General features: G+C 43.9%; 2 long non-coding RNA genes across 8 annotated transcripts; both read left to right on the top strand.

The window, feature by feature from the left end:
- The first annotated feature begins 11,883 nt into the window (after positions 1-11,883).
- Positions 11,884-20,883, top strand: LOC143110078 (uncharacterized). Of its 7 annotated transcripts, none has more exons than XR_012984050.1 (5): positions 11,884-12,053; positions 12,129-12,195; positions 12,278-14,417; positions 19,439-19,505; positions 19,588-20,883. It is a non-coding gene; the product is annotated as an uncharacterized LOC143110078 (long non-coding RNA). The 7 variants fall into 7 exon arrangements; XR_012984048.1 differs by having other exon boundaries at positions 11,884-12,195; positions 12,278-12,310; positions 12,391-14,417; XR_012984053.1 differs by having other exon boundaries at positions 11,884-12,195; positions 12,278-12,495; positions 12,942-14,417.
- A 10,503-nt stretch (positions 20,884-31,386) lies between these two features.
- On the top strand, positions 31,387-36,300 carry LOC143110386 (uncharacterized). Its single transcript, XR_012984138.1, has 5 exons — positions 31,387-31,518; positions 32,938-33,021; positions 33,693-33,849; positions 35,163-35,255; positions 35,978-36,300. It is a non-coding gene; the product is annotated as an uncharacterized LOC143110386 (long non-coding RNA).
- Positions 36,301-72,089: the final 35,789 nt, after the last annotated feature.

Below are 72,089 nucleotides of genomic sequence, written 5' to 3'. Positions count from 1 at the left end.
GTGCATCAGCGAATAATGAACCATGACACCCAGACGTTCAGATGGGTTCATGCACTGGCTCTCCACAAAATAACTACTTGTGTGTGTGTATGTGTGTGTGTGTGTAAGAGAGTGGGTGTGTGTGTGTGTGTGTTGTTTCATAGGCAGGTGGAGATTTGTCTTCTTCACTGGTTGTCATCATGTGAAGAACAGTTTGTTCCTCCACTCCCATCATGGGATGCGGATGTTTCGTGGGAGACATCAGGTGGTGAGATTTTCGCCTCATTTAGTTCCAGCTGCTATCTCTCTACCCCTCCTTCTCTCTCTCACTTTCCCCTCTTTCTGCGCCTACAGTACATCCATGGCACCTTAATGGGAGCAAACAAACAGATCAAGGCCTAGTGTATTTGAACAAGGCAGGAGGGCATGTTATCTTTCCTTTCATCATCCATCCATCCATCCATCCCCCCCGGCAGGCCACCAGCCCCCCGTCCGCCTTCTGTGTGTGTAACAATGTTTCCTAAACGACAGAACCGTAAAAATCAGTGGCCATTTTATCACTGAAATGTCCTTGGCGCCCGACGTCCGTTTCCAAACCCGTTGCAGGAGCCGAAGTGCCACGAATGAGCAGCTTTTTCAAATATGTCAATAAAATCTGGAAACCCGGTTGCATAACCAACCACCTTCCTTGAAAGATTTTGGCCGTTTTGCTCTGCACTTCAGCATTTCTTCGACCTCTCAGACACAAGTCTTCATCTTGAGCAGATGAATCACTTTGTGCTCAAACTCTCTGGATACTGGTGTCTGTTTACTGCTTTACGCACATTGGACAACACTGGTCTGCTGTGAGCTTGTCTGACATGCCAAAGATATTGACATGTAACTTACCTCTTTTATGATTGCATAAAAGCATCGTTTACAAGCAAAGGAGGGGGATACAAAGGCAGCCAGTGCAGATGTTGCTCTTGGCTTTCACACCAGAAATCTCACCTACTGCATATCATGCAATGTGGATTTGCAGTGCACAACATGTGTGCCTTCATTATTCAGGGATGACTAAGAAAGTAATTGCTTTGGGAGTGCACAAATCACAGCTTACCCGGCCGACACCTTTAGTCAAGGTTATACGAGCTGAAGACTGGAGAAGATTGATTTATATCGACTGGACATTGGTATGGTCCAAAGTATGAAAGGCATTTAACAGACGTCAATGTACTGTCTAGAGAGTCTGAACACGAAGGGATTCATCTGGTCCGGGTGATGGTATGTTCCAGAAAGGCAGAAAAACGTGCTTCCAACTGCTCTTATGAATGCAAGTTCATCGTCAGGCAGCCTTTGGCTCACAGGTTGATATGTGTTGAAATCCACAATCAGCATTTACTTTAGGACAGCAATTATCTAACTAAACAGTTTGTTACAATGTCTTCACTGGCAAGCACCATAGGTGTTCAAAGTAATTACAGTATGTCAGATGGTTTGTTTGTTTATTATGTTTTGTTTATATTGTTTTGTTTTACTTTGTGTGAGGCCCTCTCTCACGCACACTTTCTTGTTCTCACATCTTGCAAACATGTTTGCAGTGATTACATTCATCTTATAAGTTTCTGTCTCTCGCTCTGTCTATCTGAGAATCATATTCATGGGAGTAGCACTATATGGACTGGCGAAGGGGCATTGCCCCACTCTGGTGCTGTAGTTCAGACAGCCTGGCGCTGTTTCTGTGGCCCTGTGGCTCACTGTCAGAGCTCCTGACACTACCTGGGCTGGAGTCTGGGACCCCGGCCAATGCGTGCCTCCTGCCTGCCTGCCTGGGGAAGCTCTCTCACTGTGGCGCCACATCACACATGCCCCTACCACCACGACCACCTCAGCCGCCACCCCCCCCCCCCCAAGGACTGAGAGACGCAGTACCACCTTCACTTCTCCTCACCCGTGTGTGTGTGTGTGAGGGGAGGAGGGTTGTGGATAATGGCCAGGTGTATAATGGATTGTGGATGTGGAGGGATCCGTGAGAATTGACGCTCAGTTGCTGGAAAAGTGGAAACTTTCCCCATAGACAGACACACTGTCAGTCATCTCCCACTTGTCCTCCGCCGACTGCGCTTTCTCACCGGAGGGTGAGTGGGTTGGTTTCTGTTCACAAGGTGGACGCGGACGAAGTGGAAAACAGTCAAGTCGCCCTTTCTGGTTACAATTTTAACATGATGTGTGATTTGGCAAGTCCTGCACTTCATCTCTTGATTTTCTCTATATGGCCGGCCACTCCACTCACCCAGCTTGCCGTTTCCTCCATCACATGGCCTTCAGTGGCTGTGGCCAGGGATGGATTACTGCACGGGCCTACCGGGCCCAGGGGCCCTGAAGCCCAAGCCATTGCATGGAATCATTGCCTCAATATCAACACATCAGGATGTAGGCTATGAATCTGATGGGGAGGACCACCCCCCCCCCGCCCCACACACATATGCGAGAATTAGTGAAGGGCCCTTAATACATCTGGGCCCAGGGGCCCGAAAGTTCATAATCCGTCCATGGCTGTGGCTTGGTAAATTCTCACAACTCTGTCCCCCATGTATAACCCAGGCAATAAAGGGTTAAGCTCTGGCTAGCTCTTAGCCAATCAGAATACACTACAAGGTAGCTAAGGCAACCAAAACAAACTTAGAACAGATTTATAACGACACCATGTGTTCACAATTCTATGCATCTCCCCACCACCAGCACTACAGCCATCACCTCCTTCATACCTGACAGGTCTGTGTGTCACCCATGTGTTTACAACTCTGCATCTCCCTACCACCACCACTACCGCCATCACCTCCTTCATACCTGACAGGTCTGTGTGTGGGACAGACTCAAAGTCAACCCAGGTCAATCCCTTTATTTCAGCACCAGCTAATAAACAGTGCCCGGCCATTCCAGGTGTCTGTGATGCAATATGTTAATCCTTCTTGTACACCTCATGCAGGTTTAGAGCTTTTGCTCTCTGAAGCAAGACAGCTTGCCTCTCCTGGACAGGGATAGATTTAAAAAGCAAACAATGACATCAGGTCAAGGGAACGGAATTCGGCAGTGTTATTCCTTTTAAATAAGTGTGAAAATAGCTACGCCATTCATGCCTCCGAACAGATCATGGTTTTATTTATCTTCAGCGTCAAAACCTTTGGCCAGACAAGCGACTGCAGGCACGTTCCCATCCCAGCCATTCATTTTCCATCACATCCATTTGGGACAATGAGCGAATCTGGCTCCTTCGGCCTCTGTGCCTTTGAACTCCCACACACACGCACTGCCCCATGGGACTTGTAGACTAAAGGGCAAGATTAGTGTTTCGAGTTTGGAGGGGCCAGCAGCACACTCTCTCTCTCTCTCGCTCTCGTTTTGGAAGCGACTCAGGCTTTTCCAGCCCCACTGTGCACAACAGGGAGCCTCCAACCTGGACAGGGAGTCTGGCATCTGGGGACGCCGGCCAAAGTGTTCATTCATCTTGTTTGGTGTGACAGTTCTTCGACTTAACACATTGCAAGGATGATTTTTACGAGCAGTAGCAGACAAGGATATGTGATTATTGCCCTGTTGGAAGGTACAATGAGTAAAAGTCTACTGCTCAGAAACGGTTGCCATAGTCGATAAAAATGCAGTGTGCAGTAATATGTGTGTTCACCAATGCAGTCTTGAACAATAAACTCTACATTTAACTCTTGAACTCTAACCCTAACTCACTATGAACAATTACTCTACATTTGTTCAATCAGTAGACACAGGTCTGCATCCATAGCAAATTTAGAAGTTCAGGTAAAATTATCTTGAAGAGCTGAATTTTATTATATGCTCATTTTTGCATTAGCACCTTGTGTTGAACCAGCAGAGGCTAACATACATAAACACATAAAATAACTTCACAGCACAAAACCCGCTCATTAAAAAAAGAGTGATAAAATGATTATTGACGATGTACATTTTAATCTTGCATGCCTCTCTCTCTTTTCCTCCAACTGAGCATATGAGAAATATCTGTTTGAGGGGTTCATATTAAGTTTGTCAGAGCAAGACAGTGCCTGGCCTGTCACGTTTGCGCAAGTGGTGTAATGCTTAATGATGTGGCAGATATACGATCAAGCAGGAATGTTCACCCAACTTAGGTAATCCCCAAACTGACATGCTTCCTAGTTGTGTCAGCTCTCTGGCTTCAAAGCTCGCACTCCCATAAGCTGCGCTTAAATGCTCCAATCTGTCTGTCTCAGCAGCAAGATTAAATGACAATTTTCAAGATTTCAAACAAGATTGATAAGCAATTTTTTTTTGAGGTGATGAAAAGAGCAGGAATAAACATGATTATGAAAACCCTATGTCAGTCAATGTCAACACCAGTTTACATTTTCTTCAAACAGGAAACTCCTGGTCTACCTGTACAGTAAGTATACAGGATACTGTTACCATTTCCAGGGGTCTGTATGACTACAGGTATTATTTGACACTATTATTTGACACTGGGCGACCCAAAATTCACAAATGTTCAAATTACTAATTAAAGGGTAACCATTAAAGGAACACTTAATTCAAACACTGGTCATCCCTTTGTAAGTGACTTTTAAGTCAGTGGATGTCAAATTAGCAGATTGATAGTGTCTGGTTATTAAATTAACCATGGTTAGAATTAAGACTTTGCACTCTGCCCATAATTAAAATGAGGTTCCTTAGTATGTTTGTAGGTACAGTTGATGTGGTATGACTGTGTTACTCCAGAAGTGGTGATTATATCAGTTTTGTAGTACGGGGTCAGGGGAGGCCAGAGGAGCCGCCTAAGGCAACGTCCGCCTGGGAGTTTATCAGGTCCGGCTCTGGAATCTGGATTGCAATGAATTGTTGCCGGTGATCATTTGTCTTGAACTGCTGTCGGCATCTTGTCTAAATGTTTTCAGAGAATTTGTTTTTCATCATAACCGGTGGACTCAAGAAGGAAGGGGGGAGAGAGAGAGAGAAAGGGAGGGAGGGAGGGAGGAAAGGAGAGAGGTAGAGAAAGAAAAGCAAAAGAAAAACAGCAGCTCGTATCAGATGCAGCCAAATTGCTTTTGCTAAAGCAAGCTTCATCACAGAGGCTGTGTTTTGTTCATTAACTCATCAATCCAGCCTTTGGTTCTAAGCTCCTGTGAGCTTCTAGACTTGAAAAACAGTTGATAAAAAAAAGTGTGATATCTATGCACATTATCACTGACTCATGAAAGATTATCCTCAGCGTGGCGATGCACAGCGTGGCTGTTGATTTGAACATGGAAGTCAAAACGTCAGGAAAATATGCAGTGAACATACAAGCTCCTTCTGTGCATATCTGACCCATTAATCTGAAACACTTTACACCGCCAATTGATTTTGCAGTGATACATTCCTGTTACATAAAGAGGGTCAGCTGATTTGGACAAAGGCAGAGAGTTAAGTTCAAACTGAGTGATTTTCACTCTTCCAGGTGTGTACGATTTATCGTCCGTCAGGGTTAATATAAATGTTGTGACTCGTGAGTCGGCTGAGGTACTCCGGCGTAGTCTAAACTCTCGTTACATAACACAGCCAATATTTCACAAGGGGCCGGTGTGAATCAGAGCTACTGTCCACTTTTAGCAAGAATGCCTTTGATCCGGTGAGCCAGCATCTTAAACCAAGAATGTTGAGCCATGCATTTTCAGTCAGCAAGTTCTCCAACATTAGCACTTATGGTTTCCTGGAGGGAACTCTCGGCTTTCTTTTAACTACTTTCCAAGCTCGCCCTCAGCATCCTCCAGGAGGGTCCCATGTTTTGAGGTCTCGAGTATGCCAACAACGTATTTTACTACAAATATTGAGAAAATGTTTTTGGCTCAGGAACAGTTGGTTTTGCTGTAATCTTGAGTGATTGTATGTGACAAGGATCCATGGTTGCTTCCACACAACCATTAGGAGACTAAAGGCGAGTTAGCGCCAATCCTTTGTAATCACCTCCAATGGTTCGGTGGGATGCCATGTGATGCAGGCAGAGCATTGTGGGGTGGGGTGCAGTGAGGGGTTATGGAGACCCTTGAAGTGACCAGTCACCTGAAAGGACTCAAGCTTTGATGACAACAGCGATAGATTTTCCTGGTGGCTTGACCTCTTTGGCAGCACATTAAGCAATGCTATCAGACAGAGAGGTGGGTATTAAGATGGTTTAAGAGAGCTCAGCAGAGCAGAGGTGAGGGTTGGGGAGGAGTCACGTTTCACTGCTCTCCAGGGCTGTGGTGAGGTGCTGGGCCTGTGACAGTGGCCACTTTGCCACAAATCGACTTTAATTGGGATCACTGATATTCATCATCTATTTTGCAATTCTGTTTTTTGCATGCAACACCCTCAGTTGACAATGCATCATTGGTTGAGTCCAACTAGTGGATATGTGGGCTGGTTCACAAAATTTCAAAGAATGCTCAACATGACCCGGTTCAAGAACACATTCTCTTTTGGGGGGAAGGGGACAACAATGAAATCATAGTGACGCTCACTGCCTGAGGAGAAGACTACTCAATCCTTCTCTCTCAGGCTCCAAGCCCTGAGTGTGTTTTTTGTCATGCAGCGGCTGAATAATGTAACGTAACTCTTTCCATCCTGGCATTTGACTCCGGAGTCTTCAGGGGTCGCTGAGTGCTACTCCTGGATTGCAATCTCTGTGTGTGTGTGTGTGTGTGTGTGTGTGTGTGTGTTAGAGAGAGTGTGTGTGTGCACGCACAGGGTAGGGGTGGGCTGAACAGGAGGGTGTGGACTCCCCTGAGTGTCCGTCTTGCTGTCATGGCTGGCATTGTCGCCAGGGGCTGTCTCTGTGGAAAGCCCCTCGTCACACTTTCCCAATTAAGGATGTCAGTGGACATGTCGCACCAACATCTGTGCATGTGTGTGTGTCGTGTGTGTGTGTGTGTATGGTGCAAGTCTGTGAGTGTGTGTGAGTGTGTAAGGGAGAAGATGAGAGATGGGAAAGACAAAGGGAGATAGAGAGAAAGAAAAACAGACTATGATGGATCTGTCTCTGCACTGTCTAAGACATGGCAGTCTGTCGCCTTAGGCCAGACACACTGTAGACTAACGGTGTGTTTCCACACACCGAAATTTCGCGTCGCTCTCATTGAGGTTGAATGGAGACGAAATTCGCCCTGGTTGGCCGAAATGAGAGCGAATCGCCGAGGCAGGCGAAACAAAGTTGGCGAAAGTTTAACTTTATTTAAATGAGGACCATTCGAGAACCAATCAGGTCCGCGTCTTTGTGTTTGGAGGTGTGAGTTACAAAAAAGTCTGACCAAGATGGCGGAAACTACCTGAGCTGTAACACAAAAATTTGTATGTGATTAAAATGTTTCTACACGAACATTGGCACTTGTATCAACACGAATTGTGGTTTATATGCCACACGAACTTAGTCAGAGCACATACACCACTAAATAGACCACTATATATGTTAGTTTAAGCACTCGATCTTTGTAGCTAGCTGACAGGCGAAATGCTAGTATTTTAGGACATTGGATTGCATTGTAAACCTAGCTAGACAGCTAGGCTACATGCTGCAGCACAGGTATGAAATATATTATGTCTTATTGACCTTGTTGTTTCTATGAACATGAATTGTTGTTTATATGCAACATCAACTTAGTCGAGGCATAAAGACCCCTGGATATCTTCATTAAGTACTTAACCCTTTCGTGCCCGTGCCGAACATTCCATTTTTGGTGCTGGATGACCTCCTTACACAAAAAACCTTATTTCTTGAGTATAATACATACCATCAATGGGATATACATACCATTGTAATCAGAAGGGTCAGTTCTATCAAATGATGTAAAATACATTATGGTAATGTTGATATAGTAATGAACAGTCTTTGAAAATCCTCTCCAAATGTATACCGGAATTCGTTAAAATTCCATTTCATTCACATAAAAATTAATTTTCATCATATTTCTCTACAAGATAGAGAAAAATATAGAGTGTATGCCATGTTCAGCAAGTTGTGGGCTATTTAACAAAAAAGACTGAATTGGAATATTATTAACCTTTCAAAAGTTATGATAAATTTAGTGATCAGAGTAAAAAAATGCAGGAAACGGGATTTAGAATGTTGACAGAATTCACATTCTCTTTATCACCAAAAACATAAAAGTATGCATAAAAACTAACAATGAAGTCAGACACAATGATTTAGATTTATTTGGTCCATAAGAATAAACCATTTATTTGTATATAAGCAAATGTTACAGTCAACAATAATGATATATAAAAGAAAAACATGTACCTTACCAGTAATACAGGAAGTAAGTATACTGTATATTTATTGAAGATCAATTCTGAATAGAGACATAGAATACATTTGATTCAACAGATACAACTTCCTTATATAAATTAGTGTAATATGAAAATTATATACATCTATAAAATGTATTATTTATGAAAAGCTAGGAATACAATCAACTTCAACATCACTCAAAAATCAATGTGTCTAAACATTTGAAAGTGGATTACATAGAACAAGCCTGTTGAGAATAAACACATACACACATATACACACAAACTCACTCACACACACATACACACACACACACACACACAGAGGAGGATAGGGAACGGTGGGGTGGGGAACCTGAAGGTTAAACACAGAAGACCTATGACTCATAACGAAACGCATCCCCTTCTGTAGAAAGCCAAATCTGACAGCAATTTTGTTTACCAAAAAAGCAGTCACCTACCGCTAAACTCCAGGCCATACAAGCTACTTTAGTGTTATTATGTTATTATGATTTTCGCCAAAGTCTTTCTGGCTGTAGCTACCAAACCTAGGTTCAACACCAGATTCTGCATTGCCAAACTTGAAATAATAAGAAACTACTGAAACAGCAATGTCAATGGAGAAAAAGTGTACACAATATGTATTTCTCATTTGGTCAACGCTCCCTGATCCCTTCAGAGACTTGGTTCCCCAGTAGCAATGGATATTAGGGAGGGAAGTGAAGTCCCATGTCAATGATCAATCCCAGAAAACTGTGAAACTCTTCTGGGGTCTCTTCGTCCCATGCCCCTGTACTGTGTGTTTGCATACGACGGCCTACTAAGCACAACCTCCCACCCGTTCCGGTTGGTAAAACCACATATGCCTGGGACAACAACATAAAAATCAACATAACAAGTCTATTTCACAGTATTTTAGTGGCAGTCTACACCACCCTATGCACGCCACCTAAATCTATACCTTCTTCCTCCATCCTCACATGGTCTTCAACATTGTGAGCGCAAGCTCATCAGCAGTCAGCTACCTCTTCAGGCCTGCAAGGAGGTCTGTGTAGGTCTTGTCATCCTCCACCTGAAACAACAGTAAAATCATACAAATGTAATAAATTTATTAATTTAAAAAATAAAATCACAAAACTACAGATGTGTGCGTGTGTGCACATACATACACAAGAAGAGGTAGCCTAAACTATTGAAGCATTTTGAGTAACTCAAAAATATTTAGAAGTATGAAAAGTAATTTTATTACACATGGGTTTAGCTACCCTAAATCTGATTGCCTGGCTGGCATTAAGATAAAGACAGATTACATTTCACCTAGTAACTAACTGCTTAAATGCAATAATGACATTTCTGACATAACATGTGATTTCACATCATGTTTTCTATAAAACTACATATTGAGAAGAGTAGATCATGTCATGCCATCTTAGAAAATGTTGAGACAAGCACGTCTGATGTTTGTCATTTAGAAGTTAGCAAGGTAAAACAGTTCACTACAAACTGCCTATCGATAGCGAGGTAACAACCCGAGGAGAGGCAATACGTTAATTAGCACTACATTTCTGACAGAATCCGTGATTTCACATCTTGTTTTCTACAACTACATATTGAGAGGAGTAAAAATATCGCTCAACTTATTTCATGTAAGAGAACGCAACTTAGAAACGCGGCGCCCATTGATTTATTCAGCTTTGGTATGCTATACTGACTTGCCAATATATAATGCTTACCTAACAAGCAAATTGGTACTAGAAAACAAACTTACTTACAGGTTATATACTAACAGGTTTTTAAATGAAATTGTCAAATGAAAATAACTGATATCAAAAGCAAACGAGAATACTGCAAGCAGTTCAGAGTAATGCAGCTAGCTAAAGTTACATGATGATGCACTTAGCCCCATGCAATAATGTTGACGCTGATGAGAAAGCATATTACTGTCAAATAACATGATTTTATGACTACAAATTAAGATTAACCATAACTAGAAACGGTCGGGCTTGTATTAGAACGGTCGGGCTTGTAAGGGTTAAACGTTTGAATTAGCTGATTAGCATAATTAGCTCGCTTGCCACCACTGGCTAGACACTGCAGTCATAAGGTTAGCGGTTTCGCCGTCACGCCCCCGAGGCGAAATTTCGCTGGCCGAAAATCGCGAGGTGTTTCGCTGTGTAAAGGCTGACAGATCCCTAAGCCTTAATTATCGAGTAGCCTGAATCCTCCATCTTTTGTGGGCAACACGACATGACTGAGAATATAACTGACTAATATAATCAGTCCATTAGATTTGATTATTTCCACAAGGTCTTGTGTTTTTGCCAAATCCTTCGAACACCGTTTGAAAGTCTTGTAGGTAGTAGCTACACATAAACATCTCCCAACGACGGCAGGAGAGCGCTAACATCTCATGACATGAGATTATAAACATGACTGTAGCCACAGGCAAATGTGATGACCCATCCACCTGTCCAGAGAGAGAGATCACAGTGTCTGGTTTGTGTCTGTACTTCAGATTAGGTTTTCTACATTATAATTTATGCTACAGCGCTTGTGACAGCCTTGTGATGTGTGGGTCCAATCTCCAGCGTGCATGAAGTCTATTCATTTACCTGTCAGAGGAGCGGGTCTGTCCTTTCTATAGCATCAAAGGCCAGCTGTCATACATGATGTTGATCATGTCTTTGGTTTTGAAACATCTTTTTTTTCTCCATCGGTGTAAAGAGGATGACTCAGTTGGTCAGAATGTAAAAGAAAGGCGAAATGTATTGATTTTGTGATGAAGACATACAGTATTGTACGTTACAACACAGAACGGTGATCAGGCACGTTACATCCCTTTAGAGTTTGCTATGTATGGCAGCCCCTCCTGGGCTCCTCCTCCTATCGAGAGAAAAGGCCAATTGCATAACATTTTCCAAAGGAGTATCGCATGGGGCTAATACGGTGTATCGGAATTTGTGTTAGGCCTTCCCAAGAGAGCGGGTGCAACTTCGTGGCTTTTTAATGCAGTTTTTTTCTATTGTTTGGACTTGACTGCCAAACTCCTGTATTTCCCCAATGTTTCCCCGAGAGTAATGACATACTGCTCCATTTTTCCTATTGAACATAGGTCCATTTTTTAAACAGCAGAGGATTTGTGTGTTTCAGAAATATGGAGAATGAATTCAACGCCACTGTATCACAGCTAGACTCACTCCAAATGGGTTGCAAGCTTTCCATCTCACATACATTACATAATGATTCCTGATTAACGTCTGACCAAGTAAATTAGCATAAATTAGCACTGTTTTTCGCTTTTATTTTATAAGGTGCAGATGTTTCTTCGTTTCATATTACTTTGCACATTTTCCCTCGTTTTTGTATTTGGAAAGGTGCTGACATTTCTCTTCCAATATGAATGCATGGGAGTTTCTGGCTCTGTCTGTAGATTCCTTGTGGCTTTCTGTACCCGAAGGTAAGACAAAACATCACATACTTTGAATACAAGAACGGAGGGGATCTTTGAAGTTTCTTTTAATTAAAACGTCTTGCGTTTTCATTAACATCACCCTTGACAAGTGAGGAGCCTGTTGTTCGCTTTATCTCTTAGCTACACCTAATAACCCAAGTCTCACATGCGTATGTAGTGGGGTTGGATTGCTCACATTGATGCTGTCACGTCACTATCAGCCTAATTATTTGCCAATCCCCCTGATTAGCAGCTGCTTCCCAAACACCTTTAAAAGACCTGGAAGTACCGGTGAATGACTGCGCTGTAATTCTTGCTCCCCCTCCGTTGAGAATGCTCCCTGTCTAGCGTGGTAGGTCTCCTTTCTTAGCGGGTTGTGTTGGCTTTCCACACTTTGTGTTTTATGGGTTTACCTTTTGTCTTGTAGCCTCGTAACTGCTGTTTGCCTCCTCCACCACTCCTGTTGAGGGTATTCCTATTTCCTGCTAGCTCAGGTAGGCTTCTTAATGTTAGTCTACGCGACACTGTCGCTACAAGTTTAGCCTACCCGTAATGATTTTAACTATGTGTTTATAGTGCGGATCTGTGACCTCACCGTATCTGGAGCGGGTATGTAGCGCAGCATTTTTTATTACGAAGCTATCTGTAAAAATGTATCGTATATTTTAACTCTGATATGCATCTTGCAGGTGCGTGTAGCCTGGTTGACTGGAAGGCCGGACTCACAGGCGCTGCTGTTTTGTCTGATTGATTGCTGTTTGTCTCTTGTCTTGTTTGCAACTTGTGACTATTTCGTGAGTTTATTTTGTTTGTTTGTTCTGTCTTTTGTCCAGTCGCGTATTGTTAGTGTCTGCGTCTGCTTTCGTAGACTCTGTTTATTTTGGGTTTTCTTTTGGTTTCGTTGGTGGAGCTGCCTAATTATAACCTCTACTGCATGAAGCTGCCTAATTATAACATCTATTGCATGAAGCTGCCTAATAATAACATCTATTGCATGAAGCTGCTTAATTATAACATCTACTGCACGTTGCCAGTGTTTCCCGTGCGCTGTGGCACGATTCGTATTTTCCTCCGTTTAATTGTTTGCATGTGATTGTGTATACTGTCGCTTTGCCTGATTTAAGCTTTGTCAGTGTTAAGTGTTGCTGTCATCAGTGTATTGTGGTTGTGTCCTCTTTGGTTTATTTACTGCTATCCTCTGGTGCCTTAATTGTTTTGTCTTTGTTTGTTTGTTTGGCAGGTCGGGGCGCTCCTAAGGGGAGGCTAGGCACCTGGTGGTGGGACCCTATCACTGCATGTTTGCTGTGCTTTATTGTGCTGTGCTGTGCCGTGCTGTGTGGTGCTGTGCTGTGCGGTGAGCTGTGCGGTTCAGTGTACTGCTTACTGCAGCCTGTGTTATAGAGAACTCACTTCACTCCGAGTGTGTGTGCACGTGTGGTTGGTGTGAATCTTGGAACACATCATCAGTAGCGTGCCTCCCTTGGGTAAGCTCCCGCCTAGCTGCACTTATTGAGTTTTGTGGACGTTTGGTCCCTCAATTGCCTAGACTCTAATGTATGATCTATAAGATCTGATTTTAAGAATTTGTCATACACAATGTTTAATAAATATATATTTTTGTATTGTCTCTAACCATTGCGAGTCTTTTAGGTTTCTCCAGCATAAGAGATCTGCAGTTCCACTTCCCCTTTTCCTTTATCATAAATAAACTTCTATTTTATTGGAATTCACGTCTGTTGCGTAGTGCATTTGAACCTGTGTGGGTATTCTATGTGAGGTTACCTTGGTATTTTCCCTGGGGGGGTAATTACAGTAGTTCCCCTGGGGTGGCGTAGTCGGGACTATTAATTGGGGTACACCTTTTCCTCCTCCCCCTTATACTGCTCTGTCACAATTTGGCGTAAGTCGGCAGGATTGCATTTGAAAAGCAAAAGACGTGGATTCCTAATTGGTTTTGTTTTTCTGTGTTTTTTTCATTGGCACCAGATGATTCAGTTTTTTTGTGCTTATATTGTCTCCTTTAATTCCTAATTGGTATTATAGGTTGGACTAATTGTGTGTAGTGTCAAGACAAAACAGCAGCAGCCTTGTGGTGGGACAAACAACAATTCTCTAAACTAATTGTGATCTAATCCCCTCTGTATTTGACTCCTCCTCTTGCTATATTGTGTGGTGGGTTGTCATAGTAGCTATGGAGGGAGAAATGCAACAACTTCGAGAGAGGGTTGCACAGCTTCAAGCTGACAATGACCGCCTGCTGCTTAACCGGGAACCACCTGTTCCTGTAGCACCTCCTGCACCTCCTGTTAATGTGTCAGCTGAAAGATTTGTTTTTATCCCTAGAGATAGAAAATGCCCAATATTTTCTGGCAGGTCTGGTATAAGTTTTGATGAGTGGGAGGAAGAGGTGCAGGCCTGCATGCGGGCCCGGCACCTTTCCCCAGCTGACCAAGCTTTCTTTCTCTTTGACCATTTAGAAGGAGAAGCCAGGGAGGAAATCAAATATCGTTCTGCTGAGGAGAGGAGGGATCCAGATAAAATTGCAGCAGTTTTACGTGAATTGTATGGTTGTTGTGAGTCCCATGTGTCATTGCAGGAGGCATTCTTTTCAAGAAGGCAACAGGACGGGGAGAGTCTACTAGAATTCTCCCTGGCATTGATGAGTTTGATTGGGAAGATCAGACAGGTTGCGCCCCATGCCATACCAAATTCAGAGGTAATGTTACGGGATCAATTTATTGAGTATGTAACTGACGGTGCACTCCGTAGGGAATTGAAACAGCTGGTGCGGCGTGAACCCACTATCACTCTATTGGAAGTTCGTAGGGAGGCCATTAGGTGGGAGCGTGAAGGCATGCCAACAACAATGAGGGGCAGGAGTCAGTCTGTCCCCTCTGCCTATGGTATAGTGTATGGAGTTCAGGGCGAGCCACGACATCCACCTCAGAGTCCCACACCAAACCCTGAACTAGTTGAACTAAAGGAGATCTTGAAACGCCAGCAGGAACAGCTTGACCTCCTCACTCGTAGTGTTGGTCTTCTCCAGGCCTCTAAACAACCCAGCAGAGCTTTCTCTGGGCCTGTCATCTGTAGAAGGTGCCAGCAGCCAGGCCACTTTGCTCGAGATTGCGAAGGCCAGAGGGTCCCTCACCGTCCTAGAGCCACTTCCTTTTCTAGTTCACCTGCTATCCAGAGGTCTAACCAGTCCAGTCAGCCACAGGAAAACTAGTACCCACCGACCTATTGAGCCGCAGTTCGGATGGGGATTTAAATGGCTCCAGTGTAGTGAAGGGAGATATAGGGACAGTACCTCAACTTATGTCATCTTGCCCACATATAAATGTTGGTATGGGGGGTGTGGAGGTGCCTTGTCTGTTAGATACAGGATCCATGGTGTCGACCATTACAGAGACTTTCTTCAGACACCATTTTGAACCGTGGGGTCAGGATCGTCTTAGACAGTGTCAATGGCTGCAGCTTCGTGCTGCTAACGGTTTAGGAATCCCATACCTTGGCTACCTAGAATTAGACGTTAAGCTTTGTAATAAGGATGTACCAGGGTGTGGAGTATTGGTTGTCAAGGATCCCTTAGGGGGTTCCATGTCTCAGGTTCCTGGAGTATTAGGGATGAACATTATAGGAAAATGCTATCATGAACTGTTCGGCCAACATGGCCCCTCCCTTTTTGAGTCACCCATTGTAGCAGAGGCCCCAGAGCCAGTGTTTGAAGCTTTGCAGCAATGTCATCAGGCTAGTAGATCTTTGGGGGCAACTGACAGGACCGTCAGAGTACGAGGGGGGAGGGCCCATCGTGTACCAGGGGGGACACTCAAGTTTATAGCCACTACCTGTTCCGGTTTAACGACTGGGGGCTCGGCTCTTTTTGAGCCTCTATCTTCTGGTTTGCCTGCTGGTCTTTTGGCATCCCCATCATTAGTTCAAGTGTCCCACGGCACAGCTTATATCCCTGTAGTCAACGTGGGAACTAATGACACCCTACTGTACCCGCGTTCTATACTGGGCAGTCTGACGGAGGTATATGTGGTTAGTCTGCCTCCAGGGGTAGCTGAAGTACGGGTAGCACATGCCTCAGTCCTGAATCCAGTAACTCCTGACCCAATTAAGTCCAAAATAGAGACCCTAGATTTGTCCGCCCTATCGGGTCAAGATCAGAGCCAGGTTCGGTCACTGCTGCTGAGTTACAGTTCAGTTTTTGCTGCTCATGAAGGGGATTTGGGTTGCACTGGCCTCATTACGCATGAGATCCCCCTAGTGGATGATGTCCCTGTCCGGCAGCGTTACCGCCGGCTGCCCCCGTCAGAATACGAAGTGGTAAAGTCTCACATCCAACAACTGTTGGAGACACAGATCATTCGAAAGAGTTGCAGCCCCTATGCGTCCCCCATCGTTCTTGTTAAGAAGAAAGATGGGAGTCCCCGCTTGTGTGTGGATTACCGCCAGTTAAATGGGAAGACTCGTAAGGATGCATTCCCGCTTCCTCGTATCGAGGAAACCTTGGATGCTCTTTCTGGGGCCTGCTGGTTCTCCACTCTTGATCTGGCGAGTGGGTACAACCAAGTCCCTGTTGCAGAGTCTGACAAGGCTAAAACGGCTTTCTGTACTCCGTTCGGTCTCTTTGAGTGGAACAGAATGCCGTTTGGGCTTTGTAATGCCCCTAGTACCTTTCAGAGACTCATGCAGCGCATGTTTGGAGACCAGCAGTGCCAGTCATTACTGCTATATTTGGATGATGTGGTAGTTTTCTCTTCTTCTGTGTCACAGCATTTGCAGCGGTTGGACGTGGTACTTGGACGCCTGCAACAGGAGGGCCTAAAAGCCAAGTTGGAGAAATGTGCGTTTTTCCAGAAAGAAGTGGGTTATCTGGGTCACGTCATCTCCAGTCAGGGCGTTTCGACTGACCCAAAGAAGGTAGAGGTGGTAGCTAATTGGCAAAGGCCTTCCCACGTCTCCGAGCTCCGCTCATTTTTGGGTTTCGCCAGCTACTATCGCCGCTTTGTGGAGGGGTTTGCCAAGCTGGCAGCCCCTTTACATAAGTTGGTGGCAGAGCTGGTAGGGACCAAATCAAGAAAGGCATCTGGCCGAAGCTTATCCTCAGCCTGGACAGAAGAGTGTGAGAACAGCTTTGAAGAACTGAAAAGCAAATTGGTTAGTGCACCTGTACTGGCGTATGCCGACTTCTCCCTGCCATTTATCCTTGAAGTCGATGCCAGCCATAGTGGGTTGGGTGCCATTCTTTCTCAGGAGCAGGGCGGGAGGGTTCGACCCATCGCATATGCTAGCCGAGGTCTGAGGCCCACTGAGCGCAACATGTCAAACTATAGCTCCATGAAGCTGGAGTTTGTTGCGCTCAAGTGGGCCATGACTGAGAAATTCCGTGAGTACCTGCTAGGCCAAAAGTGTGTAGTTTTCACGGATAATAATCCTCTCAGTCATTTGTCTACCGCCAAGCTAGGTGCCACGGAACAGCGGTGGGCGGCTCAGCTGGCTGCTTTTGACTACCAGCTGAAATACAGGTCTGGCAAAGCGAATACTAATGCTGATGCCCTCTCACGGCAGTACTTGGCCCCAGATTCTTCCTTGGTAGGTGCCCCCGGATCTGTTCTCCCTGCCTCTTTGCAACAGGCTGTGGTGGACCAACGCCCTACTCGGGTAACTCAATCTTCTATTGCTGTTCTCCCTCACCACTCTCTTTCTGAGTTACAATCTCTGCAGGAAGCTGACCCTGACATTCGGGACATTTTGGCATATTGGCGGAGGAAGGAACGTCCCACAGCAGCTGGACGGCGTCAACTGTCTCCTGGCGCGTTGGTGTTGTTGCGCCAGTGGGACCGCCTGGTTAACAAGGATGGCCTACTGTACCGTCGGATCTTCCGTCCCGATGGTAATGAGGAGGTCCTCCAGCTGGTCCTGCCTGCGGCATTGAAGTCTGTTGTTCTGGGCCAGCTCCATCAGAGTCACGGTCACCAGGGCATTGAGCGGACGAGCCAGTTGGTGCAGCAGCGTTGCTACTGGCCTGGCATGTTTTTGGAAATTAAACGTTGGTGCCAGGAGTGTGAACGTTGCCAGGTCAGTAAAAACACGCAGCCTGTGGCACATAGCTTTATGGGACACCTGCTGGCTTCTCGACCTAATGAGATTTTAGCCTTAGATTTTACCATACTGGAACCTGCCCGTAACGGGGTTGAAAATGTGCTTGTCATGACTGACGTGTTTACCAAATATACCCTGGCCATTCCGACTAGGGACCAGCGGGCTGCGACCGTTGCTCAGGCACTCGTCACCGAGTGGTTCTACAAGTTCGGCGTCCCTAGTCGCGTTCACTCGGATCAAGGCCGTAACTTTGAGAGTGTGTTAATACAACAACTTTGCCTCTTGTATGATGTTTCAAAGTCTAGGACCACCCCCTATCATCCGGCTGGTAACGGCCAATGTGAGCGCTTCAACCGGACGCTGCACAATCTTCTCCGTGTTCTCCCCACCTCACGTAAAAGGGACTGGACTTCTTGTCTGCCACAGGTGGTGTTTTCCTATAATACCACACCACATCAGTCGACGGGTGAGACACCATATTTCCTTATGTTTGGTCAAGATCCTAAGTTACCAGTGGATTTTTTGTTGGGTAGGGTGGCTGACCCTGTGCCGGGCACAGTGCACGACTGGATAGTGGAACATCAGACTCGACTCAATCTGGCGTTTGATGGGGCCAAAAACCGTCTGGCCACTACTGCTGAACAGCGCCAGAGACGTCATGCCCCTCGGGTGAAGGACAGGCCGTTGCAAGAAGGTCAGCTTGTGTATGTCCGTAATCATGGGGTCAGGGGCCGCAATAAGATTCAAGATCTGTGGGATTCACGGTTACATCAAGTGTTGAAGGTTCCCAGGCCAGGAGGTGTGGTCTACACCATCGCACCGGTTGATGCTCTGGAGAAGGTGAAGCATATCCATCGCACTATGCTGAAGCCACATCTTGGCACAGAGCCTCCAAACAGTCCCCCTCCTCTTGTCCCTAGATGTGTGGCCTCCCAGGAAGAGGAGTCTCATGACCTCTTCATTCTGAGACCCGACGAGCCCCAGTCCCACGATCAACCTGCACCAGCCGCCTCTACTGTCCCTGATTCTGAACCACCACCCACTGCTGCTCCTCTGTCCTTGCAGCCTATCAGTCTACCAACCCTGGTTCAAGGATGGGAAGTAACAACCACTGCCGAGTCACATGCTGATCCACCCTGGGCAGCATCCATAGGTGAGGCCCCTCTGTCGCCAACCCAATCCCGTACCAGTATGCCTGAAGTACGGAGGACGACCAGACTCAAGGCAGGTCAGCATTCCAACCTACACCACCTCCCGACACCAGCAGGGGGGGCTGCATTAGGGGCTGTTGACTCTCCCAGATCGGTGCCTTAAATTCTATGCCCTTTGTTAGTCCATCGTCGGGGCGCCGATGAAAAACCTAGGGGTAGATTGTAGTGGGGTTGGATTGCTCACATTGATGCTGTCACGTCACTATCAGCCTAATTATTTGCCAATCCCCCTGATTAGCAGCTGCTTCCCAAACACCTTTAAAAGACCTGGAAGTACCGGTGAATGACTGCGCTGTAATTCTTGCTCCCCCTCCGTTGAGAATGCTCCCTGTCTAGCGTGGTAGGTCTCCTTTCTTAGCGGGTTGTGTTGGCTTTCCACACTTTGTGTTTTATGGGTTTACCTTTTGTCTTGTAGCCTCGTAACTGCTGTTTGCCTCCTCCACCACTCCTGTTGAGGGTATTCCTATTTCCTGCTAGCTCAGGTAGGCTTCTTAATGTTAGTCTACGCGACACTGTCGCTACAAGTTTAGCCTACCCGTAATGATTTTAACTATGTGTTTATAGTGCGGATCTGTGACCTCACCGTATCTGGAGCGGGTATGTAGCGCAGCATTTTTTATTACGAAGCTATCTGTAAAAATGTATCGTATATTTTAACTCTGATATGCATCTTGCAGGTGCGTGTAGCCTGGTTGACTGGAAGGCCGGACTCACAGGCGCTGCTGTTTTGTCTGATTGATTGCTGTTTGTCTCTTGTCTTGTTTGCAACTTGTGACTATTTCGTGAGTTTATTTTGTTTGTTTGTTCTGTCTTTTGTCCAGTCGCGTATTGTTAGTGTCTGCGTCTGCTTTCGTAGACTCTGTTTATTTTGGGTTTTCTTTTGGTTTCGTTGGTGGAGCTGCCTAATTATAACCTCTACTGCATGAAGCTGCCTAATTATAACATCTATTGCATGAAGCTGCCTAATAATAACATCTATTGCATGAAGCTGCTTAATTATAACATCTACTGCACGTTGCCAGTGTTTCCCGTGCGCTGTGGCACGATTCGTATTTTCCTCCGTTTAATTGTTTGCATGTGATTGTGTATACTGTCGCTTTGCCTGATTTAAGCTTTGTCAGTGTTAAGTGTTGCTGTCATCAGTGTATTGTGGTTGTGTCCTCTTTGGTTTATTTACTGCTATCCTCTGGTGCCTTAATTGTTTTGTCTTTGTTTGTTTGTTTGGCAGGTCGGGGCGCTCCTAAGGGGAGGCTAGGCACCTGGTGGTGGGACCCTATCACTGCATGTTTGCTGTGCTTTATTGTGCTGTGCTGTGCCGTGCTGTGTGGTGCTGTGCTGTGCGGTGAGCTGTGCGGTTCAGTGTACTGCTTACTGCAGCCTGTGTTATAGAGAACTCACTTCACTCCGAGTGTGTGTGCACGTGTGGTTGGTGTGAATCTTGGAACACATCATCAGTAGCGTGCCTCCCTTGGGTAAGCTCCCGCCTAGCTGCACTTATTGAGTTTTGTGGACGTTTGGTCCCTCAATTGCCTAGACTCTAATGTATGATCTATAAGATCTGATTTTAAGAATTTGTCATACACAATGTTTAATAAATATATATTTTTGTATTGTCTCTAACCATTGCGAGTCTTTTAGGTTTCTCCAGCATAAGAGATCTGCAGTTCCACTTCCCCTTTTCCTTTATCATAAATAAACTTCTATTTTATTGGAATTCACGTCTGTTGCGTAGTGCATTTGAACCTGTGTGGGTATTCTATGTGAGGTTACCTTGGTATTTTCCCTGGGGGGGTAATTACAGTAGTTCCCCTGGGGTGGCGTAGTCGGGACTATTAATTGGGGTACACCTTTTCCTCCTCCCCCTTATACTGCTCTGTCACACGTAGCCAAAGGGTCACTCAAGTTTTGACAGCGGGTTTTGTTCGGGACGAGCCCCCGTCTAATTCTGATCAGCTCACACGTGACGGCTGTCTGTGACTAGCGACTTCTAATGCGCCGCCATCCGCTCCGATGGCGGGAGTAGCTCACGCACTATTTTACGCAGACTCGTCAAACTCATTTTCTGCATCACTCCTCATCTCTTCGCTTCCCTCTGAAGGGAACAGCTCATTTTAAAGATGCCTGCAAGGCCTTCCCCAACCCCTGCCAAAATTCAGAGTGTACTGTTAACCAAGCGGCCACCTTGGACTGGTAATGAATGCAGTAAATGAATGAATACCCACAATACTAGCTTTGATCAGGTGATCAACAGTGTGAACAAGTGCTGAAATAGAGCTAATTCCTTCTCTCCTAGTTTCAGAGAAATGCCTGATACTGTGTGGTGTATACCATTTATTACAGTATGTTGTGTCTATAGCATTAAGCAGACTTTAACAAACTAATAAAATGAATGTAAAAATACTGTAATACATAACCACAAACCCAATCCAAAACAAAAAATATAAATGTTTTGATTTAGTGATTTAACATTTTACACTCTAAAGATATAGCGATGCTATTTTAGGGATTATGCAATGACAAAGTGGGACAGGACTCATCTCCTCATAACACCTCCACATCATCCGATGCTCACCTCAGATCTCACCTGATCCATCCAAAAACCTCCGGTTCACCCTTAATCTGCTGAATGAGCCAATTCACAGAGAACAAACTGATGGCTCGTTGTCATTTATCTTTGCTTGGTTGGTTACTTTCCACCCTCATCAAAAGCAAATACGAGGAGCTGCTTCAGTTGTCTATGTCTGGCCTCTGTGTGCGGCAAAAGAGCCAAAAAAGAACCCAACCACCATGTTTATTTGATGCCACTTTTAAACACATCACATACCCCACATAAATAGTTGGCTTTATTACTAGATTCACACGCTCTCACCCTGCAAACTGACCATGTTACCTGAGTAACCCGTTGTGCACAGACTCCTTTTAGTCCACCCCCCACCCCCCCCCCCCACACACACACACACACACACACTCCATGCATGTGGGTGGTCTCCCACTGAGGTCAATGCAGAAGTTCAAGTGCCTGTTTGAGCTCAGTGAACTGGTGCCAACGGACAGCCACACTGTGTCACAGGAGACTGACCTGCAGGGAGAGGCTGCTGACTAGAGCTGCCAAACCTCAGGATTCCGCCTATGAGAGACTTAGACTCAGGCCTTATCACTTATTTTGCACATATTCACAGAGAGTGATTTATGATGTCTAGATACACAGTGGGAAAAAAACACTCTCCTCTGATGATATCTGAATGCTCACACCAGTTTTGTGCCCTTTATATCACCTTGCTAGATGCCTATCAATTACAGCAACTGACAAGCTTCGAACCCTAAGCCATGCTGTGGTTTGTTACGTAAGTTGAGGCTATTAGAATCATTATCTAAAGGGATCCCAGAGACACATCTGCATGATCTCTCTCTTTCTCTCTGCCTGCTCTGAGCACTCACGTTTTTTCTCCTCAGGTTTCTGTCCACAGCGTTTTCCTCGGCCGCTGCCGGTGTGTGTGTGCACGGTTGGGCCGGGAAAGTGGTGGGTGCATTCCCTCTCCACACGTGTGCTCGAGTTGGCTTTGTATGTGTGAGTGTAATTCCATGTGCTCATGAGTTCAAACGTGTGTGTGTGTGTGTGTGTGAGAGAATGTTCTGGAGAAGAGCTAGTGAGTGTGCATGTTTCTATGTGTTAGAGATTGTGTGCATGTGTGTGTGCGCAGAGTTCAAATGTGTATGTGTGTGAGTGTGTGTGTGCGCATAGAGTTCAAGTGTGTGTGTGTGCGGTGTTAGACAGGAGTTGAAGAGTGTGCATCTGTCTATGAGTTGGAGAGTGTATGCATGTATGTGTTGCCATAGAGTGTGTGTGCGTGCAGAGTTGGAGTGTGTGTGTGTGTGTGTGTGTGTGTGTGTGTGTATGAGTTTAGTGTTGGTGCATGCATAGCCTACGTGTGTGCTTCTGTCAGCTGTGCACAAACGTGCACCGGGCTGTTTACTTTCACAAACCTAACGCAGGAGGCAGCGCAGTAGTTGTAGTAGTTGGACCGAGTCTGCACGCTCCCTCACAGTGATTGGCTGCCCCACCGTGACACATGACTGGAACATCCCCAGCGGAGAGACACTTGATAATATCAACCGCGGCAAAGAACACAAAAACAAGGGAGAGAAAGAAAGAAAAAAGAAAAAGGAAGAAACGGCTGCATATTTAGCTGCAAATGTGGCTCCACTTACTGTCGGGAGAATTTCCTCACGGTTGGCTAACAAACACAGGAGTGGATGTCTTACTCTGGCAGATGCTTTTGAACATCCCCCTGCTAAACCAGGCCCATCACCACCTCATCTATACCATTGGCGTGGCTACTGCGCAGCTCTTCTCCGCCCCGGGAGGAGAGAGCAGATCAAAGGGAAGTGCCTTCTCTCTCTCATTCTCTGGGTAAACAACACGGACAGCTACTCTTTTATCTGCCGACAGGACGATTCTGATAGCAGCAGTTCTCACAGTTTGGAATAACACTCGCCATGTTATCAACACGTGTTGGTGTGAGACTCACAGGCCTCCCTTTTTGGCAGCGTGTCCTGAGATTCTGCTCTTTTTCGAGACGAACGAGGAAGTTGATGTCATTTAGGTGGTCTATTGTGGGGTTTGTTTGGTCTGAGGCCTAAATAAGACCAGGTTTTGGAATAGATATTCACATCGGCCAAGAACGTGAACGTTTCTTTTAGAGATATTCCTCTGGAATGCTGTGGGGTTTAAACCTGAATGTTATCAGATCCTGCTTTATGGAAGTTTTCTGATTGGTTGATATCATTGGACCAAGCTGAAATAGTTATTTGCCGAGCACATGAGTTGCACAAATAGGTGTCCTAGTACATATGCATCAGGACGGAACAACAGTTACGCCTGCTAACAAAAGTTCCACAGGTATCCCTCAGACCAGTTTTAAGCCTAGTCATTTCTGCTAATTGATTCAATATGTTCTTCATCCACATTCCAGTCTAATCAAACATCTAATCACTTAAGACATTTCCTCTGTATCTGAATCCAGCAGATGTCTTCATCCATCCTTGTGTGCTGGCACACAGCAAACCGCAAATGAAGGAGAAAATGGATCATCAGCTAATCATTTCCAGTGGAGTCCTGCTGTGTCCATGACAGGCACACGTTTTTTCGGCACAGCCTCAACTATATGTGTCCAAAGCCTTCAGTTGAGTCCTTCGAAGACGACTCGGATCACAGGGCGTTGGAGGATGCTCGAACCTCTTTTCACGAGACAATTGCTATTCTTGTATTTTCCTGAACATTATCAAAACCAATTCTATCCTGAAACAGCTTCTGTCAAGACAGCTGATTCCTCTGCCATAACACTGGAATAATTTAATGACTTCCGGTCTAGTATCCAAGTCATCTTTATTTTGTCTGATGTTGTTGAATATTGCAGAACTGAAATGCTCAGGACGAATTTGAACAAAATGTCCAAATAATATTAGTGTCTAGTAGGGGTGTTATGTACACATATTTGTACCTAACCGTTTGGGTACAGTACATTAGAATATTGCACAAGGACAGATAACGCTGCTATTCTTGCTTTGGGTTTTGGACATTCAACACAGCACTCACACTCTTTTGTTAATTTGTGATTTGGTTAATAAAAAACATATTTTTGTTATTATCTAATTGTGGCCTTAAAGGAATGTTCTGGAGCAAAAACAACCTAAGGTCAATTTTCAGAAGCTAACAGGTTCAAAATGTTGTTTGAGAGCATAATTATGTTAATTGGTGGAGTTTTGAGCAAGAACATTGTTTGCATTAACACCAATTTGTCTTACAGTGAAATCGAACCGGGTCTAAAATTACGTCAAAAACTAACTATAATACACCACTGACAATATTCAAAATAGAATGACACTTCTGTGGTAGTAACAGAACCCCTGAAGCACTTGGGCCAGGGGATCAGTGAGTTCCTGATCTGGGGACTTCAGCAAGCGTTTAAGAACTCAGGCAGAGTGGAAAAACAGTATCTTGTATCTATGGTGCAGCAGTGAGACACTGAATATGTGACTGTGGTGTCTGGTAAGGTGGGGAAGTTGTAATATGTGGTGAAGAAGGGAGGTGCCGATAACAGGAGGGAAAATACTGGTTGGGTAGCCATAGGTACAGAGATTGTATTCCTTTTCTGTGTTCTGCAGCATTAGCTGGGTCCTAAGAGAAGCCACTCAAGAGAACAGGGCAGCACTGCCTTGAAGTTAATGGCAGGGGCCCAAAAGACCATATAACAATCTTGAAACAGACTTAGCATTTTGTAGGCACATGCTTGTATTTGTGTCTTGTGTCTCTAAACTGATTTTTTTTGTCTCTGTAACACTAGACATCAGATGTGATGGCCCAGTGCACCCTTGTCCTTAAAGAAATTCCCATTTTACTTGGGGACAACTTGAGTGAGTTCTACAAGACAACCTTTGTAAGTACTTGCACAGAAAGAAATACTAGGCCTGCATTTAAAAAAAAGAAAAGAAAATCTGCTTTATTGAAAAAACATCATGTGTACTTATGGATGTTTTTACAATTATGTTTTGTGGTTCAACCCCTTCACAATTAATTCAACTGGTATGTAAACTACCTGCAATGCACATCGAAAGGTGCCACTTACAATTTATGATCATTAATTTGTTTCAAGTCAAGTCCAGTGTGAAAAGACTTGTTTAAAGATTGTTTATTCATGTGCTAGTGTTAGTGTTACAGTACAGCGTGACTACAGTTCTATTGTCTCCTTAAAATTTGAAATGATAAGAACAGATGATGTAATGGTAGACGTGAAAGCCAAAAATATTTTCAGATGTGCCAGACAGTTTTACAGTATGTGTGGTGGTAAACCCTTGAAAGGATGCGCCTTTCCAGTCTTTATGTGTGGTGCTAAACCCTTGAAAGGATGCCTTCCCAGTGTAACCCACCTAGGCATTGGTTACTGGGCCCAAGATTGGTTGCCAATGTTGAATGAGTGGAATGAATGGGTACATTATGAATAAAGAGTAAATCATTAAATAGACACAACTCGGTGAACAGGGTAGTGGTGAAGATAACGTCATACACCCATGGCCGTATTTGCAAGAAATGTTTCTATACATTGCCAGCTTTCTGTGAAGCTGAACACTCCGCTACCTGCCTCAGCGGCCTGTGAAAGGCTATTTAGCATCGCAGGACTTGTCTTCAGTCCAAGAAGAGTAAGACTGAATCAGGCCCGGGGTGGGTAATCGGGAATCGGGAGAATTCCTCGTGGTCCGTTTCACTTTTGGGCCGGTCGAGGAAACAAATATTGACATTTGTCACGTTAGTCTATCTTTTCTTAAAGTAGGCTACACGTTCCGCATTCTGTGCATGACACCAATGCAATGCCTCTGCATGGGTTGTAGCCTACGTGAGGGAGTTCTCCCCTCCCAAAAAGAGTTGGTTAGGTCCATATAGCCCGTCTTTTCCAAAAAGTTTTCTCAGATACGGATAGCCGAGCCGGTCCTACAGTAGACACAAGCGTCAGGAGGATAGATGGTAGAAAGAGGCCAGGAGAGACTGAGCAGCAGATCAACCAATCGACCACTGAAAATGATGAGGCCGAAATTAGTGATGAGGAGGCCATGACTACAGGGACAAGTAAAGAGGATAAATTAAAGTTATTTAATGTAAGAAAGAGCAGTTACCCTACATGATAAACCTATATGCCTTGTTTGCTCAGAAGAGGGTGTAGTAAAGGAGTAGGCTAAATCACCAAACAACAATATAGCCTACCCGTGCAAAAAACATGTAGCCTAAACATTAGTTCAATATGCCTCTTTGTGGAAGTGGGATAGGCTACATTTCAAAGGCTTTCTTTCTTTCTTTCTTTCTTTCTTTCTTGTTTTTGTTAACTTGTGGAATAGTGGAATGTTTTTTGTTAACTTCTCAGTTGAAGTGAATTATTATATAACCTTTACACATTTGTTGAACCATGGTACTAATACAAACTACAGGATAGTAAGAGCTGAAATGTTGCTTCATTTATCCAATTTCCACCACTATGGAAAACGTGGGCCGGTCTTGGGCCTGAAACTCCCGGGCACTGAATTCTGGCAACTTTGAAAACCAGCTTCTTTTGAAGATGAACAGACACCTTTTCAGTTTCAACTAATGACTGGCATATTAGTAGCTGCTGGACATAAGTGGCCTGTGTGTGTGTGCCTGAAAAGTCCTAGAAAAGAATGTGATTTTGATTTGATGAGTGAGATTAAGAAGATATGGGAACCCTGAATATGCTTTATGCTTTACTATAAGAAAGCCAAAATAAAGTTCACAATAAAAGTTTAAAATAAAACCGCTTGCTTTTTACTTTTTACTTTTACTTCAAATACTTAAGTACATTAAATATCAGAAAATTACTTTTGATACTTAAGTACAGTATATATCAGATACTTTAAGACTTTTACTTAAGTAATATTCTAAAGGGTAACTTTCACTTCTATCTAAGTCTTTTTCTAGTACGATACTTGTACTTTTACTCAAGTATTGCTTTCTAGTACTTTATACAACACTGATTATAAGTCTGTTTCTAGTCAATAGGAGGTAGTGCTTTTATTTTGACGGGCTTGTTGCTTGGATTGTATTGTCAATTTTCTCCCCCCTATATTGTAACATATTGTAAGGTTTATTCTTATTTAGTAGAGCAGAGGGGTGCTACACCAGTCCTTATGTGTGGTGCTAAACCCTTGAAAGAATGTGCCTTCCCAGTCATTATGTGTGGTGCTAAACCAAAATTGATTTGTTGGAAAGGATGCCCAACATGCAAACAAGGGAAAGAAAAGAAAAATAAACGAATGAGCTGATGTTGCGATTCGCAATAGGCCTAGGCCTAGAGAAAAGACAGTAACCTAACAATAAAGATTAGCTTATACTGTTGTTTGGTTGTCCCAAACTTTGAGATGATCCATACTCATTAGCTGAATTTTTATCAATCTTGTAATCCGAAGTGCGATGTTCCAAACAGAGTGACTAGGATGCAATGCCAAATCTCACTGCTTTCAGCATAACTGCTAAGAACAGTGCGCCTTTTACTGTTTTACACCAGAAAAATATTAAGCTGCTGTTTTCTTTTTATGACAACTACGCTTGAATGATTTATGACTGAATGGAACATTGCATTTTTTTAAGCTAGAACTGCTTATCATGTCGTGACAAAGTTTACACCAATCATCATCTATTCCTTATGTTAAGATGTCCATTCTCTTTGCCCTAAACATAGGCTATCATTTGTGCGCTAAGCATGTTTCAATTAAGACAGCACACAAGTTATTTTTATTGTTGTAATATTGAATGATTTCATGAATAAAGTGCATACAGGATTACGGCTGGCGGCGCCACTCAGTGTAATCGCCCAATACTTTTGTCCATAGTGTATATAATAGCAATGGTAAAATCCCAGATAGCTCTCTCTAAGATTCAGGTCCATTCAAATCTCTCTCTCTCAGAATCTGGGGGAGTATCACACTTCAGTTTACTCCCCTATCATCTTGCTAATGTGCACGTCCAGCAGAGTTTCCCCATCATTATTCCAAAATATTATTCTGCTTCACTGCAAAATGCCTTCAGCATCCAGCCATAAACCAACTTTTTATCATCTTATGCGTTATCCCCCCCACACACACACACACCAGGGAGTCCAGATCCAAGCTACCATTATATTTACCAATCATTCCTGTAAAAATGATGCTTGAGGTGATTTGATGTTCCAGAGGACCATTTTACCAAGGAAATGTGGTTCAGGTTTAAAGTCAAAGCAATTACACATCATTTTGATAGACTGCTAACAGCCTGAAGACCGAGAGGCAGCTTCTCGTATGCCATGACATCAGCAGAGTTCATAAAATGGTGAATTACTATAAGCGTTCTTGTGGCGCCTACCACAGCCCACATGGTTAATCTAATAGGACTACTGGAATTCATGCTAATTAGTTAATGCCTGATTTTAAATGAGGGTTACTCACAATTATATGAACTTAGCAAGATGTCATATTTATCAAACATATGAACATTTAGGTTATGTATAGGCTAAATATTTAATATGGAATATCTCCAGTATGAACAGTAGGTCATATGAAAGGCACTGGAGCTATCTCTCTGTCAGAGCAACAAATCTACAAATGAACTCAAGGAAAAGCATAATTACTCTAAGTTATTACATTCCAATCTAGTTTGGTAAATGGATTACAACGATTGTTTTTTTTTATTACAACAATTGTGTTTGAGTTGCTTACTAGCAAAATATCCACAGAACAGAGATGGCCCTGCATTCATTGTTTGCTTCTCATAATGGGACACTATTGTGGGATGTTTAATACCTTACCATATTCATCTATCACTCCACATTCTTAGCTGTCAAAGATCATTAAGCACTGGTCAATTTGTACCGATCTGCAGCATGCTCTAAGGATTATTCCATAAAAGCTGTGTCGTTCAAGGACTTTGTCCATAGGCATGACCTACATAATATCCCATGTGATATGGTCCTTTTGTCATATTAACTCTAACACACAAACCATATTCTTTCTTTTTTAGATTCGTCAACATGACGACCACCGATGAATGGCTCTTTATTTCGAAGCATTAGGGTGAGCATTATGTCTGCCAGTGTTCTGGGAATGATTTCCTCAATTTCTTTTGTCTTTCACACAGATGTCTTCTATGATGCTTTTGTTGCATTCCTGAGCTATAAGCCAAATTTCCAAAAGCTGTATAAAAATGTTATAATTTTTAAGCAAGAAGCTGAATCATCCATTGTTTGGGCTACAAAAGTAATGAACCCTGGACGGAATGTGCCTTGGGGAAAAGAAATGAGTGACTCAACTAAATAAAGACTTTTGACCACTAAGGGCAGACACAGTCCTTTATCAACTAAATAAAGACTTTTGACCACTAAGGGCAGAAACAGTCCTTTATCTCCTTTATCTTTCTCTTGCAGCTCTACTTCGAACATGTCTTTTGCTATTGTTCCTTTATTATGACGGCCGCTAGTGAAGCTAGCGAAGCGGTCATATACAGTAGGGATTGTCAAAGTCATCTACTTCCTAAAATTTTGGTCAACGATACCCGGGACACCGAATCACCGAGGCACATGAAATTTAGTGGGTATGTAGCCCCACTAGACTTTTACGGAAAAATTCTGTTTGTTCCCCGGGGACCACCCCCCCCCCCCGCGCTGGGCCCCCTAAATAATTACCTGAACCGTGGCAGCGAGGATGACATTTTTTTATGGTATGTTGGTCTCAAGGGCCCACATCAACCTAGCCCATAATCACTCATTTGTGATTTGCACCCCCCCGGTAAAAAATGAAAATGCAATATCATTCTGCTTTAATCACCCCTCTCTTCAGTTAAGATGTTCAGAACTGCACCAAATGTTATGTGTATGATTAATCTGACATTCTCTGGGGGTATGCCAAGTTTTGTAGAATTTCATTCTTGGCGGGGTCTAAAAAAATTAAGTTATGTGTACATTTAGTGACTGTACACTCATTGGCCTGTAGATGGTGGTGCACACATATACACACGCACACACACACAGGCACGCACATACTATCGGTATCGGCAATTAGAACGGCCAATACATAATTACAAATTCAGTAGGATTAAAGGAAAACCAAATATTCATCATCATTTCGCTCCATTTCCAGTATTGGCGTTATGTAGTCGTTTGTCCACCAGATGGCGCATCGTTGCAGTGAGACGTAATTTTGTTGGAAGTTAATCTAAAGTAATTCCCATTTCTTCTTGAAGCCTAAATAAATCTGAGAATGTTTATCGGACATGCTTGGTTTTTACTGCAGGTAGGCTACGTTAATCTTGTAAGTTATAGCCTAGGAGGTAGGTAAAATAATGTTACCGTTAGCATTGGTTGAGTGATGGAGGCATTTGATTATGTATTTGTAAAAAAAACATAAATGTGGTTATAGGCTACCAAGCAAATTGATAACAGCACTACTGTAATTCTATCTTTCGACTGTCATCCCATCTCTTATGACCATAACCTAGGCTACTAGCAGGAGCTAAGTGAGTTAGCCACAACATGTTCGCTAAAGTGATGGTTTTCTAATGGAAAATATAGGCTACCTGAAAGATAACCTGTCTATGATGCATCCTAAACACCGGGCTGGGACATTTCCACACTGTAAAAAAAAATACTGGCAATTGTTGCTCTTAAATAGATTTTAGAATTTATTTGACTTAGAAACAAGAGCTTCCACTTACAATGAACAAAACCAAGTATACCTAACACACTTGTCTCCATAATGACCTCACTAGAATTTTAAAATCAAAGTATCAAAGATATCTGAGTTGTAAGTACTTCAGCCTCACAGGCATGCGCGTTGCAGTACTGTTTGGGGTTTCCGTACCTCTGAGCAGGGGCCTACTTATGACAAGTTCAACTGTGGACATACCCTTTCATGCCTGTGGATTTTGCTGATTACCTTGTGGTGGACATAGCCTTGTCTTTTTTGGTAAGTGGTGTTTATATTGATATAAGACGTGTTAATACCATTGTGTACTTGAATATGTGAAGGATTCAGTTAGTTTGCACGTTTATCATCCCAGAGGAAAGTTAGAAAAGTTGGCATTATCAACGTTGTTGTTAACCTTAGCTTCGCTAGACACTTTTGCCACGTTAGCTAACAACGGCGATTTAACACGTTAAGATGAATTTATAGATGGGGTTTTATGCATTGGCCATCTTTGTAGAATTTCTAAAATAATTACGCTACATAGGCCTACTCTAAATTATGCACAACCGTTAAATGTGCTTTAATGGGGGACTAAGGTATTGGGGAGACGGATCTTCCAAGTGGAAGAAATGATAGTAACGTTAGTGAGCAAGTTACATGCTAAATTGGGTGACTGGCAATGTCTGCATGCAGTAACGTTAGCTACCAGTGTGCAGTAACTTAAACGCTACTAGTGGGACTTTGACAACGGCCGTGAGAAGGCCTGCTTCACTTTAGTTTAGCTAAGACATTGGTGCATCAGGCATTGAATATGAACTTTGTAATGAGTTAGAGCTGTGAGGGTACAACCTGCATAGTGTAGTTTGCCTAACTAACTTCCCTTAGTTAGCCATCCTCCCTTCAAGCCAAATTCAACCTGGCTTCAGTTTATTATCTACATTGATCTAATATTGTTATCTGTAGACTACATAGTAAAACGATGCAATTCAATAAGTAATTATAATAATTACACGGAACACTATAAAGAATATCACAGTTGTTGACTAATAACACATTTAAAGTTCATAAGTCATGATAATCATTAACCATAATCATAATATTAATACAACACTGCAAAAAAATGAAATCTAACCAAGTGTTGATAATCTTATATTAAGATCAAAAAATCTATTTGATATTGTTTTTAGTATGAAAAGACTTACCTAGCACTCTCTCGAAAGATCATTTTTACTTAATTTAAGAAGACTTTGACTTATTTTAAGGAGTCTTATCAAGACAAATTTGCTCAACGCACTGGCAGACAAATTTGCTTGTTTTTAGGACAAATTTGCTTAACGCACTGGCAGACAAATTTGCTTGTTTTCAGGATGAGATGTCATAATTTAAGAAAAGTTTGACTTATTTTAAGTCAAATGATTTCATGAGAAAGTGCTAGGTAAGTGTCTTTACACTAAAAACAATACCAACTAGTTTTTTTTATCTTGATATAAGATTAATAACACTTGGTTAGATTTTGTTAGATAAGCAGTTTTTGCAGTGAAGATACAATCGTAGACATACTTTTGATCTGAGCATTTTGTAAACCTAGTTTACCAGTCATAGCCTACTAGATGTGTAAATAGTAAGTAGTAGTAAGATAGTAAATTATTACTAAAAATGTCTTTAATATTTTATGTCTCTTGTGTTTCTGTGTTATAGAAGTGGATTGCATGCATTGCAAATTCTGTAAGTTTGAGACTTCTGAAGAGTTGCTACTGAAACATTGTCGCCTCAGTCACAAAGGTGATCACTGGCCATGCATTTACACAGAGTATGTTTGTGTGTTCAAAACACCTGGTGCACTTAGATCACACCTTTCGAGATCACACAGAGAGACTGCAAATACACCAAGTTCAATATTTCAGTGTGAACTATGTGACTTTAGAGAGACCTGCAGTGAAAATATTTATGGAAGCATCTTGGACACCACTTACAGAATCAGGAAACTGTGCAATGTCCCATACGTAAATGTACTTTTAAAACAAACATTCGTCCCACTTTTACTTCCCATAGAAGTCGAAATCATAGAAATTGTTCAAGTCAAGACTATCGAACTGTAGAAAGAAGCAGCACTTTAGATGATGCAAATGATGATGATGAACAAGTTAATTTTGAAGTAGAAGGATTACAGGGTAATGAAGTAGGAGGATCACGGGATAATGTTGGCGCAGATGAAGTACAAGAGTTTGATGAAAATGTGGACAATGAGATACTTAAACACAAATTGGCTGCTCTGTTTCTTTCTATGCAAACAGTGTTGCATGTTCCTAGAATGCATTTTTAAAGTTTGACTTAATCAAGGTTTAGGCCACAGATGAACTGCAACATGATGGTTTATGCTACAGATCCATTTAGACATTGTTATATTGATGTATGGCATCAAATACATGGTTTTGTTCAATCAATGTTTTTAGATTTCTGAAGAGTTTTATCGGATCACAAGCAAGAACCTCCTGGTCACTTTCCGTGCATCACTTGACAAATATGTGCTTCGCCTATTAAAACTACCGGGCAAAGAAGGGAACATTTGGTCCAGAGATGGAAGACCTCCTGGATAAGCTTGATGAAGAGGTGAGTAAGTGCCTGAAGCTGATTATGTATGTGAACTCTTTCTTTTGCAATTGCCTAGTTTTCTGCATTTATTGGTTATGAGCCTCATCCAAGTCACTAGTGTAGATAAACACAATTGAGTTCGGGATTTACATCACATGAGTGTGGCGGCGGCCATATTTAGGGACCCTGAACTTTGACAAAAACAATATTACTAATGGTAGCATTAATTATTAGCCTGACGAGCCAGACCCACATTAAAATGTAGGGTCTTGGCACTCACCGTTCGCAGTGCTCAGTCCCAGGGGCGGGATTATCGGTTGTCTTTCAAATTCCCTCTGCACGCAATAGGACAGCGCTATCCCCAATGCGAGTCCCATGCGTTTTCCCACCAGCGGAACTAGTTGGCTAGTTCAAACTTTTGCCGCTAGGGTGCGTCTAGATTTCTAGACTAATTAATTGTCACAGAGGTGAACAAAACTAATGGACAGTTATGTGAGCAATTATGTTTCCATTAGTAATAATCACTTTATGTTCGGTGTCCCTAAATATGGACGCTGCCTCACTCATGTGACCTAAATCCCAAACTCAGTATGTTGAAGCTGATGGCACAAAAGTGATTGCTATGTTTTGTCTTTATTGATCCATACTTTACATAATGTTGGTGGCAAAAGTGAACTTTTTTAATTAATCCTGTTTGAATCTACACTCAAGCCTGGGCTACAGATGACTAAATCAAACCTACCCAGTATACAAGAGGTATCTTTCCCATGACACTATTTCCATGTTCCTAGGATGTGTTGAGAATGATGTTAATGTAGCAGCTGGTTAAGGTCATTAGACTATTGAAATGTTGATAAACTTGGGAATTATTTTTGATGGAGGTTGTCTGTGAGGCATCAAATCAGTCATGATGTTCCAGCAACTGCATATACAAAGGGAGCAGATTGTTTCATTTTTCAGTGCCATATTGGTCATTGTTACCATACCTCAAAACATTCTCCCTGTAGCAAGGTGCTCTGGCAAATTTTCATTTTCTGAAGAGCAGTTCACTTGCTTTTTTACTAGCATTGTGAATTTACAGTATTATGGATCATTTCTCGATGTTAAATGTAATATTTACTTTTGCACTTTTAGACTGAGAACATTGTGTTTTTCCATACTAATGACTTGGATGAAAATGTCATATTTTATGAATAATTAATGCTGAAAATAAACAAACACGTTTTACATTTAATAGCTACAGTTTAATTCTTCATTTCATTTACACTGTTTATCTTCAGTTTTGCACTATGTGAATGGTGTTTGTATTTGTGTGTTGGTATTATCTTTAGACAAGTGACATTGCTTTTCAACGAAAGACAACAGCTCTGAGAGGACTACCCATCTTTATCCGTGAGGACACAAAGTTTTTCTTGAAGTGTTTGGTAAGTGATTTCTTTGTTTAATATACTTTAAAAATGTATCTGGGGTGTTACCAATGATATGATTTCTAAGTGAATTCTGATAATTTTGAACATAATAAACTTTGGAACATATCCTCAGATGCTCAAACGCACTTTCTGTCATTCTATGAGCGGTTCATCAGTCCAGATGTGTGTTGCAAGGCTTGATGTTAAACTACTTCTGGTAACTGGTATACTAATGGGTGATGGTATTTAGGCTTTAGATTGTGAGAGCTAAATCTATCATGGGGTTGCATGTACTTAAAGCACAAAGTTCTACACAATGCCCAGATCCCTGGGTTTGCTTTCTGCATAAATGTTGTCCTAACACATATCACAATGCCAATTTCAGTGACATTAAAGGAACCCTCTGGAGAGTCAGTCCATATCCCTGTTCTTTGAGGCTGCTGAGTGCTGTTGATGGTTATCATAACGACAGCAATGAGTTGCATGCCCTCTTCGGTTAGAGTTGGCTGCCGTTTCGCTATTTGGTCTATCCTGCATGAAATTCTGTCGTTCTCATACCTATCGACAGCACTCGGCAACAGAAACAACAGGCCCACGGGTTGATTCACTCCAGATAATACCTTTAATTCCCACACTCTACTTGCCTTTGGAGTTGAATGGAAAAGTCCGTAGCATAATGGTAGAATATCGGTGTAACTGTTTTGCTTTGTATTTAATATTGTTTCTGATTTCTTTAGGAGACTGACCCTGCGGATGCTGTGGTCCGAGGTGTGTCTGTTGGCATTCTGACTGTCTATGAAGATGAGGATGCCACCACATCACCAATTGTGCGAGATGTACCTATTGTGTTGGAAGGACGCATCATACTGCATGACTTACCTGACCTCCAGACTGCCTTTGCATACCTCTTTGGCCTTTTGTATGCCATAAACATTGAATGTCCAAAATTGCTAAAGTATACCTTTGAAGCAATTCAGACGATCTTTTTTGAGCTTGGGTCCCTATGCTCATGGCGCATCAGGTCGCTCAAAACAAAGCTTTTGCAGTAAATGTTTGTAGACTGTTGAGTCATTTCTCTTTTACCCTCGGAGTTGAGAGTTAAGAGTTGCATATATGCTCAGTGCCAGTTTTATGTGTTTCCTCAGAAATAAACATGGTATGCACACATCGTTTTGTAAAATGCCTATTCAAACTCCCTATAGGACTTTTTGTTATCCAAAATGCATACTGACAATCAAATGCTTACTGCACATTAACCCCTTTGTGTAGAAGTATAATCCTGGTCTCAAATGAAAGGTAACCCTTTGAGGTTTCTTGTGAACTATTTAGATTGTACGGCAGGTGTTCTGATATAGACTGACTACACAAAATATGGAATAATTACAAAAAGGCCTCTATTTTTGCATTTACTTTGTTCAATGAGTCTGTATAAGATAGACTATACAACTGATATTGGATAACACAACAAAAAGATTCAATTTCTGTGGATTCTTGTGAATATTTCAGTACCCAATATGTTGCATCTACTTATTGTGCTGCACTGCAGCCAGAAGTCAGGGTAGCACCAAAAGCGGAGGGGGGCATTTTGGAATAACCTGGTTTGGTCATCAAAAAAAATTAAGTTGGCTAAACTCAAAAACCTTTGTAAGGTCAACAAAAAACGAAGTTGGCTAAACTGAAAAATATTTGTAAGGGCAACAAAAAAAACCAAGTTGGCTAAACTCAAAAACCTTTGTAAGGTCAACAAAAAAGGAAGTTGGCTAAACTCAAAAACCTTTGAAAGGGCAACAAAAAAATCTAAGTTAGCTAAACTCAAAAACCTTTGTAAGGTCAACAGTAGTAAACTTGAGTTGAGAAAACTCAAAAATCTCTTGCATCATGTTGCCTAGAAAATTTGAGTTGTCGCAACTATTTCTTTTTTTACAGTGCAGTCAAAGTCTCAAAAAGCATCTGAGTCAACGTTCATTTCCCAAACACCCACTAGGCCACTTCAATCCTCTATTTTCAAAGGTGATTCAAGTAAGGAAGAGCATGGCTCAAAGTAAAGTAACTAGGACTGAAACATAAATTCGTCAAAGTGAATAATTCGTGTCAACTCGCCGCAATGTAGATTTATTAACGCACCCGTGATGATCATCTCCATTTAAACCAAATGTTTTAGAGCTCTAAAGAGCTCTCTAAGAGCTTTAGAGATGTGTCCAGGGCAGGGCTGTACCTACACATATTTGTTGCACGTGCTACAAAAATCATTCTTTGCGATGGATGATTTAGTACCAACGTTACACCAGTCCGATACAGTTTTGCCTATGGCTATAGCCTACCGTGGGTCCCATTTAGAAGTGTCCACTTCATTCACGCTTTCCGTGATTCACGCAGCTGCGTAAAATGTATTACTACTGATATGCAAAACTATTAATTTTTCACCAAGAGGTGGCAGCTTAAGTCCGCTTGATACTGTTGGTTCCCAAAGGAGATTTTATTTGGGTCGCCAGCATAGCCTAGTGACAATATATGTTGTGTAATAGGCCTAGCATAGGTCCTACCTTATATAGCTTGTAGTTTTACAGCCACGGTTTTGTCATAACTCCCTCTATGCATTTTTGCATTTAGAATAGCTCTGAAACCGGGGGGCGAACGTCGCAGAGGGGGCGCCAGTGCGTGGATATCTCAATCGCAAAATTAAACAATATTTCTATCGGGCGCCTACCATGGACTAGGCTGGGTGAACCCAGCCTGATCTGCCGGCGATTTCTTTTTCGATTTCTTAGAAGATTGAGCTTGGTCTGGCTTTCACTAACCATGGACTTCACAGTTGCAAAATGCAAAGGAACATGAATCAGCATATATTTGCACAAACAATAACGGACAGCAGCTCTTCAACTTGGCCCGTTAAAATGTGTATCTAGACGCATTTCATGAAGGCCCTTTTGGACATGTCAGTTATTTGCACCACTGGGTAAAACTGCATTTTGTTTTAGACTACTGATATTTAATTTGTGCATTGACAATTAAGTTGAATATCATATCTTGCATATGTACAAGAAGAAACATTCACAAAAATCCATGACATGACCTCTCTTCTTGATAGCTGTTGAAAACTGCATGGATCTGACAGGGATTGTTTTGTTTAATAATAAATAAATAAATAATGCTGCTACCTTCTGCTTTTCCCAAATACAATGTAGCCTACAGGTGTACCTTTCATCAGTCCAGTTGCAATGGATGGACTGTGATGAACTGCCCTACTTGTAATTGTTTAGAGATTTTAAAGGTTTTATAACAATGCTACAAATTTTTTGGCAAGTGCTACAAATCTATTCACCTTTGCAGCGCCAGTAGGCTACTTTCTGTGCGGCCCGCAAACAAACATGCCAAACAAGCATACACAAAAGTTTTTAAGAGTGGGGGATGGAGTATAAGATGGAGACAAATTGATTAATGTGATTTATTTTTGCGGAATGGATGTACAGGACTGAGCGGCGGTACATCTAGTTTTATTTCTTTCAGATGATGAGAATTAATTGCATAATAGTTATCCTTCTCTATGTCCTTAAACCTACATTCATTCAAGAATTCAATTCTCCATTTCGTTTGTTGGTTGGACAGTCGGTACGGAAAAAAAGTAGTTCCATTATGTAACTTCAGAAGGATTCTAAGGCACCAAATTATTCTAGAGCTAAAGGCTTTGCAGTGTCTTGATACACACATTTTGCTTAGTGGCCTAAAAACACAAACTTTTAAATCTTCTTGAAGTATTTTTAAGTGCATCAGACATACTGCAAGCTGTCAAGTTTTTTTTTTAAGGAACGGAGGAGACCACCCCACACGGTCCCACAACTCTAAACACTGAAAGACTCTGAGACCACCTTAAGACACAGGACACACAGTGATGTAATTAAATTGTACCAACCACAGCTCAGGAGCAACCAAATATAGTGCCAATGCCCCATGCCAACACCATGAACTCTCTAGCTCTCAGCAGATCACTGAAGCTGAGGCAAGAGCCTGGACACGCAGGACATTTCCAGGGAGGAATGAGGTCATTGATTGCCCTTTTAATCTACTTGTGTGTTTTCCAGTGTTTTATCTGCATAAGGAAGCCGAGGGCTGGCCAAGGCAAAGCGGGCCCAGAGGAAAATTTCTTCTCGAAAATGTCTTTCCTTTTTATCACAATAAATACCCAGATAGCAAAAGGCTGGTGGACCACTGTCGGCCCACTGGGAGTTTAAGGTCGGGGGCTAAATCACCTTTGTAGTGTATTGTCTCACTGTGTGCCAGTTAAATCCTGATTATCTAGAGAGGTATTTTTGTGTGGCTAAGAGGTATTTTTGTGTAGCTAGCCTCACTCAGAGCCGTATATAGAGAGAAGAGCAGAAGGTCAAGAGACAAAACTGGAGGGCTAATAATTACTCAATATTAAGTAAGTGTCAATTTAAAAAGCAATTTATTTCAACATACTGTATTCGCCCCATAGGGTTACACTGTAGAATCATCTGACATTGGGATGAAACATGATGCACCCATGATTTGAGTTGTCCGAACTCTCTATATATACGGCAGTGGTCTCACTCCTTTGCCAGTGATTCTAGGTAACCCCATTCTATAGGTGGCCAGTTCCTGGGTTAGTGTCTGTCCCCCTTCTCCTAATGGTCAAGCTGATTTGTCCTGCATTGTGTTTGTTTACAATTTGTCCCTGTCGTCTCTGTCTTAAAAAAAAGTATAACAAACCTGTGTGACCTACTGGGTTGGGTTAAGTAGGTGTTCCTTATGGGTACCACTTATTCCTGGGGTGGCGTAGTCAACATTACATTTCCCACTATGCCACAGTAGTTTGAGATCTTATGAACTTAAATACACTTGGGCTGAGACAAGTGCAGGGGGGCTATCTATTTCTTAGGAGATGAAATAAAGAAATGTAAGAAAATGGCCAAACTCTCAAATTGATGTTAATTATGATGTTAAATTGAGCTCAATTATGTCTGGAAGATAAAAGAGACAAAGGAGAGATGCCATTTCGATTTTTCCTTTTGGAGCACTCACCCACCCACCCCACCGCCAGATCAGTGCACCCCAGTGGAGACAGAGCCCCGAGGCCCGCGACCACCACAGCCACACACACCGCACTGCTACACACACCGCACTGCCACACACACCGCACTGCTACACACACCGCACAGCCACACACACCGCACTGCTAATCTGTCATGGTGCATTTTATGGTGACAGCTCAGACAACTAACTAATTATTTTTAATGTTGCGGTTGTTTCAGGGGGGTGTTTGTTTTTGTGTGTTAGTGTGCATATTTCCACTAACAGCATGATTCTTTATTTACTTTACATAAGGGATGATATTAGGTAAAAGGCTTGTATATTCAGTCTGACATTGCTCTACAGATTATGGACAAGGTGCTTCTATTGTATTTAATTATATTGGAGTTCTTATTCTGTTATTTTATAGAGTGTGAGTCAGCCTAAAAGTATCTTATGTTTCACGCTGAAACCCATGGGAGTTAGCGATTCTAATCTAACTTATAGTAGGCTAAGGCTAATCAAATAAAATTGATTGAGCCTAAAGGTGATGAACATTTTGAGCAATGTTGCTGGGCAACCACATAACCAGCTCTATTTATTCTGATTGAATGATCACTACTGCTTCTCAAGAAAATAAATTGTTGCCGAATATCAATGGGAACATGTCAGAACCACGATAATGAAAAACATTTCCCAGCAACATTCCTCAAATAAGTTGCACAATATCATCAGCATAACTCTGAGGCAGAAACCAATGAAATTAATAAACTGGACATTGGTATTTTGGAATTATCTAAAGCCAACTGAAAAAAAAACTGTTGATAAACTACTCTACTACGGTCATGCCGGGTATTGGGGGTCATAATAAAGTTTGTAATTGTCAAATCAGATCATTTATGAATCTCTAAGAGGATACGATTCTGCAACCAACTGTCTTCTAAGTGCATGGGCATATTGACTGCGGACAGGTCTTTTCTTTCTGCAGAACTAAGGTAGACAATCAGCAGACATTCTACTGATGGTGTCTATCACACAATTGTGTCCTCGTTTTACTCTCTGAATAATAAAAGGTTGTAGGCTATTTCATTTAAGCGCCACCCACTATGACCATGACTGTATTTTCAGGTGGCTCAGTTGGCTTCAGATCCAAAGTAGCATGTGATCTATTCATAACTTAGTTTCCTTGTTTGAACTCACTAACTTAGTTATTTTCCTAGAGACAAGATGTGAGATATTTCAGTTTCAGTATGAAGGAAGCATCAGACAGTTAGCAATCCAACTAGGCCACTAACAAAGTAGACATGAACAGACAAGACATAGCCTAACATTCAAGGGAAACATTTGTAGCCTACCTACTCTGGCGAAATTATGAATTGCATGCTGAATCCAGAGCCATATACCTTTATATGGCTCTGGCTGAATCCAGTCCTCCTCAGTGAGACTATGTTTACACGAAGCAGGGTATTTTCCTAAACGAATATCTGGCCATCTACGTTTGCAAATAAAACTGCATGTACACGAGACCGTTTATTTTTAAAATGTGTTTACACGAACCCGTGTACATACATGCTGTCATGAGCACGCCAAACCAAAGTGGCAGTCTAACGATAAGCTCAAGCTCACATTAACCAATCAGAACCCTGAAAAGTCGCACGTGAGAACATGTAAATGTACACATTGGTCGCACCAGAGCCCGTCTACGGAGAGCCTCCCCACTCTCTATTAATCCCATACAAACCGAATTTGGCTGCAGTTCACCAGAGTTCACCTAGATGGCGATCGCGGGCGAGTCCAAAATACATGGGGTCCTATGGAGCTACATGGCTACATTTATTGTTTTCACCTATTTAACAACTGAAACCCTCAGATTTTATTTTATTTTTCGCAAAATGGATATGGATTATCAATCAAAAGTGAAATAATCCGGGAGTCATGTCCTTTCGTTTTCTTACAGGTTGGGTCGTTGTTGCCCATAACACGCTAGCATTGATGCTATGCTATGCTATGATCATGCTAATGAATGACGTCATTGACACGTTTGACAGGCTTTTTAGAACAATTAAGTGACTTTAAAAAAATATAATACTCAACCAAGTGTGTTGTCTTTGCCTCCCCTTTCGAATACAATATTCAATTTATTTGAAAAAAAAATGATATCCCGAGAAAAGTGGATTATGAGGGGTACAGCTCCATAGACCTCCATTCATTCTGGACTCGCCCGCGAGCGCCCCTAGATGCAGTACCACACCGGAAGCGTTCAGAGAGTGAAGGTTCTCCCCTTATTAGACATTCTCTGGTCGCACATTTGGTGTACTTCTGTCGCATACTGTGACGTTGGCTGCCCAAAACTCCGTTCACAGTTTAGAACCAAACGCATAAACGGAGTTTTCCAAAAAAAAACACTTTGGCCGGAGTTTTTTTGGATAACCGTTTTACGGGGCGAATTCTCCGTTTGCGTCTTGAAAGGCTCAAACGTAGGGAAATGTCTTCGTTTATAAAAATACACATGCTCGTGTAAACGGGGTCTGAGAGTCTGTCTCAAATGGTGTACTTACGTGAGTACACTTTCGTGTAGTACACTATGTGCACTGTGTGCTTACTGGCGGAGTGCGCACATTTTAACAAAATAGTATTGTCTCATATCAAACACTAACTCCGTGCACTTCACGGAAATGACGATCGCAAACATTTTAACATAACTTTATTGGCGTCCTCAACTCGACAGTGACATGGTCATACTGTGTCAAAACATGAACCGTTTATGTTATAACTTGCTTGTACCTCCGTAAAGTCTGTTTTCCACTGCTGCTGCTTCAGCTTTCTCAACCGCGATTTCCACGAGTTTGAAAACGCCCCCTCCCCTTCCGATATCTGGCCAAGATGGCGTCCGTTAAGGGCGAAAAGTGTCCAGCGTTGCACACTCAGCTTTTTGACCGTTATGAGTGCACCATCCAGGAACTTGCAGCGCCCTTCGTGTCGTTGGAATTGTCAGTGTGAACACCCTCATGCACTCAAATTAGGTATTGTAAGTGCAGAAGTACGCGATTTGAGACAGGCTCTGAGTCTTTCATCCTTCATGCAGTGGACAAAGACTTCAAAGGTTTAATGGTCTTGATGCCTCATTTAATGAAGACAAAATATAGTCAATAAAGATGACAGCGAACATTCACATATTTCTTTAGCAAGTAACTCACTTCTCTTTTACAATGAAATATGCGTTGTCACTCACTTTACATGTCAAGGAGGGAAACCGAATGTTAAGCTAGCTACAAGAATGTCTAATGGGAGATGTGCAACAATCTTCCGTGTTCAATAAGAGACAGGCTCTGGCTACAACACAAAACAAGCTAGTCAGCTAGCATGGCAAACGTCACATAGATCCCTTCTATTCACTTCATGAAACAAATAAAACCACATTTCTATGTTATTACCTGTCACTAATGCTAACAATATTATATGGATTTGTTTAGTTCACCTGTAGAAACAAAATTCACAGAATAAGGCCTGAGCTACACCACCAGGCACTTAACTGAAGCGTTCCGTTCGCGTTGCGTCTGCTGCAACAATTAGCTTCCACTATAATCAATGGAAATAGCTACACCAGACGTGATAGCGGCGCGTACGTTCGAAAAAAATAGACCATTCATCTAAAATGGATTTTATGCGTCGCGAACGAAACGCTTCAGTTACGCGCCTGGTGTAGCTTCGCTGTAAAGATGATATTCTTCCTTTAGCAAAGAACTCAACTCACCTCCCTGCTGAGATTCTCGTTAATACAGACCTATTTCACAGAGCTCTTCTGCCACCTACTGGAGCGACTGGTGTAGCCTACATTCTGAATAGTAAATAAAAGCTAAAACAAACACCACATTCTCTTTCTTTCTTCAGTCAATCAGGGAGGTATGCAGTAGCCTACATTCACACCAACATTACATAATCCACATGCAACATGGTAACTACAGGTATGCTAAGCCGAAATGCCTAACCCTGGCCTAGCTACATACAGTATGATCAAGTGCTCTTGATTTTACTGAAAGGTAAAATTTCAAACCACAGACTGAAGTTTGCCAAGCCGCACAGCAATGGGCAGACACAAAAATTACAAAAGGGCTATGCAGTTTCAGGTATTTAGCGAGAGCAATATATACCCAGTAAACAAAATAAAGTCCCAGCGACGTCCTCTAAAGGTTCCCTGGCAAACGTCACCTCCTCGACATTGTGTAGTAGGGTTCCCTTGACGTCCCACGGACCTGTATTCGGGACGTCTAAAAGACGTCCTCGAGACTTTGAGGGGACGTCCTGTAATGGTCACCGCCACGTTATGCGCGCGACGTTTATATTTCCGCGATGGTAAAAAACAAACATTAAACGTGATTTTGCGGTATTACATCCTGTACGCTTTATAGGCTGCTAGGAGAGAGGTTGTCTTAACATGAGATAGCATTTATGATTTGCCTGACGATTACACAATCAATTACACTTACCTCATGTTTCCACGTCGATCAGTCATGCATGGTATCACGTTCTCCTTATGCATTACACTAATGATGAGTAGACATGGACCTTTATACCGGGCTAGGATATACTACTTTCACATCTACGGTGTCTTTTTCTTAATAAACACACAAAGTCACCGGAACGTCCGCTAGAGAACATGACGTTGGGGACCAATCGGGGACGTCGTGAATGTCAGCATAAGGTCCGGGGGACGTCCCATGTTTGTCGGGTAGAGACTCAAGAGTCCCTAGATTGGCGATATATTTACATTTTACTTTGCCATTGTCAATAGCCTACTTCTCATGGCTTGTTCCCCCTGTAGGAGAGAGTTGAAACACTTTTTTTGAATTAAACATAATGTAACGATTTGATAGGGACACACACAGTTGTCCAATCAAAGGTTTATTAGCTGAGGAAACGAGGGCAGGGACACAGACACAGAACACAATACACACGGAGCAGGTCAAGTACACACACACGCTACACATACAGGGGTGGACGCAGCCCCCCACACAAAGAGGATCACACACGAGGGAGAACTAAAAGGGAAACATGTTACAACAAAGACGATAACATTACACTCAAAACTAAGGAGAAATACAGACATAAACCCCAAATGTTCGCTCCCGCATCCCAGCATGCCCTGCGTGGGAGTTTGCTACGCAATGTCTTGTGCACCGACGTTACACAGCTCCCCCAACAAGCCATTGCCGTCCTCGGCAATGACCACGAGGTAGCCTCATGCTAACGTGGGCACGCGTCGTCTGCCACTCAGTCCAGTGCGACAGTACCGCCAACTCACGTGGGGTGCACGCCGCAGGAGCTCACTCAACGGGGAGCCACGCTGCTAGCAATCCAGTGCGGGCGTGCTAGCAACCACGTGGCCGTCCCCGCTCGTCACCAGCTCCCTCTCAGCATCCGCCCTCAGGCTGCACTTTCCGCGGCGTGTGACCGCGTCACTCCTCCTCTCCTGGCAGGGCCCTAGGTGGCCTTTCCAACCGTCGACACTGTACCAAGCACCGGGGTTCAAGGGGGGTCAGATGTAGCTGTACCAATGCCGCTCCACTCCGTCGATTCACCGACCAGGACAGACAGGCACCGACTCCGCAGCAACCGGACCACGCTGAGCTCTCCCGCTGCAGCTACCGTCTTCGGCGTCCCTCGGCAGCCCCCTCGTCCACGACCACGCTGAGCTCTCCCGCGGCAGCCCGGCGTCCCTCGGCAGCCCCCTCTGCTCCCAGACCATTCCACTCCCTCGCAGCCTCAGCGAAGGCACGATCCCCGAGGTGGCCATGCTATCGAACTCCACACAACAAACCTTTTTTTTTTTTTTTTTAAAGGCGCCGGCCAACAGGCCAACTAGAACGGGCGCCCACATAGCACGGTGCCTCTCCTTAGTTTTTTAGTTCACCTGTAGAAACAAAATTCACAGAATAAGGCCTGAGCTACACCACCAGGCACTTAACTGAAGCGTTCCGTTCGCGTTGCGTCTGCTGCAACAATTAGCTTCCACTATAATCAATGGAAATAGCTACACCAGACGTGATAGCGGCGCGTACGTTCGAAAAAAATAGACCATTCATCTAAAATGGATTTTATGCGTCGCGAACGAAACGCTTCAGTTACGCGCCTGGTGTAGCTTCGCTGTAAAGATGATATTCTTCCTTTAGCAAAGAACTCAACTCACCTCCCTGCTGAGATTCTCGTTAATACAGACCTATTTCACAGAGCTCTTCTGCCACCTACTGGAGCGACTGGTGTAGCCTACATTCTGAATAGTAAATAAAAGCTAAAACAAACACCACATTCTCTTTCTTTCTTCAGTCAATCAGGGAGGTATGCAGTAGCCTACATTCACACCAACATTACATAATCCACATGCAACATGGTAACTACAGGTATGCTAAGCCGAAATGCCTAACCCTGGCCTAGCTACATACAGTATGATCAAGTGCTCTTGATTTTACTGAAAGGTAAAATTTCAAACCACAGACTGAAGTTTGCCAAGCCGCACAGCAATGGGCAGACACAAAAATTACAAAAGGGCTATGCAGTTTCAGGTATTTAGCGAGAGCAATATATACCCAGTAAACAAAATAAAGTCCCAGCGACGTCCTCTAAAGGTTCCCTGGCAAACGTCACCTCCTCGACATTGTGTAGTAGGGTTCCCTTGACGTCCCACGGACCTGTATTCGGGACGTCTAAAAGACGTCCTCGAGACTTTGAGGGGACGTCCTGTAATGGTCACCGCCACGTTATGCGCGCGACGTTTATATTTCCGCGATGGTAAAAAACAAACATTAAACGTGATTTTGCGGTATTACATCCTGTACGCTTTATAGGCTGCTAGGAGAGAGGTTGTCTTAACATGAGATAGCATTTATGATTTGCCTGACGATTACACAATCAATTACACTTACCTCATGTTTCCACGTCGATCAGTCATGCATGGTATCACGTTCTCCTTATGCATTACACTAATGATGAGTAGACATGGACCTTTATACCGGGCTAGGATATACTACTTTCACATCTACGGTGTCTTTTTCTTAATAAACACACAAAGTCACCGGAACGTCCGCTAGAGAACATGACGTTGGGGACCAATCGGGGACGTCGTGAATGTCAGCATAAGGTCCGGGGGACGTCCCATGTTTGTCGGGTAGAGACTCAAGAGTCCCTAGATTGGCGATATATTTACATTTTACTTTGCCATTGTCAATAGCCTACTTCTCATGGCTTGTTCCCCCTGTAGGAGAGAGTTGAAACACTTTTTTTGAATTAAACATAATGTAACGATTTGATAGGGACACACACAGTTGTCCAATCAAAGGTTTATTAGCTGAGGAAACGAGGGCAGGGACACAGACACAGAACACAATACACACGGAGCAGGTCAAGTACACACACACGCTACACATACAGGGGTGGACGCAGCCCCCCACACAAAGAGGATCACACACGAGGGAGAACTAAAAGGGAAACATGTTACAACAAAGACGATAACATTACACTCAAAACTAAGGAGAAATACAGACATAAACCCCAAATGTTCGCTCCCGCATCCCAGCATGCCCTGCGTGGGAGTTTGCTACGCAATGTCTTGTGCACCGACGTTACACAGCTCCCCCAACAAGCCATTGCCGTCCTCGGCAATGACCACGAGGTAGCCTCATGCTAACGTGGGCACGCGTCGTCTGCCACTCAGTCCAGTGCGACAGTACCGCCAACTCACGTGGGGTGCACGCCGCAGGAGCTCACTCAACGGGGAGCCACGCTGCTAGCAATCCAGTGCGGGCGTGCTAGCAACCACGTGGCCGTCCCCGCTCGTCACCAGCTCCCTCTCAGCATCCGCCCTCAGGCTGCACTTTCCGCGGCGTGTGACCGCGTCACTCCTCCTCTCCTGGCAGGGCCCTAGGTGGCCTTTCCAACCGTCGACACTGTACCAAGCACCGGGGTTCAAGGGGGGTCAGATGTAGCTGTACCAATGCCGCTCCACTCCGTCGATTCACCGACCAGGACAGACAGGCACCGACTCCGCAGCAACCGGACCACGCTGAGCTCTCCCGCTGCAGCTACCGTCTTCGGCGTCCCTCGGCAGCCCCCTCGTCCACGACCACGCTGAGCTCTCCCGCGGCAGCCCGGCGTCCCTCGGCAGCCCCCTCTGCTCCCAGACCATTCCACTCCCTCGCAGCCTCAGCGAAGGCACGATCCCCGAGGTGGCCATGCTATCGAACTCCACACAACAAACCTTTTTTTTTTTTTTTTTAAAGGCGCCGGCCAACAGGCCAACTAGAACGGGCGCCCACATAGCACGGTGCCTCTCCTTAGTTTTTTAGTTCACCTGTAGAAACAAAATTCACAGAATAAGGCCTGAGCTACACCACCAGGCACTTAACTGAAGCGTTCCGTTCGCGTTGCGTCTGCTGCAACAATTAGCTTCCACTATAATCAATGGAAATAGCTACACCAGACGTGATAGCGGCGCGTACGTTCGAAAAAAATAGACCATTCATCTAAAATGGATTTTATGCGTCGCGAACGAAACGCTTCAGTTACGCGCCTGGTGTAGCTTCGCTGTAAAGATGATATTCTTCCTTTAGCAAAGAACTCAACTCACCTCCCTGCTGAGATTCTCGTTAATACAGACCTATTTCACAGAGCTCTTCTGCCACCTACTGGAGCGACTGGTGTAGCCTACATTCTGAATAGTAAATAAAAGCTAAAACAAACACCACATTCTCTTTCTTTCTTCAGTCAATCAGGGAGGTATGCAGTAGCCTACATTCACACCAACATTACATAATCCACATGCAACATGGTAACTACAGGTATGCTAAGCCGAAATGCCTAACCCTGGCCTAGCTACATACAGTATGATCAAGTGCTCTTGATTTTACTGAAAGGTAAAATTTCAAACCACAGACTGAAGTTTGCCAAGCCGCACAGCAATGGGCAGACACAAAAATTACAAAAGGGCTATGCAGTTTCAGGTATTTAGCGAGAGCAATATATACCCAGTAAACAAAATAAAGTCCCAGCGACGTCCTCTAAAGGTTCCCTGGCAAACGTCACCTCCTCGACATTGTGTAGTAGGGTTCCCTTGACGTCCCACGGACCTGTATTCGGGACGTCTAAAAGACGTCCTCGAGACTTTGAGGGGACGTCCTGTAATGGTCACCGCCACGTTATGCGCGCGACGTTTATATTTCCGCGATGGTAAAAAACAAACATTAAACGTGATTTTGCGGTATTACATCCTGTACGCTTTATAGGCTGCTAGGAGAGAGGTTGTCTTAACATGAGATAGCATTTATGATTTGCCTGACGATTACACAATCAATTACACTTACCTCATGTTTCCACGTCGATCAGTCATGCATGGTATCACGTTCTCCTTATGCATTACACTAATGATGAGTAGACATGGACCTTTATACCGGGCTAGGATATACTACTTTCACATCTACGGTGTCTTTTTCTTAATAAACACACAAAGTCACCGGAACGTCCGCTAGAGAACATGACGTTGGGGACCAATCGGGGACGTCGTGAATGTCAGCATAAGGTCCGGGGGACGTCCCATGTTTGTCGGGTAGAGACTCAAGAGTCCCTAGATTGGCGATATATTTACATTTTACTTTGCCATTGTCAATAGCCTACTTCTCATGGCTTGTTCCCCCTGTAGGAGAGAGTTGAAACACTTTTTTTGAATTAAACATAATGTAACGATTTGATAGGGACACACACAGTTGTCCAATCAAAGGTTTATTAGCTGAGGAAACGAGGGCAGGGACACAGACACAGAACACAATACACACGGAGCAGGTCAAGTACACACACACGCTACACATACAGGGGTGGACGCAGCCCCCCACACAAAGAGGATCACACACGAGGGAGAACTAAAAGGGAAACATGTTACAACAAAGACGATAACATTACACTCAAAACTAAGGAGAAATACAGACATAAACCCCAAATGTTCGCTCCCGCATCCCAGCATGCCCTGCGTGGGAGTTTGCTACGCAATGTCTTGTGCACCGACGTTACACAGCTCCCCCAACAAGCCATTGCCGTCCTCGGCAATGACCACGAGGTAGCCTCATGCTAACGTGGGCACGCGTCGTCTGCCACTCAGTCCAGTGCGACAGTACCGCCAACTCACGTGGGGTGCACGCCGCAGGAGCTCACTCAACGGGGAGCCACGCTGCTAGCAATCCAGTGCGGGCGTGCTAGCAACCACGTGGCCGTCCCCGCTCGTCACCAGCTCCCTCTCAGCATCCGCCCTCAGGCTGCACTTTCCGCGGCGTGTGACCGCGTCACTCCTCCTCTCCTGGCAGGGCCCTAGGTGGCCTTTCCAACCGTCGACACTGTACCAAGCACCGGGGTTCAAGGGGGGTCAGATGTAGCTGTACCAATGCCGCTCCACTCCGTCGATTCACCGACCAGGACAGACAGGCACCGACTCCGCAGCAACCGGACCACGCTGAGCTCTCCCGCTGCAGCTACCGTCTTCGGCGTCCCTCGGCAGCCCCCTCGTCCACGACCACGCTGAGCTCTCCCGCGGCAGCCCGGCGTCCCTCGGCAGCCCCCTCTGCTCCCAGACCATTCCACTCCCTCGCAGCCTCAGCGAAGGCACGATCCCCGAGGTGGCCATGCTATCGAACTCCACACAACAAACCTTTTTTTTTTTTTTTTTAAAGGCGCCGGCCAACAGGCCAACTAGAACGGGCGCCCACATAGCACGGTGCCTCTCACACGCACCTAAAAGTTTTAAAGTTCAGAGGGCCCTTCCGTCGAAGCTGCCCCACCTTCGTGAGTTCACTGCCCCCAGCGGCTCCGCCAACCGTCCGTCATCCAGAAATGTCTTCCTCGCCGCTCTCCCTCGGCTCTGCTCACGCGTCGCGGCCAGAGCCACCGCCAGCTCCAGCCGCCCGGCGGGGGCAGGGGCTCCTGGTCTTCTCGCAGCGGAGTCCGCGCCCAGGCCAGTGTCGTCTTCTCCGCGACCGCTTCTTCAGGCCCCTCTTCCGGGATCTCCAAGATCTCCTCCCATGGCAGCAGGCAGGTCCAGGCGACAGCTCCTCTCCTGCAGCGGCAGTAACGATAGAAGGCCTCAAGTTCTTTAGCAGCCCTTACAAGGGCTCTCTCCAGATCCTCTTGCGTGGGCCTCCACCCAGTGATGAGGTCTCCCGTTCCCAGCTTCTCTTGCTGAACGGAGGCCATGTTCGAAAGTCGCTACTGACACCAACGTAACGATTTGATAGCGACACACACAGTTGTCCAAAGGTTTATTAGCTGAGGAAACGAGGGCAGGGACACAGACACAGAACACAATACACACGGAGCAGGTCAAGTACACACACACGCTACACATACAGGGGTAGACGCAGCCCCCCACACAAAGAGGATCACACACGAGGGAGAACTAAAAGGGAAACATGTTACAACAAAGACGCTAACATTACACTCAAAACCATACCTGTCAACATTTAGCTTTCCAAAAACGGGAGATTTTATTTAGTGTTTATACCGGATCTGTGTTTGCATATTTAATACGTTTCATGTTTCATACACGTGTTTCAACACTGCATTTCGGTCGTTGCTTTTACCTCACCATACCTTATGCCAGTTATGTAGCTGCTTGCTGTCAGATTTGGTTCCGAGGGCACAAGTTCAGTGTATCAACAACACTCAATAACAGTTTATGTGATGTGTTAATCAATTAAATTCCCAACAATTTCACAAGAGCTAGTTCTGGAGTAGGCCATTCAACTAGCCCGATTGCTTACGATGAGACTCAGGCTGGCAGTCGGCACCCGCTTCCTTATTTGGGTTTTGGGTTGCCAGGTTTTAGCCTATGACAAAACGGTTGAAATTGAAACTAAGTGATCGTGTATGTGTAGGGTGTATTTCATACACAATCTGGCAACCTGAATGGATCAATGATTTTAAAATGAAGTTTGATGGCCATGCAAATTACGGGAGTTTTCCGGGAGAAATAACAAAACGGGAGGGTGCTGGGAGATGACCTTGAAATACGGGAGAAACCCGGGAAAAACGGGAGTGTTGACAGGTATGCTCAAAACTAAGGAGAAATACAGACATAAACCCCAAATGTTCGCTCCCGCATCCCAGCACTCCCTGTGTGGGAGTTCGCTACGCAATGTCTTGTGCGCCGACGTTACAATAATATACAAAGCGATCATACCAGACTGAAAGCTAATATTTTGTCACTAGCACCCTACATCTGTCCTCTGTCAAATACAAATGCATTTTCAGCTTTGAACAAAACCGTTCAGGAATTATTACAGCAAAAGTGGGACGTGCATGATGTTTCATTCGTCCCTCCTGGTCAGGATGGTTGTTGAAACACCATAAGGGGACGAATGAAACATAGCCTACAGTTTAAGCCATATAAACTTCCCACAACTTCAAAATGTTACTACATATCATGAATGGTACTCCCAAAAGGTGTTATTTTAGATAGATTATTGCTGGGTATACGTCTTTTTCATGAATGTCTGTTAACAACTCATTGCCGTCATCGTGAAGCGTGTATGAAGCGGTTATTGAAATATCATGCACTGGATGATTCTGCCGTTTTTATAGCTAGAACAGTACGTTTTCCCATTTATATCATGTTTCTATTGTGGAAAATGACGTTTCACTAGGTTTTTACGTGGGTTAGGCCACTGCACATCCAAATAAGTGCCCTTAACGACCCACAGCCAGTCAGTATCAGGATAACATCGGAAAACTCGACCCCCTACCTGGTGGGACAAAATATATTTTCATCTTTCTAAAACTGCTTTTTCATGTCTCACCACCATAAATTATTGTATAAACACAGATATTTGTGCATTTACTTATAATACATGAAGCTACAGCCTGGTTCGATCGTCCCGACATACATGTAGACATATGTCATTATAACCTGTTATATATATTGCTATTAGCAATATGAAAGTCTGGGATTGTGGAGAACGCTAAATGGTCTACTGAATAAGCATTTAGTCGAACTTTTAAATGAAAAACATGAATTAATAATTGAAAAAATGTAAACGCTAATGAAGTTTACTTTCGACCATAAAAACTTGTTTATTGCCTGTAACTCTGTGATAAAAGGAAATGACAGGAAGATATTTGGCTGATAGAAGGGGGTTAACATGCTCTACGTTTTGACCTAAGGAAGTCTGTCTATCATCATTGCACTCAGAGAGAACTGGAATGTTTAATTTGTCCCGCGTTTCAATCGTCTCGGCTCTCCCCTACACGATGAACATGTTTGGTTGTAGAGGCAAGGAAGGACTAACAACTAAACAGGCAAAAACTACCTCCAAAGAGCTATATGTACTTACAAGGTAATGTTTCACGATTCCTGCGAGATGTCTCCAGGTCAGCAATTCTTGAAGGTGCATTGCTGGTTCTTTCGGTAGCGTCTCGCTACAAGCTAGCTCTATGGCTATGCTAGGTGAACGATTCCCCAATTGGCCTAGTTTGTTTACCATTGGCTTCATAGAGGTTATCTTAAAGTTAAAATCTTGCATATTGTACACAATAATGTTACACAATAATTTGACAATTTATCGAATGAACTACTGTCCACCCATTGGCACTTGATGCTGTCCATCAACCATTTTTCTGACATCAGACAGGTAGAAGAAGCAACAATGTCCTGGTTGTGACATTTTCTTAACCTGACTCTCGCCAGATGAATTTCGTTCCACCTAGCTCCACTCATCCATCTGGGATCGATCCATTGGAGTGGTGCTTCAGAAGGCTGGGCCTTATCAAAAATCCTTGCATATGATTGTCCGTCATCTATGGACGTGCTACTTCAACCACTCACATCGAAGCCAACCCGTGACGCTTTGAACAGTCTCACAGTCGCTTCTAGGCTACGTCACATCTATGAAACTCCCGCCCTACGTCCTGATTGGCTCTACCATACAATCTGGTGCCGAAATCACTCTCAACGGAACCGATCCCAGATGGATGTGAGTGGAGCTAGGCGGAACGAAATTCATCTGGCGAGAGTCAGGTTAGCATTTTCTAGCTTTTACTACAGAAATAGGCTAAAACAAAAGTCAGCTGAAAATGAAATTTATATAACATATTACATATGTCCATATGTCCATATACATTATGGAATGGTTTTCATATAGAAATTAAAACCATTCCATAGTACTTGTTCAATGTGATTGATACACTTTTAAAAACTAGGCTATATATTAAATTTAGGAGCGTTTTGTATTTTTCATGTCATAGATGTGTGTGTGTCACAGAAATACCATGACATCATCACTTCCTGTTTGGCTCTAACATCTATCACTCTTTAAAACCATGGCAGGAAATGTCTTCCTCAAGGGGACCAACACAATTCTTACACAAGTTTGTGTCCTTGCAGGGCTGTTGTCCAAGGAGGCATTTGGGGAACTCATCAGCTGATTTTTTCTGCCATGATGTATTCCCTAACGTTCCCATCCAGTGCTTTATGGGACGGTGTGCCTGTAAAGAAAGGTCCATCGACATGACTCCAGCAAATCCATAAAGCTCAGCTGCATTCCTGTAGTTCTTGGAGTCAGCTACGATGATGAGATCACTTAAGGTAATGGTCATCACTTGGCTGCCATCATTGCTTGCAAACCTCTGGAGATTAACCTGAACAGTTCAACTGATTTAGACAATAAGTCATATGGACCATAAAGCATATTTCACGATACATGCTCTCTCACAACCGAGGCCAGAAATACAACCCACTCTGTCCTCTTTATCATATCACCATAACAATACATACATGTGGATTTTTTGTTGTCCAGTTTCTAATGGATCCTGCTGGTTGCTTATTTAATTATCATGCCTTAACTATATTTCTTTATGCAACTGTCAGGAAACATAGCTTTGCACAAACTGAAATGACCATTTCTCTGTTGTTAGGCACCTGCAATCATGCATGAAAGGCACAATATAAAACAGATGTGATTTTACTTTTTTAATTGAACAGGTGTGATCATTTCAGAAACAGACTTCTTCAGCTCACAGCTTCCACCATCATCTGTGGCACACAGCTCTTCCCTTGTGCTCCAGTGAGGTAGACGTGTAAGAAGACTGTTTGTTCATGACAAACATGCACTCAGCAGGTTACACCCATAACAGTAAGAATGCAGGGCATATTCCCTATAGTCCTTTAAAGTGCTTGCAGATGATGGCTCGATGACAAACATAATCTAAAGAAAAAAGAAATAATCAGCACAGCTATGCATCACATAAACGGCAAAAACTGTTTATCTAATAAAATATTGCCAAGTGTTATTAATCTTATATCAAGATCAAACAATCTAGTTGGTATTGTTTACAGTCTAAAGAGTCTTACCAAGGCTTTCTCATAAAATCATTTGACTTCATTTAAGATGAGTTTAACTTATTTTAAGACGTTTCTTCCTAAAAAGAAGCAAGTTTGTCTGCCAATGCAATTAAGAACATTTGTCCTAAAAAAACAAGCAAATTTGGCTGCCAGTGTGTTAAGTAAATTTGTGACTTGTGAGACTTGATAACACTTGGTTAGATTTTATTTTTTGCAGTGTACACTTGCAGTGCTTGCTTAATTATTGCAGTTCAGTGTTTCAGCAATTATGCATTTATGTAGGGATTTGACAGCTTATACATCTCTGAGGTGTCAAAATGTTTTAAAGCCTCGAAACAATTCAGGCACACGTTTCAGTGTTTCATAGCCTCACTTTGCCCATCCCTACATTTATGCTACAAAGTGCTCTTCCCTGTGCGGTTTGCTTTTGTAACAAGTATTGTTTCTGCATGAAAACCTCTGGTCTGTCCAATGTTGCACCTTAAAAACAATGGCCCTTCAAAGAGGTGTGTTACTCTAACAATTCTTCCTGCATACAAACGTGACCAGAACGCTACTGTTTTTTAGACGATATGAGTCCACCTGGTCAATGGAGATAAGTAAGCTGTTATTATGGTGTTATAGCAACAACCTGGGGTCCAATCCATACAGTCCTGGCCAGCAACTGTTAAAATGGTTACTTTTACATACTGTACCTGCCCAGGGACTACAGGTGGAAATTAGCAATTGTTGCTATAACCTGGCCAAACACATATTCTCTTGTATCACAAGATTAATGTTTATTTGTGCATTGTCCCTGTTTTAAATAAATACATTTCCAATTCCAATTTCCAATTCCAATCCGGGGTCCAATCCACACAGTCCTCTGGTCCTGGCCAGGTCATCAATGACAAAGGCTGTTGTCTGGATCCTGGGCTTTTGGAGAAGATGGTCACGTGAAGCTGATATTATAGTCCTGCAACAATTTGGGGTCCAAGGTAAACTCCCTTAGTCCTAACTCAAGGCCTACGTTTGAATCTACATCAATAATATTTATTATGAAGGAGTGAGGCAATTGCTTTAATCTCAGACACTTTGTTTTTATTAGCTCAATATTTTATCTCCCTTTATGTTCTGTTTTTGAGCAAAGTAATGGTAACTTTGTTTTAAAATGAAAAATAAATTAAATTGATGAAAACACTGAAAGTCTGTCAAAATTGCACTTACACTTTATTACATTAATACATTAATTTTCCACAATAACCGAATCCTCCCGAGCCACAGACAACACAGAGGCAGTAGTAGTAGTAGTATAACAATATTTATTAGTACAAGCAGCATAAAACACTGTTTAGCATAGGGGGAAGTGAGATCTAGAACACCACTAGGGGCGGGAGCACGCACAGCACACTAGCACAATGACTGGCAGCCCACGAGTTTAGCCAGCTTAATATGTATACACACACACCAGGAAACCTATTACCATAGCAGCACACACATTGCAAGATAACACACCAAAATCTCACTACAAAAATGTTCCACAATGGGCAAATACACAAGGGCACAAAATGCACTCCCCGCCACACAGTAAGGCGAGAGCAGCAGACAATGGCAGAGGATGTAGTGTGCTGTCCACCCCTGGGGGAGCCACTCCATACGCGGAGTTAGTGGGGGGGCAGGGGGAGCACTGCCCCTTCTGGTGGAAACGGGTAATTGCATTGTTTAAAAAATTAGTGAAATACGTCTGGCATGACCAGATATTTTAAAAATAATTTAAATAACACAAAACAACAATATAAGGAACGGGCTGCGGTTGATGATGGGAGCAGCCAGGTATTCTTCTCTTACAATCCTTCACATCAAAAGCGACATTACGGCCAACCTGACGAGGCATGCAGGACGCAAAAAATGAAAATTACTGTTGCACTAGTATGGACATCTTGCCGTGCTAATGTTGCAATAAAGGTTGCCTAAATGCCATGTATAAATGTCCTGTCCGCTTACTAGCCTAATTGATTTTGCTTTGTGTGTAGTTTTGGACTTTTTATTCCACTTTGTTTAAACAGCAAAGTGGCGAAGCCTTGTTCACCTGTTTGGAACTGGCTGGTGAATGTGACGTGCGTAGGCCTGGCTAGATACACCATGACTCTTTTTGTACATCTAGGCCTACTGATAGCTGTGGATTACTTTTTTTGTGTCAATGGATTACAGCAAAATGTCTTAACGTAATGGCGTGATTGCGCTTCGTTTCTGAGTTTGGAGAGGCATCAGACTGTAAGTGAACACTTCCTTTGATTCTTGGAGTTCTCGCTTTGATTTAAGTCTGCCCTGCACTCAATAGCCTACAGTTTGGAGTTTACTTACTTTGCCTTTGTAGAATCAAATTTGAGTTTTCAATGACTCGGTCTCCTTAAGCTAAGCATAGGTACATGAACCGACGCATCTTGTTATTTAAAACTCCACTCTGCTAGGTGGCTCGCATGCCAGCAGCACTTTTGAGGCGTTGGAGGTAACGTTCCACAGCACTAGGCTATATAGTTCGTTTTTAATAGCAAACAGAAATGTCAAGATGGCAACAGGTCATTACATTCTTTAACTGCCAAAATATGATTGTACAAAATATTCAATCAACGTGGTGCAAATGAGGCTAGAGGCGATGGATTAATTTCTCAAAAGTGAGCAGCAACCAGACTCTATGGGCTAAGCCCAGAATGTTTTCAACTCCTAGGTGACACTGTATTGCGTTTCAAGACAACCGTGCTGCATTGGATTTCATAAGGACGAATTGTTAAATTGTTACAATGTAATTATATATATATATATATATCTTTATTTAGCATGTTTGTTTTCTCCATATGTGCTTATACTGTGTTCCTCAAGTGGTAGGCCAGGTCTCAGCAGCTAGGCTACAATATTTTTTTTTTTTTTTTTTTGTCTGCCCCCCCTGGCTCGAATGCCAAACTCCGCCTATGAGCCACTCCCCTACCAACAGTCTTTAAGTAGAGAGGAAAGACAGTACTGGTCAGGCAGGCCTCCCTCCGACCAGTACAAAAGTATTTCTCCAAAAAGCACAAATTCGATCTGTTCAGCAACTCACACAGTCCCTATAATGTAGTCTGAGTCCAGTCGGCCGAGGCCATGCCCCCAGGGCTCGAGTTCCAGGAAGATTCCGGGATTCCCTTTGTGGTGGTGATGTCATCAATGCGAGCCATACCGCGGGGATTCCCAGCTTCCGGAAACAAACAAACAGGGTCTCAGGAGGCAGCTCTCGCAAGGCACAACAATAAACACTTTATGGGGTGATAGGCTAATGGTTACACAGGCTAAATACTACAAGGAGGACTTCCCTTAACAGCGAAGTTTGAGAACGTTGACTCTAGCCACCCGACGTCTGATCCGATCAGCTGATCCGATCAGGATTACAAGTACAGGACCCATGCGCAAGACTCTTTCTAACCAAAAACACACTTTATTAACTAACAAACTTTACAAACTACTTACATACATACAGGACTTGGACTCAACGAAACAGAGAGACGATCCGACAAGGAACAGAGAAACAGGAGGGTAGAAATACACATACCAATTAACAGAAAGACAGACGAGACAATAACAGGGAACAGGTGAGGAGGCAGAAATGGAGGGAAAACAAACAAGACAGGAAGCATAGACCAAATAAGGAGATGGGGCGGAGACAAAGACAGGTGACAGGCAGGTAACACAAAGCACATGGGGAACAGGCAAAAACAAACACAGGACAATACACAAAATGGCCACCAGGGTGGCACAAACTTAGCAGTCCGGGCCAGACCCTGACAGATCCTCTCGTTGGGGGAATACTCCGTGGTCACCTCAGCACCGCTGCAATGGTAGCAAAACCAGGAATCAGGACACCGCGAGACAGCACTTGGACGGTTCAACTCAAAGCACAGGTAAGGGAACCAACAATCAACGTTCCTTTCATAAATACCTAGCGTGCGTAGTATCAGTGGTCCTCGGTCCTCATAGCCACTCCAACGTCTCCCGATCGCCCGGCCCTCGGTGCGTCCTTGCGTCGGTTCTCCCCCGTCCCCCTCCTCTCTTTGCAGGCCTGTATTTAAAGGGCGATACAGCCTATCCGCAAGCATCAATTTCGGAGACGGCCAGTCAACAATTGAAACAGAAAGTGATCACCTGCACAGACGGCCCCGTATGAAGTCCAATTAGGGTATAATCAAAAAGAGTCCATATCATATAAACGTCCATAACCAGTTAGTCCATCCATATACACAAATGACACCCCATTCAGCCCACAGATAGTCCTTTCATCAACACATATACTGTATAAGCCACTTTACGTCTGTGTTTGGTTTCATATCAAACATCATAATGAGCACATCATTATTTTTAGCCCCCTTTTGCTATCCATCAAAGTCATACAGTAATTGTTGTCTTTACACAGACAAGACACTCGTTTTCAATCTCAATAATGCACGCTTGGGGACTGAAAGTGTGGGAAATGAGAGAGGCAGTAACTCATCACCAGTCAGTGTTTGGTTCCTACCCTCAGCCAAGACTGATGCGGCGGCACTGTGAAGTATTCATGTCGTCCCGCTGCTTATGATTAAGAGGAATGGGATACCATCATGGCTGTTTTATATGCTGGAACACAGGGGAGAGACCTGGTATTTCACAAGTCATTGCCCCAAAACAAAAACAATTTGTTCCAAACAAAACTCTCTGTCATGGAATAGGGGTTTGGGTGGGTGGGTGTCGGGTGTTGAGGGGAGTTGAGTACCGTACAGGAGTAAGGGGCAGACATAAGGGATCACTGGCGAAGGAAAACAAAAGCCACTTTGTTCAGTCCTTGGGCAAGAGGAGAGAGAAAGAGGAGGGGAAAAAATCCCTGTTTGTTCCTATGGCGACCTCCCCGGAACTGGAGACTACCGAGCATTCCAGGCATTCTGCGGCCGGACACGGACACGGCCCGGGAGCCAGAGCAGCCAGGGACGACGCGATTGGACGGGACGGGACATGACACAACGCGAGTCCTACAAACCCCTCACCTCAGATACCCCCTGAGCAAGCACGCACACACACTTACTCACACACACACACACACACACACACCTCCCTCCTCTGTGTCAATTGCTCCCCTGCCAGGACTATTATGTAATCAATGTCTCACACCACGACAGGGCTTCAGGCTCAGCTCTGTGGCTCAGATCTCCCACTGGCAGAGAGAGAGAGAGCAAGAGAGAGATAAATAAAGAGAGAATGAGATGAGACAGAGAAATAAAGAGAAAATGAGATTAGAGAGAGAGAGAGAGAGAAGTTGGGGCGGGCTTCTGTCCACATATGGCATGGGCGCTCATGTCCAGTTGTGATATTCCCGTGGAGGCAGCACAGGCAGAGGGACACTGTGTTACCCAGGAGTCCCAGAGGCAAGCCCCGCTGCCCGTCTGTCTGTTTCCAAGGGCTATCTGTCACAGATGGGTGCTGTCCAGTCCGGTTTGTGTGTGTGTGTACAGTATGTGTTTGTGAATATTCCTGTGGTCTGTTAGGTGTGTGGCTACAGTCTATTAAACACAGACCAGCTACGTGGGTCTCATTGTTTGTGAGGAAAATTCTGAAAGAAACAGAACTATACAGGCTTTTTAAAAAATTGTTATCTTCTGGATTAAATAAAAAGCACAAGCCTACAATGTTCTTGTAATTGTTTCCTTCCCATTACTAGGTTCTTGCACAATTCCAAGTCCCCAGTACCTTAAAATACCTCCAAGCCTTTTAAACACATTTAGAATGAAAATGGTTAACATGACTTGACCTCTTTCCTGCGGCTAAAGCATTGTAAAACACATTCTCATCAACAAACGTCTAATTAATTTACATGCTTTTCCTCCATGGTCTGTCTCCTATAGGTGAGATCAAATGGGAGTTAAAGCTGCCAGAGATGGAGGCCTTGATGTGTGTTGTGATGTCTCATTTCACATAAACCTTTAGCCTGACTCGCTGACCTGCCTGTCTGCTACTGTCATAAAAAACAAGCCAGGGCTGGGAGGGCTCTGCTTTTTATAGGTTTGGCTAAATCTGTCGTTGCTCTCTCTATCTCTCTCTCCCTCTCTCTCTCTAGAAAGCCATCTCCACCCTCCATCCTTTAGGCCCCTGTGCTTCAGCAAGTCTGTTGCTGGCAGGGGCTCCAGATTCATTCAGGCTGTCCCAGTGTTCTTAGTCTGTCTGTCTGTCTGTCTGCCTTTCAGTCATTCCATTAAATTATCTTTGTCTCTCTTCCTGTTGTTTTTTTTTAACTTTCTCTCTCTCACACTGTCAATCTCTCCCTGTCTCTTTCTCTCTCACAAACATACACACACATCCAGTCTCTCCATGGGAGCAGCTACTCTTTCGGCGGTCTCTCTGTTGGCTCTGACTGCTTGCCCGAGGACTCCCTTTCTGTCCCATTCCGACTGAAAGCCTTGACCTAACCACCCCTTGCTCATTCATCGGTTCTGATGGAGTTTCTCTAAGCCAGTGATGTCCAGCCAGCATCACTGGACATGCCCAGGGCTCCTTGGGCTAGTCTGCCATCGTTTCCCTTCCCACCTCTCATGCCTCATGTGGTTTGAGATTTTTCTTTGAGTCAGTGGATGTGGTAGTAAAACCAGGATTTCCATGCTCATATTGAGGGTAAGAACTGTTTAGCTATGATGGGTTTCACTAGTACTTGATGGGATCTACTGCTCTTGTATAAGACTGACACAGCCATGTCATTAAGATGTCATGGGCGATGCTATATCCTGCAATAAGATTTCATGACTGTGAGCTCATAACAGTGTCATGTTACCATTATGAGCATTTGATATGACAGGTATAATATATTTCCTGCTGTGGGGTTCTATAGGCTGGTTAAGTAACCACATAAAATTAAGACATTTTAAAATAATTTAAGCTTCAACGGACGCACAAATGGCTCCTAATGGTTTTTATAGTTAACACATGTGTTTACTGTTTCAGGCAACCTTTAGCTGAGAATAAGAATGAGCCTCTCTCCTCATGGAAGAACATGCGATAAACGGACACACAGAAGTCCAGTTCACTGCCGCTGTCGGTCCCCTGATGCCATTTCTGTCAGGAGTCTCACATTCCAGGGGCCCTGAATCACCATGACTAGGAGAGGATCCATCCACAGGCTGGAGCGCCTGGATTGGATTTATGTCTGAAAACCTTCAGGCTACATCCCCTCTATGCAAGAGTCCAATCTGATGTCTGCGGTTTATTTAGCGGCCAAAGTCTGTCTCCCATGCTGCTGTTGCACGCAAGGCCGGTCAGTGAGATCGAATGTCACAAAACCCTTGAAAGATTCCATCTATTTCCACCATAATGATTAATGTCCATCCATCCAGAACAGGAACCTCTCCCATAGATTTTTCGCCTGTGATATGATAACACCAAAGAAATTAATAAGTCAGGTTCAACATATTCATCGTTTATTTATTCACGTGGAATGCATGATAGCGTTCACATGAAACGCATCTGTTACCACCTAATCCCTCTTGTTGTTTAAAGTGGACACAACAGTCCTCTTCACCTCTCAAGGCCGTCATCACCTGGACATCCTCCCAAATATGCTGTCTACAGCAGTCGGGAGGTCCGTGTTGGTCTGTTCCCGAGACGCACCCTTAGCGATGAAAGATATCATCAGCAACCCCCTCCTTCTCCCAGCAGTATTGCGCAGGGAGACTGGTATTTCAGGCAGATTTACAGGGCGCCCTTACCCCTCCATTTGTGAAAAAGCATGACAAGACCAGCAGCTAAAAAATTCAGCTCAAACTTGCCCTGCGTTTTTTAAATATTGGACGTCGTGCCGAGTCCTGACCCACTTCCAGTGAAATAAAACGGTCTCGTGTCGTTTTCACAGGGTGACACGGGTCTGGATTTATTGGCCTGTCTGTGAGCAAAGACACAGTCCTCCACGTGATGGATTTATCAACCGGCTTTCAGCAGAGCAAACTGGCACCCCGAGACCAAATAAAACCTGGAGTGAAGCGCTAAGAAAACATGACAAATTCTGACAAAAAACTGTGACCTAATTTTTTGCGTTTGCTGTCAATGCTCCTGTTTCCAGCTAATGGCAGAGTGTTGGCAGAGTTGTCTCGCTTCAGGCCAAGTAGATTTCAGGTTTCTGAGAACTGTTGGGTGTAGGGTTATAGGGGCCTCATGGATGCACTGAACAAAAGGTGGCATGTACTGTAAGTGAACCTGTGATGAACAAGTGCCCAATGGCCAGCACATCCACAAATGAAACCTTAAGCTGGCATGAAGCCAGAAAAAATCCAACGAAAATCCAAGTACTTTAATAAGCTGTGTAGATATCAAGAATTTGGCCACACTTTATATGAAATATTTACAGGCCCTATGCTCTTTATTTTCTTTGAATTGATAAATGTGCGTTTCTGAATTAAATCTGAATTTTGTTGAAATGTGCACTTGGGGTTAGATTTAAGCTTGGGACCATGTAATGCTGTTAAAATGTAAAGTAAATAGGAATTACTTTGTAGACTGTAAAAACGTTATGGGTTTCTTGTTTTCTTTTTTTTTTTTTTGAGGCGGTAACCAATTCAACCAAGTCAATTATAAATGAACACATTCCAGCAACTCTCACTGCATTTACTGTGTGAGAGGGGCGCAGGCAGGGCACGCCCACATCCACCATGCTGAACTCCTTACGGGCATCCTGGCCTGAGAGGTTTTCCGCTGGTGCGTGTGTGTAATGAAGGGCCACATTATGCACATCAGGCAGCCGGGCTGGTGCAGCTCTTCCATCCCCACGCCCCGCCACAGCCCTTCAGGGGTCACCTCACGTTCAGCGCTGTTTGAAGCTGCATGGGACCTGTATGGGGAGGAGGAGGAGGAGTAGCCACAGGAAGTAGCCCCCCGTTCCCCCCCCCTCCCTGCTTGCCCCTTTCTGAGGTGGGGGCGAAGTGATCAAAGACACCTCAAGTGTCGCTTTCTGATCTTTTTCTCCCTTTCATACATACACACACACACACACCACACCACACACACACACACACACACACACCCATGTCTTTCTGGTGAAAAACTCTATTCCACCCCTTTTAAACAATACAGTCTATGATGGAGACTGCTCAGACTTGCCAGTGTGACCGTGTCCATTTCCTTTCTTTTTGTGGGGTTAAAAACAGCCATAGATAGACCGAGGAGAATAAGACATTAAAAAGAAGATCGCAAAATTGCTTCCCCATGGACTAGTTGCACGAAAGGCTCTCGGTGACCTCGTTAGTTTCCTGTGGAGCCAGGTGTGTTTGAACCTGCCACTAGTATTTTAATGGTTTATGGATGTAAAGGATGTAAATGCCCTGTAGGTGAGTCTAAAATGGGTGCTACACTTACTAACTGACCTGATGTGGTGAAAAACATCAGATATGAGGGGAGAACATTATGAAGAGACAATCTATTCACAAGTGGAGATGTTGGTGAGGAATACCGACTCCAGTAAAGGGAGTACAAGAAATACATCCGCCTCATGACATGCCTGGATCGAAAAAATAACTCTCGTGTCCCTTAGGGGCCGATGCCACGGAATAATACTTCACTCAGAAACCATTCCTACGAACTATGCAGTCTTCATCAGCGGGCATTTTGCAGAGTGTGAGTGAGAGGCCGATGATGGATCGGTTGGAATCTCTCATAAAGCATCGTCACAGTGGCCGTTTTTCAGACAGGTCGTTGCACACACACAGCTGAGTACATAAGGACGGCGTGCAAGTAAAACACGTTCCCTCCAAGATACACTTTTGGGGGATTTTAAATCTTAAAATATCTCCTCACTTGATTATTACGGCGGCGATGAGAAGGGAGAGGGGGGGGGGCTGTAAAATATTATTTTATATCCTTGTTAAGCTGTCAGTGAGGCCGTGACTTGTGTGTTACCATAACATTGAAAGTGTTGCGTTTGTTAACTATCTCCAACCTCCCTTCACCTGGAGGTTCACCTCATTATTTGTTGTTTCCTGTCTGCCTCTGATCCCCTATAAATTAGCTCTCACATCTGTGTTGCCAAGGCCTAGAGAGAAGCGGGTTGTCCCGACCTCCGTGGGGCTGTTTGCAATGAAGCCTCTGTAATCCACAAAAGCACAAGTAAGCGTCAGCTTAGGGGGGAAAAAAAACTCAAACTAAATTCCTTGACAGGGACAGGCTGTGCCTCTCTGCAGATATTCATATTTGAGAGCAAGCCCATTGTGCAACACATGATGGAAATACTCTTCGTTCACTGCTTCTTTCTTTATTTTTTATGATCAATATCATAAACGATCGCAGAACAGATCGCACATGGCGAATTAATTGCTTCCATTCCCATATGCATAGTTAGAGTCAACATGCCGCATTTGCCATTTTGCAACCTCTCTTGGTCAATTGCCTTCGGATCCGACTCCTTGGAGACTGCCGTGGTCTTCTGCTTCTTCACAGGCAGGATGGCAGTGCGAGAATCAAAGCAGTAACTCTCCATATGGTGTGGGGTTTAGTGGGAAGGTTCACTGAGTTTGGCACAACCTAGTACATGCCAAACGCACAATGGCACATTGATTTGTTAGCTTCACTAACTGCATTTCTGCACTTTTTTTATTCCCAAGTGATCAGCTGGCTAGGGCCATGGAGTTGAATTACCCCTCTGTCAGTTACAAAAAGAGAGCGCTAAGTACTTTGCTGTCAGCAAAGTGAAGTAGTTAGTCAGGCTAAACGTCAGTTTAATGGACGCAGCACATTACTACCATATATCACATTATTTTTATTTACGATGGGCCCTAATTAGAATGGCAAGCAATGTGCAAAGGTCTATCAACAAGCAAAGTCCTCATCCATGAACTATAGCTATTGAGTAGCATGTAAGAGGATTGAGCTAACACATCAATGGTTGAGCTTTACAATGTAATGTCCTGCCCACTGGGTTTAATTAGCAACTGAATTTTGCCTTGTTGTTAAATTAGCATTAGCTAGATTTAAGATTTTGCCCATCATTCAGATTAGGGCCCGACCTGTTAGTGGTAACCATGACACTGGCTACACTTCTTACCCTAGTGTAGCCTCTTTGAGTCTGTTGGTCTCAGATAGGTATTCACATCTGGCTGTGTACTCACTGCAGTGTGTCTGTCAACTGTAATTGCTTCCAACAACCTGACTGAGATTCTGTGGGAGCTGAAGTTGCGGAGGTTTCTGTTGCAGGGGCCTCGTCTAGGCAGGGACACAGAGCAGCCGTTGTGAGGGGAAAGATCTCCGTGTGCCCAGGCTGAGACACAAATGTTTGTACAGAACAGTTGCCGAAGGTTAGCAAAATACCTCCCAGGGCTGGTAAAGCTACACTTGTGTGTTGTGTTGTAGACAAGGTGCTGGCTACGTGATGAGGAACAAGAAGCCCATGCTGCTTTCGCCGTCTCATGTGCCATGCCATGCTCTATCTACTATAGTTGATAAATTAGTTACTTGGTCATTATTTGAGCTCTATCAACATTAGTTGATAAATTAGTTACTTAGTAATTATTTGAGATACAAGTTCTTAATTTTATGGAGTCAGATAAACCGTGCTTTCTTGTATAATGTTACCATTCCTTCACCAGCCTGTCCATTGTTCATACACGTATAAGGTGGGTGGCCAACGCAATTCTCATCCTCTGTGCCTTTTTCTCTCCTTACATGCCATGCTATGAGGACAGAATGATTATGTGCTGTATTTGATAAGAAAATAGGTTCACTCTGCATTGTGAAAAGTATCTAATGCAATATGCATATGCTCTGCATTGTGAAAAGTATCTAATGCAATATGCACTTTGGAAAATGTTACCAAAATAGAATATGTCACAGCTCATTGTGTGAACATGTACTGTCCTAGGCACCATAGTCTGGTTACGGCATCTAGCATTTCAGAGGCCTGTCATAACAGTGATTAATGATAGTGTTATTACACAGTAATGTCAGTCATATTAGTCATTATAACCAATGACATGGTAAGGTTATAACATCGTTATGCCAGATTTATGACAATATGTAGGCTGAGGCAAATACATGACTTGCCTTCCTCCTAGTAGTCCACAGTGGACACTAGTAGCCTGCAGTGGATTTCACTGAGTGTGAGAACGGAGCGTGAATGTCCGAGCACTCGCCTGAGATCATCTGCAGGCTCTCATCTGTTTGGCATGAAGCTTAGGTGTCATGCTTTATGTTACAGCTCCACTATTAGCACTTTGAAAAAAAGTCCTTTCGTTAAAGGATTTATTTTGTCCATGTGGAGTCACTGGGAAGACAGGGAATGGTGGTGGTGTCTGTGTGAGCTGGGGGAGGGGGAGGGGGGCTCCTGGCTCCCGCTCACGACGTTTACCACAGCCCTGGGCTTCCCCCAGCACGTGACGGCAGCCTGCCGCTACACGTAGGCCAAGGCATATGTTTTGTTTTGTTTTCTCTCTCTCTCACTCTCTCTCTCTATCTTGGCGTTCAGGTCTCTGTGACTGCCCTCATTACAGCCGTTTATAGTCGACTTTTCCTGAGTAAGGACTGAAAGCAAGGTGTGAAATGCATAGCTGCAGGGTTTTAGGAGAAGGACGAAGAAATTCCGGCTCAGGGGGTGTCTCACACACACACAGTGGAGATTTCCGGGGTAAAAGAGCTTGTTTTGGTCTGTTGGGCAGAATGGGGCTCAAAAGGCTAACTTAGGCCACACATTCCACTAGAATCTGAACACTGCTCTTGTTTTCTGTTGATCTCTTCCTCTTGTAATTTTCTGTGTTTTTTTTTCCGGAAAGAACTGTGTGGGAAAGACACCTTTCAGCTGCGGAGTTTTCAGTGGAGAATTCAGACTGCTCTACTTCTTTTCCTAATGTTTCTCTACTTCCTTGTGACATGCAACTTCTGTCAAAAAATCCATCTATATTTGTTTATTTGTCCAGGTTGACTTCTGACCCATGCCAGTCAGCTTGGTACAGTGTGCCTTTGAGTGACTGAAAGACCCTCAGCAGAGACTCAAAGACTCAAGGCCATGCCAAGACTACTCATCTTTTATGCAGGAGCGGATCTCTAGTGCCAGCTTCAATACCAGCGATGCCAAGACCTGGCACAGTGAAACAGGGGATACTCTCTCTGCAACGGCTGCTTGACAGAGACAACACACAGCTTCATCACAGGCCCATAATGTGTGTGTGAGGTCTCAGAGTCTGGTGGTGGTGGTGGTTGTGTACTTGTGTGTGTGTGTGTGTGTGTGTTTGTGTGTGTGTCATACATTGAGTGAGAGCCACACTTAGAGTTCATTACTCTTGTTATCAACGTGTATTTCAGGGAATTACATATCATATTTCCAACAATTTACAGCACTTTTACCGTGTTCTGGAAACATCAGTGATCCGTGCTGAGAACTACCACAGATGCTTGGAAAATCTACTGAACCCTGGCACTATTTGAAGCAACCAGTTCTCCTTTCAAATGGCTGTAAGCACTTAACATGGTCTAATGACCTTTAGTTACCCAGGTTCTAGCAGGCATGAACCATGTATACCTGTAAGGATATGCAAAAGCCCTAGATGCAGAGTTACAGTGTCTTACTCATGTATGGAGACCACACCCTCTCTTCAGAGCGCAGACGTGTTTAGCGTGACCCATGAGGACTCTAAGGCATCTCGACTTTGTTGTCTGAGCCAAACACAACCTGCAGTCTTTCATCTGCATAGCTTCACCCCCCTCCTCCACACTCAAACACAATGGCTTCACTGTGGCCGGCCACCTTTGATTTAATTATTGTTGTTTCTACGCATTTCATTACATTGTGATAACACTGCAGTTCCTCGGCGGGACAGCTAACGCGCCAGTGTTGTCTTTTAATGATATACAAGTACGTCCTTGCCAACTGGACTAGGAGGAACAGAGACAAAAGCATCGTTGTGCTTCATCCCCCAGATAATGATCCTGACAACAAGCTGAACGAGGGCCGCACCATCAAAAGCATTTCAACCCCGATGTTTATGTAGGATGTTCTAACTGCCCGGTACCTGGGAAGAACGGGTCAGCGCTTTGAGTTGGGCCGAGCGCTATTTTTCTTTCCGGCTTTCTCCACTTCTTTCGAACACTCAGCGTGTTGGCCCGCTGCTCTATTTGTTTCTCACAGCCTTGACACCCCGAGGAAAGATTGGGAGATTGCACTCCAGTGCGGTGTTCACAGCTGTCGCATGCTGAAGCTATTGACTTAAGTGTTTCCCTCCAAACGCACACATACGCACACACACACACACGTGTACAAATGCATTAATTCACAACCACTCCGGTACACACACGTATACACTTCTAAACTCTCACAGATTCCTCCCCCTTTTACTTTCCAGTAACCCAGATGAAAGATTGTGGCGTATCTGCACAATGCCTCAGACTGCCCTTTGTGGACGTGAGAGGGCAAAGGTTACACAATCCTTCAGGGGAGACCGTAGGAACTGGGAACTCTAGTGCATAATGCACATGGGCTGTGGAATGGATACTTCCTCCGAATGTAAATGATGTTTTAAAAGCTGTATGCATCCATAGAAATGAAAACCAATATGGATGGTGTGTGTGTGTGTCTGTGTGTGTGTGTCTGTGTGCGTGTGTGTGGGGGTGTGTCTGTGTGTGTGTGTGTGTTTGTCTGTGTGTGTCTGTGTGCGTGTGTGGCCGCCTGTGTGTGTCTGTATGTGTGTGTCTGTGTGTGTGTGTGGGCGTGTGTGTGTGCGTGTGTGTTTGTTTATTTATTGTCTGTACTGTTGCATTTGGACACACCTTGCTGCTCCTCTACATGTGAAGTTCCTAACGGGAAAATAAAGTTCTTTGAAGTTGAAGTTAATGCGAGGAAGGTAAAAAAAAAGAAGTTGAAACAAGTTAAGAGCCCCTCTGTTTTAGTCTCTTGCTAAGGGACACTTTGCAACATCTAGACACTCTGGGAAGGGCACATGTTGCCCCCCAATCACATTTTTTGCACATTTTTTGCAAATCGCACCCTTTTTCACTCAGGAAATATAAGTTTGCTGTTTTGGGCTAATTTGTCTTATGAACTGCTCTTGTGTGCTCTATCCATGAGGAGCCTCAGGCTTCAAACAGACTTGCCTATGTGCAGAAAAGCACTTTGGTTGCTTGCAGATTTGCGACCGTCTGCGTCTTTCGGAGCGATATTGCACTGCCCACACCCGTGCAGGTGCGTACCAGTGAGGGGGGGTGGGTGGGGGCATGCATAAAGAGTTGTCTGTGAGAGTCTGCTCACCCCTACCCTACCTCGGTCCCCACACCGTATGCGCACTCACACACAGACATACACACGCATATACACACACACACACACACACACACACACACACACCGCTCTCTTTGCTGTTTCATCATTGAGCCGCTGATGAAAAATAACAAGGGGGGAAAAAAGCGTGCGGCCCTTCCAGGTTTACAGATGTATGAAACGCCTTTTATGACTAGGAGGCCACCTCCTCCCCTGCCCCCACCGCCCTCCTTTCCTGTCCTGTCCAACACACGGCTGTCTGTTCGGACGAACTGCTGGCCTCTCCCCACTGGCCTCTTCCCACTGGCTCTGGGCCCTCTGTGCCAGTCCTGTGCACTTTACCATCTGAAGCTCTCGCTATTTCTCTCCCTGCTCTAACTATCTATCTATCTATCTATCTATCTATCTATCTATATCTACTGTATTTACTATCTATCCTTCTATCTATCTATCTATCTATCTATATCTACTGTATTTACTATCTATCCTTCTATCTATCTATCTATCTATCTATCTATCTATCTGTATATCCATTTCTCTCCTTCTCTCTTCATTTTAGTATCTGTCTCTCTCTTGCTCTCTCAGAGATCAGGTCCACTTCATCAGGCCCCCCCCCCCCCTTTCTTTACTAGCCTCTGCTGCTCCCCCTAACCAACACCCTTCCCCTGGAATGTTTATCCACGGGGATTGGCGCACGGAGAGAAAATAAACCGCCATCTCCCACACCAGCACCCATTTCCCTCACATCTCCTATGGCTCTTCACGTTTTTTTTCCCCCCTCTCTCCATTTCTTGAGGGGGACGAAAGGAAAAGTGCATCCCATCACAGCCATCCCCCAAGCTGGCTTGAAAGTGGCGTGGAAATGTTTACTGTATCTGTATGTCCAGGGGCTGCACCTAAAACTTTGCGCTGGTCCCTCCTTAAAGGCACCTACAGAATGAGGCTTTTGATGGGTTTGGGGTAAGGTTTGTTGGGGGTAGAGCGGCAGTACAACTCAGCAGAGTGCCCCCCCCCCCACTCCATCCTGCCTCAAGGCCCATCCACACGGAGACGCTTTTTGAGTTAAACGCAGAGGTTTTGCTTCGTCTTGGCCGAGCGTCCCAACGAATCCTGTAAACGCACTGCCCGAAACTGCACTTTTTTGAAACCAGGTCCCAGAGTGGAAAAATCTGAAACCGTAGCCCTTTTCAATTCGTTTGGACAGTGA

This window comes from Alosa pseudoharengus, unplaced genomic scaffold (genome assembly GCF_046254945.1).
Source record: "Alosa pseudoharengus isolate Yale_2024_CS ecotype anadromous, Long Island Sound unplaced genomic scaffold, YU_APseudo_1.1 YU_APseudo_1.1_scf_7, whole genome shotgun sequence".
Taxonomy (NCBI): Eukaryota; Metazoa; Chordata; class Actinopteri; order Clupeiformes; family Clupeidae; genus Alosa; species Alosa pseudoharengus.
Note: the sequence above shows the minus strand (reverse complement) of the source record. Positions and strands in the feature narration are given on the sequence as shown.